Here is a 66162-nt window from a genome sequence, read left to right on the forward strand (position 1 = left end):
ATTGTCTACCATTACACACATATAACGGTCCAAGTTACATGGTTTATGAACCTTAGTGAACTTATAGGTACGGATCACAATCTGAATATCTGATAATAAGTTGCTGCATTCTTGTTATAGAGTTGCTCTGTTTATTTTGGGAAGAGATTGATGATGTCCATTGAACTTTGTTTCATAGGTCAGTTACTTTGAAGGCCAAGCTTCAGTAAACGAAAAGAGCCCGTTTCTGACATTAACTTCATATATGGTGACTACTTCCCCTTTAAACACTCATCCGTGGAATGAGAGGATGTTCTCTACATTCGAGGTGAACTTTATATGCAAATATGTACATATTATGCTTTGTTATATACTTAAGTTAATCAAGATTCACGAGTCTTAACTAAATAACTACATCGTCAGCAAAGCAAAGCAAATCAAAACTATTTATTTCGTTCGTGATTTATAGAGGAGCATCTTACACACGGAAAGAAAGACTAGGAGGGCTTTACGACTTATGATTAATGTTAGAGTTCACAGCCAGCTGCCATTAAAATAGCACCATCTTGAGATTTTGTTTTCCAAATTTACCAGGCAATCAGCGATCAACTTAGTAATGCTAATTAGTAGCTTAACCTCCACATTTAAATAATATTAAAGTAGTGAATGCTGCCTGCTATATCTCCACACATATTTAACTTGTTCTTCATCATAGTTGGATTTTCGACTTGCGTGAATGCCCTTACATAGCTATATACCAGCAGGTAGCAAGAACCCCAAACAATTGAACTGCTGCTTTTGAAGCTTTCGAGTCTCTGTTGGTTCTTCGTAGGGCATCAACGCGTTTGCATCTCGGAAGAGATCATGTAACTTTAGTTGGTTTATCGTAAATGGTTTCACCTGGCTTGTACACATTAATCGGATGTGGCATAATTTAGGAAGAATCTGTCACTTTTCTACAGCAGCAAGCATGTTGATGTTGTGATTAATTTTATTACTTCAGCTTGGTTTATGATTTTAATTACACAAGTCAACAAATATCATCCAATAAGTCCACTAGAATTTTATTTCAGTTTTTTGGCACAAACAACTTATTTTATCTCGTACATCAGCTTCTGACGATAGCGTGCTTTTTTTCCAAACAAGACTTCATTAACTTAGTTACTAGTTAGCTTCCAACTGCACTTATATGACTAAATTATGTAATTAATAAATCAATAATGCGTTTGAGCTAGTAAGCTTTCTTCTGCTGCACTTATATGACTTACTTATGTACTAATAAATGTTTATACTATCACGTAAACGATTTGTATTCATTGTGGTGATAATGACAAGAAATATTTGATCTTGACTTTATTTTATTCCTTATTCTTTTTGTATAAGATTCAATCTATGTTTTAAAGTCATACAATAATTTTTATTCCTTGATGATTAAAAAGAAACGAATAAAAGAGGTTCTGTCATTGTCTTTGGTTGTGCAAGGGGTCAGCATCGAACCTTGAATGATTCATGTTCTTACATATGTTAATTGATGTCATTAATTAGTTGACTTTGTGCAATATTATCTTTTTTCCCATAGTCAAATTCAAATATTTAACTACTAGTACTATTTTCCATATTAATGATATATTTTCATAATACTAGTATTTATTTTTTGTTACAGATGCTTAGATTAGATTTAGCACTAAGCGTAAAGTTGAATGGCCCAGAAACCATCCATGCGCCCGTTGTTGTATAATTGATTCAAGCCACCCTAAAAAATATTGCATGGATTGGAGGGACACAAAATGCAAAATAAAAAGATTGAAAAAACTAGAATAAAAAAATTAGCCTGGTCTCTTGAGAGTTGAGAACTGCTCCCATATTGACTGGATTTTCTGTTTGTTTTAAAAGTCTCGTGATTAAATCATGATTTTTTTAGATCAAATTTTGGGATTTTAAAATTGTTTCGATTAATTAATTTACGATGCTTTAAAATGTAGGAAACTTGTAAAATGAAATATGTATTAATATTAGACATGATCATGAATATGAGTCTAAAGCAAACGTAGAAAACTTGTATAATGAAAAATATACTAACATTAGACATGATCATGAATATGAGTCTATTATTCCCAGGCGCCTAGCGATTTCTCCAACATGCTGCACGAGTGAAGGATGATGCTTTTAGCTTTATTAAGAAATTGCGTAAAAAAAACCTATAATAATAATAATAATAATAATAATAATAATAATAATAATAATAATAATAATAATAATAATAATAAATATAAAATTGTAGCAGATTTATATACTCTACGTATTAGTAATACTAATGCAAATAGCATCAAGAAAGTAAAATAGTATTACTATATATTATCGAGAAATCAACAACATTGCAGAGAAACTCTTATAAAACTTGAAAAAACATAAAAAGAAAAAAAATACTAGAACTTAGTATTCTCATAAATCTGAGACTAACAAGGCATCCCAAATCATATCCATATCCAGAGAAGGCACTCTGCTCAACTGATGAACTGCATCACCTTCTCCATTAATCCCAATCGATTCGCCGCTGCTTTTCTTCATCTCGATTACTTCCTCTCCAACTCTCTCAGCCGCTTTGGCGTTGATCTCTTCCTCCGATCTCGACTGCTTCTGCGCCTGCGCGACGGCCTTGAGCTTGGCCTCGAGCAGGGCGACGGTGTTGTTGCAGAGGGAATTAGCCTTGATCTTGTGCTTGAGATGCGGGAAATTGAGGTGCGCGTAGTCGCCTCTCAAGAGATAGGCCGCCGTGTCGTAGGCGAAGGCGGCCTCCTCCGCCGTGTCGAAGGTGCCGAGCCAGACGCGCGTCCGGTTGCGCGGCAGGCGTATCTCGGCAACCCATTTCCCCCAGTGGCGCTGCCGCACGCCTCTGAAGAGCTTGCTGCCTTGCGACGACGTCGTTTTCCTGGCTGAGGATTTCATCGGTTGCGTTTTGGTGGTGCTCAGCCAGTAATCACTGAACCCCTTGGAGAATATTAGAGGGCTTCCGGGCTTCGTCGTCTGAAAAGACGCTTCTGCCCCCGTCGATGGATCGAAGTGTTCGTGTGCGAACAAGGGTAGATTTGGGAATTTGGAGCTTTCTCCCACTTGCCAATTTGGGGATTCATTGTTGTATGTTGGAAGAAAAGAATGTGCATGGAGTTTTCTTACAATGCTTTCTTTAGAAAACTCCGATAACTGAATATTCATAATAGTACGTGAAACAACCTCGTTTGGTAAATTTCCCCACGAATTGTTGTTAAATTGGTGCTCCTTCTCCACCAATGCTTCCATCTTGGGAAATTTCTTGGCCATCAGAATGTGAATTTTGGAGAGAGAGAGAGCAAGTGCAAGAAATGACACAAACTGTGGCCGCAATGCTATTTATACAAATAAATATGGTCACTAAAGTTGTAATTGAATAATTAATGAAAATACATTAGCATTGCAGTTATTCAGAAATTCGTGCCTTCCAATCTCCAACTGAGACAAACCAATCAAAACTTTACAGGTGTGCTCTTGTCTCTCCTGTTCCTCGGGATTATTTAACTATCATTAATGTAATAATATTCTTGCATGATAGTGACAAGAAGCACCTTAACTCTAGATTTACTTTTTAGGTTGTTTTTTAATCAACAAACATGTGATTTATCTATTCACCACATGATAGCACTACCCTTCTTCTTTCTTCTATGACACAAAAGTCTCATCATTTGAGTTAATTTGTTACATAAAATATAACGCATACTTCTATCCCACACTAACTATTTTAATTTGCTTAAGATAAATAATTAAAGGTTCGGTAATCAAGGTTTAATCACATTTCTAATCACTATCTTTGTTTTTGGGATTGTAAATCTACAATAGTAAAGAGTATTCCTTCAATTTGAGTACGTGTCTAGCAGCCAAAACACATGTATCAGGGAAGTGAGCATTTTCTATTTTGTGAATTATTGCATGGAATATCGTACAGGTAAAGAATTTGTATGAAATGAAATTCTTAACATCAATTTATCATATAATTCTAAATTGAGAAAATCATGTACAGATAAAATGAGCTTGATTTATACAATTTCAATCTCTAAATCCAGTTAGATGAATGAATGGATGAATACTTGGCACGTCTTAAAGGATGACATTTGTTGGGCATTTGATAGTTGGCTACGTATGATTACTAATAGCAAGAAATTGAACTTTTTATAGATTGTAACAGCAATTTTTTTTAAATGTGGTACTAAATCTGCGAATTCAAAGAAAAGTTATTGAATATGCAATTAAACATTTAATACATTATCTACTAATTATAGTAATTAGGCGTATTTCTTTATTCATAATCGAGTTGTGGGCCATCCAATGATTGGCTGTCGTTACGTTTTATTTTAGGGCAAAGCCCACACATAACTAAGTTAACATTATCATCAAACAGGATTATTAAGAAATAAAAGGGCCAATACTCTAGTATTCTTGCATCATAGGTGTGAGGAAATCATGGCTGTCTTTTCCTAATCCAGTAGTAAAATAATTAGGAAAGTCTTGAACAATTAATTAAGGTATTCATGTAACTTTTGGCTTTTCTTCTGGCATCTATACGTGGCCTTTGAGGTGTGGTTGGAGACGCTTTAACAACTCACAATATTAAATCAAAAACAAAGTAATTGAATTAATTAATAAGCAATGATTTTCTTGTAAAAATTTGAGCCACGAATGATTGGAATAGAGTTAATTATATATAAAAATATTAAATTTTCGACAAATTCTCATATTATATATTAACTTTAATATTTGTATTAAAATATGTTAATTGCATATAAATTACTGAACTTTCAACAAATTCTCATTTTGCACATGAACTTTAAATTTTTTATTAAAATCACTCAACTGTTAATTTCTTCTCATTTTACATATTTATCCATTTTTCATCGAGGTGACATGACATAAATATACTCGTTTGACATAAACATGCTCGCGTAGCATAAATATGATCGTGTGAAAAAATAGAATTGACATTGTAATGTATAATTGGATGAAAACGACGTCATTTTAGACCCAAGGTTTGGCCAGAAAATAAACAAATATGCAAAATGAGAAGAAATTAATAGTTGAATAATTTTAATAAAGATTTTAAAGTTCATGTGCAAAATGAGAATTTGTTGAAAGTTCAGTAATTTATATGCAATTAACTCTATTAAAATTACTCTAAACTATTCGTGAATTTTTCGGGCAGACTTTGTGTCTGAAATAACGTCGTTTACATCTAACTATATAATACGACGTCGGTTCTACTTCTTCACTCGGTCATATTTAAGCTACGCGAACATATTTATGTCATGTCAGCACGTCGAAAAATGGACGAATATGTAAGTTGAGAAAAAATAAAAAAATAATTTTAATATAAATTTTAAAATTGTTGTGTAAAATAAGAATTTATTGAAAGTTTAATAATTTATATATGCAATTAATCCATTATAATATACATCATTTTCTCGGAGTGTCAATGTAGCAACATTCTTAAGCCACTCCTCAATGTCAATAGTCCATATTCACTTTCTTGATCTAACCTCCAAGGGGGATGAATAAGCATCTCAACGCATGTGTGTGACATTTTGTTGTCATACTATATGTCTGAGGGTCAATTTTGTCATTTTATCTACAAGAATCATAAAAAATATCTATATGTTAGCTAAAACTATTTAAGTACACATTCTAAAAAAAAAAAAAAACTAAGTTAAAAAAAATTGTGTTTTGGTATGAAATGGGTCAAGATTTGAATCCAAATCCACATGTTTGTAATCAGGGGCAGTTTTGAGGGTGTGCGGGGTGGGCGACCGCACAGGCCCCCGATTATATATAGGTCAATATATTTATATATACTTAAATAGTTGAAAAATAAATAAACTTCATTAAGTAGCTTGGTGGAAATATGCTCTCTCAGCATCTTATTGATGCACGTTCGATTCTTGAGAGGGCCTTTTTCCTTAACCACCGTATTATATATGTATATAAGACTTATCATAAACTTAATAAACAAACTAATTCTTCTTCTTCTTCTTTTATTTTAACGGAATAAACAAACTAATTCTAGTAATATATTCTTTGGGGCCTTTTCCTTAATTAAATGCGTGTGAAATGAAATCAGACAATCAAATATATTTTTAACTAAAAATAAATATAGAGGCTTTATGTATTTTACCTCTGTAAAATAAAATATATTTTTACATATTTATTGTGTAATCTGATAAAAAAAAACTATCGTTCGAATATATATATATATATATATATATATATATATATATATATTTGTGATACATTTTTAACTATAAAAAAGGGCTCAATTTTAAATTTTGCACCAGGCCTTCCGTAGATTAGCCCCGCCCCTGTTTGTAATTGTAAATAACTAATAAATTACAATGCCGCACCATTATATTGAAAATATAAGTTTGGATGCAAATCTTGAGCTGTCTCAAGGTTAAGGACTATTATCTTTGTCCTATGAAATTAATTTTTTTATTCTTTTTTGGGCTGTCTCAAAATTTAATCCAATTGCTTGATTAAAATTATATTAAAATATTATTTTACTAAAATATTTGTGAAAATAATATGTGGAATAATAAATAAGGGCAATATAGAATAATTACAAAATATAAAATATATTTTCTTAATCGGTATGAAAATTGAAAAGAGTAACTTAATTAAAACTCATGAAACAATATCTTATATCACTAGAAACGATGAGGACATAAATCTTAAACCATGTTGCAAGAAAATAGTTGAAATTTCAACCTAGCTAATTTAGCTCCGAACACACAAATATATTAGGAGTATTCAAGAAATGATGAAAACTAGGTAGCGTATATATGCTAATGCAAGCAATTTCCTGAAAGAGTAGAATTACGAAATGATCCAAGCAAGGTGTTGGAAGAAACAAGAGACAAAGATTCTGATCAATCCCTTGTTCACTTTTGTCAGTTGAAATAATTCTAAAGATTAACAGATCTTCTAATGCTGCAGCTACTACCTATTTAAACCCAAGTAGCACATGGTTTGCCCAAGCTAATTCTGTTTCTAATATTATTGAATGCCCAAGTTGATGAAAGTTGCTTTTACCTTTATTTTTCTTTTCCATCATCATCTACTGCTACTTTATTCCTGCCACAATTTTGGACTTTAAAGACATGCATATATATATGAAATGGAATAAAACCAAGATCCTTGTACCAACACATAACCACTTCACTTTAGTTTCCAAAACAAGGTTTAGGCATAGTAGCATGTGTTGATCAATCATCCAAACTAGCTAGGCTTCTTTTTAAGTTTGCATATACACCTTTTTTCCTTTAATTAGTTTGAACACCAACTATATATATAATGTTATTTCTGTGTGAAATTAAAGAATATATACTGTATTGTGGAACAGAGCAAGGAACATCACATCAAATAATGCAGCAAGTCTACAAAATGACAATGAGAGTGGAATCTGTTGTAGTTATAGTGCTCATTTAACTTCTATCTTTTTCCCAAATTCTTAGACTAGAAGATAACTGTGCTGGCACCAATTTTCAAATGATAAAATTCTTTACTTCTTTAAGTTGTATCATCTTTGAATATCCATATGGTGCACACAAAATGTTCTTTGACTAACTTGCTATGCTGATTCTCTGCAATAACTATTAAACTTTTTTATTTTGTTGGTAAATTACCTAATTAAAATATAGTAGTATATTCTTTGAAAAGTTGTTTTTTATATATAACTCGATGCAGAAGGCTTTATATATATATATATATACTATTCTTGTAATTCGGTGTGAAATAGATTTCTTTAGGGAAGGAAATATAATCTAGAGCAACGGGAAACTAATAAGGACTTTTTAGTTTTAGGGCGCGTTTGCTTTGGTTGTAAAAAATTTATTCGAAAATGATGGCTAAGAAAATATTAGTAGTATTTTTTTTCTTTCCTTTTTTTTTTTATCATATACTTATTTACTAGAGATGAAAAGATGAGAAGATGTTGGAAAATATTTTCACACCATTACTCAAACATAAAATTATATTAAAAAATACTCCACCATATTTGGAGAAAATTTTCTATCATAATTAATAACATATGTGAAATGTGTGAAAAAAGATGAACATGTATATTTTCTCTCGTCTTCCATCTAAGTAAATGGATCCTTAGTTTGAAATTAAGTGGCAAGTTTCGTCATAATTTTTTTCTACGGTTGTATAACAGGAGGCTTGGTTTGTGGGATTATACTAAAAGAGCATACTTGAAATCGTAAAGGATTTTTTTTTACTTGTGAATTTAATCGTTGAAGGATTAATGAAATACTGTCACAGACAATATTTTTTTTGTTTTTGCAATGGTCACGGACAATATTTTGATTCCTCATTTATACATTTTATATCTGTATATTTTGATCTAAAAATATGATAAATTTATTAATTTTTTACATGTAAATTTATTATTTAATTATATCCAATACTATTTCGAAAGTGGCGCGAACCATCTTGGTAGGTACTAAAAATACTAGTGCATTTTGTAAATCTAGATCTTTTCCTTGACTGTTATTTCCTAGCTGTCAAGAGATAGTCAAATGATACGTGCATCATTGGTAAATTGACACATCATTTGGATGATGTCAAGGAAAACCGGCAACGGCGCCAAAATTTGGTGCGTCGTTTTACACCAAAAATATCCGGCAATCAACCGGTATGCCCACACTGCGCAGACAGCAGTAAGCAAGATCGTCTCCCAAGGAATTGGCGAGAATTTCTCTAATTAAAGCCTGCAAGTAACCCACGAAATTTTGAGAAGAAAATATAGAAAATACTAAACGTAAAATTAAATAAATAAAATCCGAATAAACCAATTTTTCCAATTAACTAAAAGATGAATAAAAATTCCAACAATTAATAAAAGAATTCCAGCAATCAATTAAGTCCACCCTAGCTCAATTATTCCGATCATCGATGCAAAAATAACTTTAAATCATGCAAACAAACCAGTTATAATCACCGAAGACGCTTCTGACGTGATCTTATTTCTCCTTAATTATTCGGTAACCAGGAAGACGCTTCACTAATTACTACCCTAATCGACTGACAACCGTAAGAGACGCTCTATAGATTTAATGAGCCGATAGCATTAATATCTAGAGAAACCCGATTCAAAACCAATAAACTCTGACGCAGGATTATTGAATTAAGACTGCTTTTCCCTTGACCCTGATGTGTCAATTTACCACTAATCAAACCTAAACCACAATTACGGATGGCCGGTTCAATTGGCTATATAATTAATTCTAACCCAATAAATATTTGCAACTATCTAATGGATTAAAACAATTAATATCATTAAACATGGAGAATCGCAGATGCAAGCATAAAATAAAGTATAAAAACAATTAGATCTCACAGAATAATCGTGCTAGTGCTTTCTTAATCGTTGCCGGAATAAACGAATTTAGCTAGAAAACATAATAATTAAATAACAAAAGAAATAAATAAAAAGAATAAATTGCAAAGAATGATGAAAGAAATAAAACTTGATTGGAAGAACTCCAAAATCGCAGTTGCTGCTCTCAAAAGTTGGTGTCTGAATATATGATATGTCTCCCCAAATTGGTGGCTGAATGATGGGGGCAGAAGTGAGTCTCTTCTTCAACAAATCAAAGGCCTCCTTGCACTTGTCATCGAACACAAAAGATACATCTTGATGAAGCAACCTAGTGAGAGGTTGAGCAGTCTTTGCGAAATCCTTGATGAAGCGCCTATAAAAACCTGCATGGCCTAAGAAAGCACGAATCTCTTTCACATTAGAAGGATAAGGTAACTTAACAATCAAATCAATTTTCGCCTTATCAACTTCTACTCCTCTTGCAGAAATCACATGCCCAAGAACAATCCCCTCTCTCACCATGAAATGACATTTCTCAAAGTTCAACACTAAATTAGTGTCGACACATCTCTGCAAAACTTGCTCAAGATTAGTCAAGCAATGGTCAAAAGAGTCTCCATGCACAGTAAAATCATCCATGAAAATTTCTATACAACTCTCAATCATGTCAGAAAATAGGCTCATCATACAACGCTGAAAAGTACCAGGAGCGTTACATAATCCAAACGGCATACGACGCCATGCAAAAGTACCAAAAGGACAAGTAAAAGTGGTTTTCTCTTGATCTTCCTGAGCTACAAAAATTTGAAAATATCCAGAGCAGCCATCAAGAAAACAAAAGAATTCCTTACCAGCCAATCGCTCAAGCATCTCATCAATGAAAGGTAATGGAAAATGATCCTTCCTAGTGGCATCATTCAACTTCCTAAAATCAATGCACATACGCCAACCAGTTTGCAACCTCATGGGAATCAACTCATTATTCTCATTTTTGACCAATTGAAAACCGGACTTCTTAGGAACCACATGAACAGGACTGACCCATGTACTATCAGAAATCGGATAAATAATCCCTAAATCAAGCAATTTAAGAATTTCTTTAAGCACAACTTCTTTCATGACAGGGTTCAATTTTCTTTGAGGATCCCTAGACGGCTTACTATTAGGCTCAAGTAAGATTCTATGCATGCAAGTAGAGGGACTAATACCTTTGATATCGGCTATAGTCCATCCAATGGCAGATTTATGCATCTTAAGAAGACTTACCAACCTTACCTCTTGTTCTGCACTGAGTTCATTGTTGATGATCACTGGCAGCGTGTCATCCTCTCCTAAAAACACATATTTCAGATGCTGGGGCAGTACCTTCAAGTCCAGCTTCGGTGGCTTCACAACAGAGGGCAAAATCAGTTCTGTGCTGGTCGGTATGGGCATCCTGCTCGACAGGTGCCGAACTGGAATTTCCTCCGTTGAGTACAGCTGCATGATAATCTCTCTAATGGCTTCATTCTCTTCAGTTTTGGAGTTCTCTTCAGTTAGGGAACTGAAAATAACATGCTCAAGCTCATCCTCCCTGAAATTCTCAACAAATTCCTCAACCAAATGGTCAATAACATCAATCATGAACACAGATTCAGGATCCTCAACATGCTTCATAGCCTCAAAAATATTAAATGTGACAACATCTCCATCAAATTCAAGGCTAAGCATTCCACTATCCACATCAATTTTTGCTTTAGCAGTTTTCATGAATGGTCTCCCTAAAAGAATCAAGGATTGCTTAGCAGAATCATCCATATCAACAATATAAAAATCCACAGGAAAAATCAAATCATTGACCTTGACAAGGACATCCTCAACAACACCTTCGGGATATGCAGTAGACCTATCAGCTAACTGAATGATAACACGAGTGTCTTTCAAAGGTCCTAATTGCAAATCCTTATACACAAAATAAGGCATGACATTTATGGATGCTCCTAAATCTAGCATGGCTCTCTCAACAGTCTTATTACCTATAATGCATGGAATAGTGAACATACCAGGATCTCGACACTTTTGGGGCAATTTTCTTTGCAGAACAGCAGAAACATTCTCACTCACTCGAATTCTCGCATCATTCCCAAACTTCATTTTCTTAGAGCATAACTCTTTTAAAAACTTTGCGTACCTGGGAACTTGCTTAATTGCATCAAGCAAGGGCAAGTTTATTTCTACCTTCTTGAAGATTTCCAGAATATCCTTCTCTTCTTCAATTCTCTTGTTCTGAGCCAACCTAGAAGGAAAAGGTGGTGCAGTTAGTGATTGAGGAATTGAAACCTTAGGTTTTCCACTTACCTTAGAAGAGCTAGGCTCGGTGGATTCTGGTGACTTTTCACTAATTGCATCGTCCTTGGCTTCATCGGGCTTATCTTTGTTCTGCTGCTTAGATTGTGGCTCAACTAGAATTCTCCCACTTCTTGTAGTTACTGCACTTGCATTTTCCTTGGGATTCATCTCCGTGACAGAAGGAAGTCGGCCTTGATTCGCCTGCAGCTTGTTCACCTGAGTGGCTAACTGCGTGATCTGTGTGCCCATATTACTCAACGCTGCCTGAGTTTCATGCTGGAACGCCTGCTGACTTTGCACCAAATTCTTCACAATTTCACTGCTCTGGGTGAGGCTCTTCATGATATCGTTCATATTGGGTGCAGAACTCGGTGCAGGACGTGCGGTATGGGCATACTGTCCAGCCTGTGGCGGATTCGGCGCGTACATCCCTGGTTCCTGCTGTCTCCACCTAAAATTTGGGTGATTTCTCCACCCTGGATTGTAGGTGTTGGAAAAAGGGTCGTTTCGCCTTTGCCTTTGTGCGTTCATCTCTTGCTCATCAGCGGATCCCATGCACGCTTGCTCAGTATTATTATCCTGCAGAGATGGACATGCATCAGTAGGATGATTATTTTCAAAGCAAATTCCACATTGAACGTGTTGAGTTTTAGAGACAGCAAGTCCTCTAACTAAAGAGGTGAGAGCATCAATTCTCTCGTTCATGTTGGAATCTTCTACTTTCTGCACTGGCCTATAACGATCATCATCATCATCCTCATATTGTTGGCCATTTGAAACCATGTCAACAATGAGTTGCTTTGCTTCGTCCAAAGTTTTATTGGTCAAGCTTCCACCACAAGCAGCGTCAACAATTTTCCTATCAAAAGAAGACATACCACGATAAAAATAGTTAGTAAGCAATTGGTAGTCAGAAAATCCATGATCAGGACACTTGCGACACAGCTGTTGGAATCTCTCCCAATAATCGGCTAAACTCTCCGCCTTCTTCTGTTTAATGCTGCTAATGGCCATTCTCAAATTTGCAGCTCTGGACTCAGGAAAGAATTTTCGCAAGAATTGTTCTTCTAAATCTCCCCAAGTTCTAATCGAACCAGGAGGAAGATCAAAAAGCCAATCTCTCGCTCTACCCTGCAAATTATGAGAAAAAGTCAATAGCCTCAAATTATTTTCAGTAAAACCATGAGGGCGTAGAGTTGAGCAAACTAGATCAAATTCAGCCAGATGCTTGTGTGCACTTTCTCCAGGTAAATCACCGAACTTGGGTAGCACTTGAATGAAACCAGGCCTTATTTCAGCGTTGCCATTAATGGCAGGAAGGACAATGCACAAAGGGCGATTGTTTCTATGACGACCTAACTCTCTGATCAGTTGAGGTCTCTCCTGTCGAGGATCAACTATCTCTCTATCGTTCTCCTCATCCCTATTGTTACGGTCACCCATTAGATCTTCAATTTCTTTTTGATCCTCAAGACTCGGTGGAGCAGAATTGGATTTATTTTTCCACTCCTTAGCTTGCTTCTTCAACTTTCGTGCGGTTTTCTCGATTTCTGGATCAAAAACTAATACGCCTGTACGAGAAGAACGAGGCATAAACTAAAAATAAAATAAAATAAAATAAAAGACAGACTGAAATCAGTAAAATCCTGCTTAAAACCAATCCCCGGCAACGGCGCCAAAATTTGATGCCTTATTCTGTGTATAAGGATTTGCAATTAGGACCTTTGAAAGACACTCGTGTTATCATTCAGTTAGCTGATAGGTCTACTGCATATCCCGAAGGTGTTGTTGAGGATGTCCTTGTCAAGGTCAATGATTTGATTTTTCCTGTGGATTTTTATATTGTTGATATGGATGATTCTGCTAAGCAATCCTTGATTCTTTTAGGGAGACCATTCATGAAAACTGCTAAAGCAAAAATTGATGTGGATAGTGGAATGCTTAGCCTTGAATTTGATGGAGATGTTGTCACATTTAATATTTTTGAGGCTATGAAGCATGTTGAGGATCCTGAATCTGGATTTCTTCCAATCAAGTTTTATTTCTTTCATCCCTTGCAATTTATTTATTTATTTCTTGTGTTATTTAATTATGTTTTCTAGTTAAATTTCTTTATTCCGGCATTGATTAGGGAAGCACTAGCGAAATTATTCTGTGAGATCTAATTGTTCTTATACTTTATTTTATGCTTGCATCTGCGATTCTCCATGTTTAATGATATTAATTGTTTTAATCCATTAGATAGTTGCAAATATTTATTGGGTTAGAATTAATTATTTAGCCAATTGAACCGGCCATCCGTAATTGTGGTTTAGGTTTGATTAGTGGTAAATTGACACATCAGGAAACGTGCATCATGTGTAGATATAGTCAAATGATACGCAGCGGAAATTTGGTGCATCATTGGTAAATTGACACATCATTTGACACATCATTTGGATGATGTCAAGAGATAGTCAAATGATACGCAGCGGAAATAACAGTCAAGGAAAAGATCTAGATTTACAAATGCATCATGTGTAGAGATAGGCACACAACAATAAGAATAACTTACTTGTTATGTGGTAAACGTGCGTCTCGATCCTTGCCGTGAATCCACTACTAAGGTATCCACGTGTATGTCGATTCGATGCAGGAACAATTCCCAGTGCATGTTTCAATCTTCGACAGCTAGGAAATCTCCGATTGAAACCATAGTACTCTCTAGGTGTTTTCTCTTCTAATGTTTCGTATATTTTCATATATCGATTCGTAAGACCAAGCTCCCTTATTTATAAGCGAAGAAGACAATTCTAAATTGTCTTGTCTTCCTTAGTCAACAATTACGACTAAGGAATTCACACTTGAGTCAACAATTACGACTAAGGAATTCACACTTGAACTGTCTTACTTAGTATTAGAATATATCAAATATATCCTAATCTAGTCCATAATATCTTTCAATCTCCCACTTGGACTAGCATTAGATTAAACACCAAGCACTAACTTTGCACTCTTAAGCGAATCAACAATACACATAAAGTGTGACCCTTTAGGCCTCCATTATCGACGATAATCAAATTAAAGTCTACACAAAACTCCTAGACTGCGTTGTGTAGCGAACTCGATATATGAAGAACGTTTACGTGGATTCTGTAAACAAAACCTTTATGCGAAGATATAGTAACATCCTTTCATTCACGAACCACTCGATAGAGCCTAGAATTTGCCATTGTGTCTTTCTAATAGCTCTATCAATTTATCTCATCTTTATTAAATGACCTCCATCGATCATGTTCAACTTTTAAAGTTCGAACACATCAATTGCACTGGCCAGTGACTTAACGGTCAAGTAATATAGAGAAACTGAGTGTTCTTCTCGAAATGTAAATCGAGGAATGAATCATATCTTGGCACAACTACCACCTTCCCTTATATCCCGATATACCCAACACAAGCCGTATCTACCCCTTTGGTTGGAGTGCAAGCATTGTACTTGGTCAAAGTATACCATTCAATAAGTAAGATAAGCATTGCCCTCAAGTCAAAGGACTGTCACAATCTCCATACACCAATAATCATAGACACCAAAACAAATGATATATTGGTAGGGTATGCCAATACTCTCTAAAGTATCCATGCATCTATCACGAGTATCTAATATCTCATAGTCGTGAGAACAACTACATTCTCTAAGAATGTGATACAGATCGCATGCCAACTTATAACATATCATCAATATCCCAATCTTGATGATCCTTAGTTGGGGCGCTTTAAGAGTTATACTCTATTGCTAACCTCCCACTAAATTAGCAACAATATTAACTCATGGGAACATTTAATTGAATGAAAACAAATAATCAAAGTATTCAATCAAATAAATGCATAATGCCATTAGTGACATCAAATGTCATAAATGTGATCAAGTAATAAGTCTCAACACAGATTATTTCTAGACATATTACTTTTTACTCCCACTGACTAAAGCCAGTCTCGAAGATATCCAATTCCCAAACACTCAAAGTGTTTGTTATGATTCACAATGCATAACAATTGGTCAAAAGGATTAGCAATGTCCTCTTATGTGGGAACATGCTCTAACATAATCTCTTGTTTCTAATATCTCTTAAAATCTGCCAACGATGCTAAGCACATACACTACACCCTGTGTAATGAAAATCATGACATTCATGACCATCCTATTGCCCTAGCGTTAGGATCATTCTTTGTGCATTAAATCTCATTGTCATTAGAAGGACAATCCTTTCTTGACAAATAGATGCCATATTCCATCGGTAGATGTCCTTTCGAACTTCTTCATGGAGTATCGCCTTAACACCTTATCTATGTAAGTGGATTTTGATAGCCTACCAATCTATTAGCTCAAACTCAATAGATCTTGATCCCAAGGATATAATAGGCTTTACTCAAATCCTTCACCATGAAGGAAATTTACAACTAGTCTTTCATGGATTGCATCATGAGTACAATAATTTTCATTTTCAATATGTCATACATAAATGATGATGAAAATTGTGTTCTCATTCTTGTGTTTCCTATAAACACAATACTTTATTTGCTTTTGACCAAAATCAAACGATTTGATTTCTTTGTCAAAACATTTGTTTCATATTCTAGAAGCTTGTTTTAGTTCATATCAACAAGCAAAATCTCAATGGACTTGACTTTAGCAATTAGTGAAAAGATTTCATCATAATCAATGCTCTCACAGTGATTATATAACCTTTTGCCACTAACCTCGTCTTGCAGGTTTGCATATTGTCATTAGCATCAAATGGATATTACCCCAGATGATGACTCAGTTAAGGTCTAACCAATCCATTTTAGATTTTATGGCTTTTTGCCACTTCTAAGAATATATGACCATCATGGAACCTATGACTATCATAGTTTCGCATAAGTTCTATGTTCATCACCAATTCCAAATTCTTTATCTGGTTAACATTCTCTAGTACTTATGTACAACGCTGAGTTTTGCATTTGTGCAGGCTCTTCGTGATTCTGAACTTGAGGAAGTTGGTATGCTATATCATGATGAAGAATCTTCGACATCCAATGTCACATCTCCCCCCCGTATTGAAGAATCTTGCATTTCTGCATAATCTTCAATACTGCTCTTATTGGATGTGTCTGACGCTCTAAGTAGTGCATCAGTACCAATAAGATCATGAACAGCTCCCACTAAATCCTTGTTTAGACCATCTAACAAGTTTTCTTCCTCAATGTTGACTTTGTGGCTCTCAAATCTTGTCAAGATCTAAGTCATAACGATCTTGTTCTCTATAGGCCAAGTCTTTTCAAGAAACATCGCAATCCTAAAACTGAGAACTTATATTTTCCAAGAAAATAGTAGTATTCTCGTGTTTTCTTCGGGTATCCCACAAAGTAACACTTCTCACTTTTGATTCCAACTAATCAGTGAGCATTTTCTCTACATATGTAGTGTAACCCAAGGTTCACATATGTGTAAAACTATGCTTCTTTCAATACCACAATCATATGATATTTACTCAACTAATTCAAGTGGAACTTGGTTCAGAATATAAGCAATAATAAACAAGGCATGGTCCCAAAGATACACTGAAAGTTTTGAGAAGCTCATTATGGATCGAATCATATCTAATGATGTTCGATTTCTCCTTTCGGATACCCAACTCAGATAAGGTATCCTTAGAGGAGTCCATTGTGGATGGATTCCATATGACTTCAAGCAATCGACGAACACATGGCTTAAGTATTTCTTTCTCGATCTAATCTTAGAGATTAAATACTTCTCCAAGTTGTTTCTTGACTTCTAACTTAAACTCCATAGATTTCTCAAAGTTTCTGATTTGCGTTTCATAAGATACACATTTCTATACCCTGAGAAATCGTCTGTGAAAGTTGTGAAGTACGAATATCCACTTTATGCTTGAGTTAGAAATGGTCCACATATGACTATATGATTCAACTCAAGTACTTCTTTAACTCGTATTCCTTTCCCAGAAAGTGGCTCGTTGGTCATTTTACCCTTGAGATGTGATTTCACAAGCACTTTAAGACTTTACGTCAAAAAGTGTGAGATAGTCTAACTTTCTCGATCTTGTTAATCATTTCTCATTAAGTGACCAAGCCTACATGCCAAAGTTAAGTCGGACTATTCGCATTGCTTGTGATAGTTTATTTTACACATTGAGGATATTTTGTTCGCATTGAGAAAATATAAAGCATTCTCAAGTGAAATATTTTCATCTCCATTAAGCAAAGTAGAATAAATTCTATTCGCAAAATGGAATGAAAAACTTCAATGTCTAACACGAGAATGGAAATTATATTCCTCGTAATTCCAAGAACAAAATAACAATCTAACATGTCCCTAAACCCAAAGATAGATCAAATCCATAAGACCTTATGCATTTAGCAACAACTATTGCTCAAAACAAATGCGTAAGTCAAATTTCCTTGGTCCCACTCTCCTGTTTTAGTTAGACAACACACATTTTAACAAATGTGTGAATTATAACTCGTATCTAATACCCAGGAGCATGAGTTGTTAGTAGACATGTTCACCTCAATGATAAACATACCAAATCCTGCTATCAAAACATCCAATGTTTTGAACATCAAACATTATTCCTTCCAGTGTCCTTTTCTTGACAAAAAGGCATTTCATCTTTGGGTAACTTCTGCTTCTTTTGGTTTCCACCTTAGGATACAAAATTTAGTTCTTTGATCATTCTTTTACCTTTTCTTTCCTTTTGGGTTAGAATTGGCAGAAGCATTAATCATAAGAACTTATTTGTCCTTAGTGGAAGACGATTCAAAATCGTTCCTTAACATGTCATGAAACTCATGGCAGTGTCACTGTCCTATTGTTCATTTTGAATTCACTATGAAGTTCACAAATGAGACAGATCATTACTGCAAGATTAAGTTGATTGAGACAAATATCGAATAGTCTCGTTCCAATCGTGGCCATCCTCTCAATTAACTCAATCTTTTTCAAGACATTCATAGAGACCTTGTCTACTCCATGTAGATTAATCCTGAAGAGATCCATGAGTATCTTATACTTTATGGTCTTAGCTTCTAAAGCATCAACACTCTTCAGGTGTATCAACATCTCAATCGAAAACATATGATCACGTTGTTTATGCAGTTCCAAACTCATAGACACAATCATGACATATTTAGCAGAAGTTACATCATTCATATGTTTCTTATAACTTTCAATGTCAAACATTTTGAAAGTTTCTAAAGTCACATTAAGGATGATGTGGATTGATTTCTCCAAGACATAATCAATCATGTCTAGCCTTAGCACCAAACGCAAATTACGCGGTCAATCCAGAAAGTTTGACCTAGTCAATTTACCGTATCCAACAAACATAACAAAACAGTTGCAGATAAAACAGAGATAAAAGAAAACAGTAAAATGAATCAAATCAAAAAGTCACATTTATTTTACTAATCAAACAAGGCATTTTGTTTTAATTAGCTCCCACTATTTTTGCATATTTTATGACCCCAACATAAAATACGAATTTATTAAACATAAATTATAGTGGTCCAAGATCCAAGTCAATATTATGTAGCCTCTGCTTGGGCTGATGACTACAATAATATCACTTAGTAGGCCCCTAAGCCAATTGCAACAACAATTTTGCAACTCTTGGTTGATTAATCTAATTAATCTGCGTCCTTAAATCACTTTGGTCGAGTTTCACGCCACAAATGATCAAGCAAGTCAACCCCATCACACGGTGCCAACCTATGCATGAGCCTTGGCCTTGTAGATTAGAGCAAACACTTGGGTGTAAATACTCTTGGTCGAAAAGGATGGGTTGCTCAAACAATTATGATGGACGACGCGTTTTGTGCTTTACACAAAGACTTATATTTAGTGGGGATTTTGTATGTGATACTAATTGCTTATATTTAATATCCAATATTAAATAGCAAAAACAATTACTGGGTGCCGCCTACCCAGGCATACGAAATGCGGACCACACATATTGGGTGCCGCCTACCCACACATAGTAACGCGGACTACATATACAGGGCGCCGCCTACCCAAGTATTAAAGCGGTCTCTAACTACTATAGTTAAATAATAAGCATAAAATCAAATAGCATGCTTATCACAAAACAACATAGAATCTCTACGAATAAAATTCTTTAATCCAATTAAAATTTTATTCTCCAATTAAAATATGGGTTAATCAGTTTGTATTAATTCCAAATTAATACAACATTATTATTTCAAAAATAATAATTTCATATATTAATTCAAAACTAATATAAAACTCATCAAATATTATTATTTCAATAATAATAATAATTCATGATTTATAAATCAAATTAATGAATTAGTCAATTTATATCAATTCCAAATTAATATAAATATACATTCAATATTATTATTTCTAAAATAATAGTAATCAAGATTTATTAATCTAATTAATACTTAATTCTAAAATTGGGATTAATATTATTAATTCTAAATTAATAACATATAACTTAAATCAATCTAATTAATAGCTTAAATTAATTCGCAGGCCCAGCTTAAGCCAATAAGCCATTCAGCAGCAGCCCAATTAATAGAGCTGACAAGCCTAGCCCAAGGCCCAAACATCTGCAGCCCAGCTTAAAGAAACAGGAGCCCAGCCCCCTTCGGCCCAGACCAGGTCCCAAATCCATCTTCCAGACCAGAAATAGGGCTTGCAGCTGCAACAGCAGCGCCTCCCTTCGATTCCCGTCAGTCCGCCATGTTCGGTGCCGCGCCGGAGGAGTGGCTGCGACGTCCGGCTAAGGCACGCCTTCGCCGGTCATCTCCACTTCCAGCCGTCGACGAACAGGCGTCCAAGGAGGCTGTGGCAAAGGTCTCATCGCCGCCGCCCCTCTAAGGGTCCGACTGTGCGAGTTCCACCGGCAGAGGAGTTCTCGCCTCGGCTGAGAATTCCACCGTTAACCGGTAGCTCCGGCTTCCAAGCTCGGGCCGGTGGAGACGAAACGCGAAAGAGGAACAGCCTTCTCACAGCCGCGATTGCCACGAGTTCACCGAACATGGCGTGCCCTTGCCGGCCATCTCCCGTCGGTCGTCATCAGTGCGTCGACACGGTGGTCACGCGCCGCCGCCATTCAGCCACTATTCTCCCACCACTACGGCGTTCAAGCTTTTGCGGTGGGACACAGTTTCGAAGGGTCAGAGGCGCGCCGACTCGAAGCCGTGACACGACGCATACGGCGGGAGACAGTTGGGCGCAACACCTATCTCGTCGCCGCCCAACGGCGAACGAAGATTTCCGGCAAAGGATCTAACAAAGTTCGGTAAAACAAGTTGCCCAGCAAAATCTCGATAAACGCCTTGCGTTCAAGGAGATCATCCATGTTTCCGGTGAAAAACTTCGAAATACCATATTTCAAATTATTGCCCAGCAATGTTCGTTTATTTTGAATCCCAATTCAATGAATTATTCGATTCTAAATTCATACTTCAAAATCAGATTTCTAAAATCTAATTTCATTAACCCATAATCAATTAGAACACAATAGCAATTGTAAATCGAGCCCTGGGCTCTGATACCACTGTTGGTTATCCTTGACATCATCCAAATGATACGCAGCGGAAATAACAGTCAAGGAAAAGATCTAGATTTACAAATGCATCATGTGTAGAGATAGGCACACAACAATAAGAATAACTTACTTGTTATGTGCATGGTAAACGTGCGTCTCGATCCTTGCCGTGAATCCACTACTAAGGTATCCACGTGTATGTCGATTCGATGCAGGAACAATTCCCAGTGCATGTTTCAATCTTCGACAGCTAGGAAATCTCATATTGAAACCATAGTACTCTCTAGGTGTTTTCTCTTCTAATGTTTCGTATATTTTCATATATCGATTCGTAAGACCAAGCTCCCTTATTTATAAGCGAAGAAGACAATTCTAAATTGTCTTGTCTTCCTTAGTCAACAATTACGACTAAGGAATTCACACTTGAGTCAACAATTACGACTAAGGAATTCACACTTGAACTGTCTTACTTAGTATTAGAATATATCAAATATATCTTAATCTAGTCCATAATATCTTTCACTTGGTAGGTACTAAAAATACTCGAATTGGACAAAAGAATAAGCAAACATCGGACAAAATTTAACAATAGAAAAGCCCAGATTTAAGTTCTGATAATACCCTAGTCACAAAAAATGCAGTCACGCGTAGCAAAGAAATTGCAAGGTCTCTCTTTATATTATAGAAACTTGCACACAGGTAAGTAATTATGGCAAGGAGAGGGCATCAGTCTCGCTCTCGTTGATTACTTTTGATGGCTCTTCTGCTCCTCGACAGCTTCTTAATTGCTCTAGTTATGATGGATCAGCTTGGTTATCCTAACTTTAGATTCCTTTTTTATGTTGATAGCTAGTTTGTTTTGGCATGTTGCCTTTTTAAATTTTTTTTTGTTTGTCTAATGGGTGTCTCCACTTTTGGGTCTCACCTATTTTTTATTTTTGTTTTTCTTTGTTATTTATGCGGGGCATTGTCACTTTCGGGCAACGTCATATATGGAATTCTGGTTGATGTTTTATCTATTGGTTGGGTCTGTCTAAAAAAAAAGAATACATAATTAAAGAAAAAAAGTCTGGTGCAACCAATTGAAATTTCCAAGTTAATTAATTAATCGATCCTATGTTAGTTATTTTCAGATAATAATATTTTCTTACCAAATCCCACTCGATGTATATGTATGTTAGGGTTAGGGATAAGAAAACTGAAATAATTAGACAGAAAAAAAAATAGTAGGAAAGTTGAAAAGTGAGAAATGCATCCCAATGGAATCCCCCTCCCCCAATCGATGCTTACTTTTATTGCACACCACTTGCTCTCTCTTTGCTTTCTAGCAATAAAACATTCACACAATTTTCATCTTCAAATGGGAGATAGAATCTAGCTTTATTTGGTCACAATCATACAAAAAAGAATCAATTTAATCATGAGAAACACATAATTTTGGTCAAGATGGAGTATAATTTGTCTCAAGCGATCCAAGTCGCACTTCAGTTTCAAGAAGCCTCACAATAAATATTAATTCTTTTATTGCAACAAATAATTTGAATAATATCGATATTCACTCACACATATTTGATGGTTAATTATGAAGGAGCTACGAAAACATTCACTCGGATGTCTTTGAATAAGTGTCTTCACTGTCAAAACTCATATATTAAAGAAGTGGACAATTTTACTCTTTTGCTTGTAACTAGCATAAAAGTTGTACGTCGTAGTATTATTCTATTTGATAAAAATAAAAATATAATATTTATTATATTTAAATTTTTAATTAGCAATTTGATCTATTTGATTCTATAATTATAGTAACACTTCTTTAAAATAATACTCAAATAAATTAGTAAACTCCATAAATTAATAAATTTCTTTTTGGTCCCGACTTAGGTCACTTTAAAAAATAATAAACTTAATAAAATACTATTTTAGAGAATCCCTTTATAAATATATAGGTCTTGTTAATATTATAAATTAATAATTGGTAAAATATAAAAATAATGAATGTTATGGTGACTTGTTCCAAAAGTTTTTCATTTCTAGTTAATTAGTTATATTCTATAGGATATTATCTTTTTCATAATTCTAAAAAGAGTTCTAGATATATATCATATAGATTTTAGATAAGGTATGCAATTAATTAATATATTTTTATAATAGTTTAATATCTAATGAATTAATATATTCTTCTAAATCATATAATATATAATTTACACAATTATCCTTAAAATAAATATATAATAGGGATATAATAATAGGCAATTTATATTTTGGATTCCTGGCATGCAATATCACTATATATTGCATGAAGTGCAGAATTTGCATTGATAATAAAAGTAATTAAAATGAGAAGTTTGATAGTACTATATATTATTTTATCATATGGAGTCTTGGAATTGGACATTTATTCGGATACAAGATTAATCATCAAATATAACACTTATTCGATGACGAATGTAGTATTAGTATATATAACTAACGCTATATATATTACCTTCAATCAAAAGTAATTTTTTAAATATTCCTCAAAAAAAAGAAGCAATTTTTTAAAACATTTTCACCAGTCCTTTGAACCTAAGTCTTGCAAATACATAGTTCTGCATGAATTGTTCCTAATTAGTTAAAAGCTTTATTAACGGCAACTGAGAGGGCGGCATATATACATTATTAAAGGAAACAAAAGAAAAGGGAAAAATATTTCAAGAGATGTGATACTTTTGTGTCACTTTTTGTCCATTTATGCATCATAATTTTATTCTTTTTTTTTTCAATTAAATGGCTATAAATTAACTTAGACAACCAGCAAAGTTTTAATTAGTAAAAGATTGATTAAAGAAAATTATCATGTTCTGCAGAAGCTCAGTTGTACTTGCCCCATCTCATCAACGCTTAGACCATCATGTCTTCCACCAATTATAAATCAAAATACTTTTTGGATTATTCTAATTAATCAAGATTATCGCTGTCTAATTTATATTATCGTTGTAAGGTAGACAACTAAACACTAAGGAAGTTGGTGGTCCAAATGAGTCACAAAATGTCGAAACAAAAGTTAGGTGCACAAAAGGAAAAGTGCAGAAAAAATTCCTTCCATAAATTGGTCAGTCCCATAGTTATTAGTCGCGCACGATCGCGCAAAGTTATCCTAATGCTATCGCGCAAGGTGCAATGCGCATCGCGACGTGCGCGTATTTAAATATATCACACATAAATATACAAAAATATATATATCATAATTATAAAAAATTATGTATATAATATGTCTAGGTAATAAAAAGATAAAGTCATAAAAACAAAAATATAAAAACAAAAATATAGAATAAAAATAAATATCTAATCATGTTAAAGCCTCTAATCATATCCTCATCCGCCGAACCAAGTAGCGAACCATCTCCTTCATCATCCTCGTAGAGCTCGGCGTCAATCTCTTCATCATCGCCACTCTCTTCTTCAAAATTGAATGTAGATTCATCCTCTTCATTTTGAGTGAGTGCATTGGACGTGGATGTAGTGGCATATCCCTTGTTTTTTACCAGTTTTTCCCTAGAATGTGTAGACTTAACTGCTCCATTACCTCGAGATTAAGAAGCTTCATCTTGTGATCCCCTTAGTAGATAAGGCTCTTCACTCACTCCCATGACAATTTCTACATCACCCCAGTTGAGATCATCGTTATCAAAATCAGGAACATTTTCTTCATTCTCCATTCCTCATATCATCCACTCGTTCTCATCATCAACCCCATTATCTAAGATGATAGGGTCAATTGTGTCGCGCTTATCATACCTACGATGAAGTGCCCTATTGTACTTGATAAAAACCAAATCATTCAAACATTGTTGCTCTAGGATCGGAGTCTTTTCTTGGAATGAAGTTATATCAATTAAGAAAAATGCATTAGATATATAATACTCGTATAATTAAAAGAATATATTATAATTTAAAATTTGAAAGTAACTTACATGTTCAAACACACTCCAATTGCGTTCACAACCCGATGAGCTACAAGTCAGACTTAGAATCTTGATGGCCAATTTTCTGTAGGTTAGGTGTTGATGCCCCATACAACCCCCACCATTTAGCCGACAAGATCAGAGTTCTTTTCCTTTTCACGGCTGATTTAGCAAAAAATTCATCTGCTTTTTTTGTAAATAACCAACTCCTTGAGTATTTCATCTTCTATGCCATCAGAATTGGTCAATTTTGTAATTGAATCATACAACTCGTTCATGACTTCCTCATTTTGAGCCATCTCATCTGGATTGTTGTAGAAAAATTCGGGATTAATAAAATAGCCGACTGCATGTCGAGGTCGATGAAGCTGAACATCCCATCTCTTATCTATAATGTCGAAGACATCTTTGTATCTATCCTCCACATGGGAAAATGTAGCCGATATTTGCTCATTTGCATGATTCATAGCCTCATAAATATATCCCATAAGAGGTACATCCACCAGTCGAAGGACATGCACAAGTGGAGTGCTTACTTTCAGTGCGTAACTTACAGTATTTGAAAATGAAGTCATGAAGATAATGCTTAACACGAGTTTACCTTGTTTTTACAACTGGAAGCTCCTTAATGTTAAAAACGCAGTCGCAAAGCGAGTCTTTGCTGGCCTAATCATGTCTCTTTTGTTTGTAAATTTCCTTATCATGTTCAACACTTGAGTGCGATTGTAAATATAACCATTAACCATAATAACACATTCAAGTGTTCTCTTCAAATCAGACATTTTAAAGATGTCTTCAAACATTAAATCTAAGCAATGTGCAGCACAAGGAGACCAAAATATGTGTTTTTACTTCTCTTCCAACAATTTTCCTAATAAATACAAAAAGAAAAATATACGAATAGTTAATTACATTATATATAATAACTGCCAATACTATCTGTCTGTACATACAATACATACAATTCACAGATCACGATTAACTACTGCCTGGACTATCACGGAAAATAGGCAGAACAGTACATACAGTACATCGAGTCTGGACATGATTTAAAGAGTTAAAGTTAAAGAAACCTTTGGACCACCGGAAAATAGTTTCAATAACAATTACTCCCTCCGTCCCGCTATTCAAGTCCCATTTTCCTTTTTGGGTTGTCCCACCGATAATGTCCCGTTTCCTAAAAAGGAAATAATAAGGGGATGTTTAACATTAAATGAGATCACTAATTAACTCACTAATTTCAACTGCTACCTACCGGACTCCAACCCACCATTTAATTTTCTCCCAATTCTTCTCCATTTAAGTCCGCCGCAAGTCCGAAACCCTAAAACTACTCTCTCTCTCTCTCTCTCTCGAATCGCGATCGGCGCTCTGCCTCTCCGATTCTCCGACGCTCCGTCGTCGACTTTCTTCGGTTTCAGCCGCCGCTCCTCTGCATTCGTCTCTCACCTTCAATTTCTCTCACCCATCTGAATCCCTGTGATTTTACTCCGTCAAAATCTGAAGCTCTCTCTCTCTCGCTTTCTATTTCGTCGCCTTTGGTCGAAATTCGATTGTTCTGAGGGATTCCACCGATTCCACCGATTCTATGCCGAAATCAAACGCAGAGAAGTCCGATTTCACATGGATGGTTGAGTTGGAGACTTGGATCCAATTGTTGGTGATTGAAGATGGATGCAAAGGTTGGCGTCGCCGGGCTGAGATCCATGAAGGTAAAATGATTTCGTCTACACCTAATTCTTCCTCCGGTGATGTATCGGTTTCATCTGGAAACCCTATTTCTTACCCTAATTCTTTTTTTTTCTGTGTGAGGAAAACTTGCAACACAGGGATATGTCTGATGCTGTGTTGTTGATGTTGAAAAGCATGCTCCCTGATTTTTTTCTGGTGAGATCTACCCTAATCTTCATTTACAAGTACTGGTGCTTCTAGATCTCGTGTGGGATTTGGTTTGGTTTAGGAAGTTGCATGTGGGATTTTGCAGTGTTAGTCATATGTGGTATGTATGGTCCATTGGTCTGAAATGATAATTGATGCTCAACTTTATATGTCCCTACTTGGTTTGGTCCAATGATCTATGATTAAATGGCATTATTTTGACTATGAGTGCATCCTGATTCTTACTTGTTCCCCTGTTTTTACTGGTTTGTGTGGTCCAGTTGTTCTAGTTTATGTTTTGGGTGTGTGGTGTTGTTTATGTGTGACTGTTGGTTAGGTGTGGTTGAATTGGTGTTATGTGTGGCTGCTGTTGTTTGATTTGGTGTTATTGGTTTGGTTGCTGAAACTGATGGTGTTGGGTGGCTGTTGTTGTTTGATTTGGTGTTATTGGTTTATGCAGACTGCAATCACAACATCAAAGCATTATAGCATCACATTATAGAATTATAACATCCACATCATTTTAGCATCATTTACAAAATAGAAACCTTTCTACTGCAGTCTTGGAATATGCAGACTGTAATCACAACATTCATTTACAAAAACTCCTCATCAATGTGGACTGTGTTGTGCATGCTTTTAAATGTCAAACTCCTCATAATCCTATCATATTCTAGAGCTTCTAAGGAAAACCGTAGCCTAAGCAACTTGTTTGGAGCTGTGAGATCAGGTTTAATTGCATTCGAATGAGCCCTGATCAGTCTAGTTTTTGCCCATCTACCCACTGTGCTTTTACTGCATTTAACCCCACATGCAAGCTTTCTAATTGTTGATCTTTTTGACAAATCTAGGCTAGCAATTAACTGTAAATCCAGAGCTACAAGTTTTCTCCTTGGTCTCATTATTTTCTTACTCACCGAACTCATTACCTCACCATTTGCTCTTCGTTCTTTTGCAGCTGCCCAAGTACGACTGATCGTCCGCCGGCAGCAGCTCCATCTCTGAACAGCAGCAGTGATCTTCCCTCGAGATGGCTTTCCATTTTTGCTTCCTTCAAGCAGAAACTCGATGATGGCAGCCCTCTCAAAGGAAGAAAGATCCTTCCTTCTAGCCATGTGGAGCAAAGTGTGGTGTTTTGAGTGTTTTTTGTTTTTGGGAGTTTAGTTTAGTGATAGTGTTGGCTGCCCTATTTATAAAGGGCATAGCAATCTGAAACAATTTGAAAATTGTGGGAAATTTGAATGTTGGCCAATTTTTAATGCTAAAGCTTCTTTTTTTTTTCAACTGCCGCCACTTTTTTTGTCCATTGCATTGTGTTTCAATTTTTTTAAGTTAATGCATTCCAATTAGTTAGGCAGGTTTTCGAAGGAAATTGTCAACTTATGCCCATTAATTTTTAATTTAGGCAGGTAAAAATTTCATTAAACAAGCATAAAATTAATATAAATAAAATTACAGATTATATAAAAATAAATTAAAAAAATTAAGTCTTTTAATAATAATAAATTAGAAATAATTAGTTATTCCTTAAACACAAACTAAATCATGTGGACCACACTCTTAAATCATCTAATTTGCTTCTCCTTAATCTTCGTGCCGAAAAGAAATGGGACTTGAATAGCGGGACGGAGGGAGTACTTGAATAAGTTATGATTGCAAATCTCGATCCTATAATACAATTACTTGAACATGTAGAAGATATTCATATATCCCTTTTAAATAAGCTAAAACATATACTCTCTTTGTCCACTAATTCATGACCTAGGGGAAGAAACATGGATTTTAAGAAAAAGTGTATTGTTTATTAGTTGAGTAGAGAAAATGACCCACAAAATGTATTGTTTATTAGTTAAGTGAAGAAAAATTGTATTGTTTATTGGGACCCCACCAATTAAAAAATGTATAAATTGTTATTAAAAATGGATAGGACATGAATTGGTGGACAGACCAAAAAAGTAAGTAGGACATGAATTGATGGATGGAGGGAGTAACTATTAAAATTTAAAAATGCGTACCAGCGTAAACATTATTAGAAGCACTATCCGTAACAACTTGCACCACATGCTTTTCTCTCACCTCCTGAATGAATTTGTCTAACAGCTCAAATATCTCAAATATCTTCATCCCAGTGTGAGAATATTCAGAAGCATCAACAAACTTCATAAACATGCTTCCGTTAGGCGTATTCACTAAAAAGTTGACGAGTGATCTCCTTTTTTTTATCCCTCCATCCATCACTCATCAATGTGCATCCATACTATACCTTATGTTCTTCATGCCCTTTCAAAATCAGCTTTGTATGTTCAATCTCATTTTTTAAGCACGGAACTCTCACCTCATGAAAACTTGGAGGTTTCATGCCGGGTCTGTATTTCCCTATAGCTTCAATCATCGACTCGAAACTATCATATTGGATTGCATTGAATGAAATACATGCATCATACATCCACCTTGCAAACTTTTGAACAACATCATCCCTTAGTTTCTTTTGAGCTTCTTCAAATTGTGATTTTGAAGTTCTGGAACTCTTCGTGTTTGGTATCTTCCGGTAGATCAGATCTAAACGACCAAGATTTAGTTGTTTCTTCAGGCTGCAGAATTTGTTTATGCCTTCGACTAATGGTCATTTTCCATGAGATTTTGTCTGTGAAACTTCTTCTTCACCATCTTCGTCTTTTTCCATGTTAGCTATATCATCAAAGTGAAGAATCTCATCCATCAATGTTGTTGCATTCTTTTTTTCTTCAAAATGCTCTTTCATCTCTTGTCGGATCGTAGGAGAAACAATCTACAAGTTGCTGCATTTCGGTAGCCTCCAGTTAAATTCTCTTTCAGCCTTGTGATCCATCCTTTGAAGATTTTAGAGCAATAATTGCATTTGACGATTTTTGTGTTATTTGGTTTGACACTAGTTCTATGCAACCATCCTACACCCTTATCTTTTTCACAAGTTGAACTTGCCATAAAATAGAAACTGAATATGAGCAGATGAGAAGAAGAAGAAGAAGAAGAAGAAGAAGAAGTGATGAATATGAGATGAGCCTGAAGAGATCAGGAAGAAAAAGTGAAGAACTGTTCTTCAAGAACCAAAGAGTCTGTCTGTCGCTTAGGATTAGAGGAAGAAAAAAACTGATCCGATCAACTTTAAAAGAAAAATAAGAATCGAAGAGTCTAAATGTAGTTGGAGTACTGGACGATCAAAGCCAGACTTAATTTATAAGTACTATATAACTTTAAACCCTAATTAAATATTAAAAGCCCAAGAGGTGGACGATCATATCAAAATCAAGATTAATTTATAAGTTATCTACACTTTAATCCCTAATTAAATATTAAAAGCCCATGCAGTTTATTATTGAATAGCGCATTATTTAGCGCGAAGTGCGGTTAGGAAATAGAACGAATAACGCTCGCTATTACACACTAACCTCTGCATTGCGATGCAATACGCGATGTGTGATCGTGAGCGCGATCTGCGCTATTAATAACTATGGTCAGTCCCACGTGTCACTAATTTGAGATCAAAACTTAAATTGATTTTTTAAACATATTTTTGGAGTTATTAAGCATTCACAAATAGGTTCTACCCGTCGTTAGAACCCCTCCATTATTGTTGCACACGCCTATCTCGTGCCAGACTCTATGTTGAACTTCTGTGAAGATATGTTAGGCGCGTACATAAGGGATATGCAAGCACTATTATTAAAAAAAAATAGAAAAATCGGGATGGGATGGGGCGGTAGGGGGTAGGTCGGCATGGGGTGGATATTCTTTTATTTTTTTTTCCAAAATAGGTAGAAAGTTCTTTTGTGAACGGACCAAAAAGGAAAAGTAGCAAGTTTTTTCGTAGACGGGGAGAGTGTCAATTTTATGTAGGAGTGAGCAAACTCGAACCAAAACCATCAAACCAAACCGTAATTAACAGTTTGGTTATGTTTCTTCATCATAGATAGTGTTGTTCGGTTTAATATTGTAAACAAATAAAAATTTAGAGTTTACCAGTTTAGAATTATATGTCAATGTTATAAATATTATTGTAATAATAATAATAATAAATATAGTCAAATCGAACCGAACCAAAAATTTGCGGTTTGGTTTGGTTTGGTTTGGTTTAGTTTCGATTTGGCCTTGTAAATGGTGTGGTTCAATTTGATTTTTTAGACCCTATTTGAATTTTTCAGGTTAAATTTTATTTTTAGACCAAACCGTCTGAATGCTCAACCCTAATTTTATGTAAGACCTTTTAAAATATTTTCAAATCTATCATGGAACTAAATTTTCAACGCCAAATTGATGACATGGCATCTCGATAGGTCATGTGTGAGTTCAATTCCAATAGAATTCAAAATCATGTCTCTATACTGGTGTTTCTCTGACATGGCATGTCACCAATTCAAAATCGAATAGTACAATGATATATTTGAACGTATTTTAAAAGGAAAAAAATATATGTAATTCATAGTATTTTTTAAATATCAAAATAAATTTGGAAAGATTGTGAAAAGCCGGGATATAAATTATACTACCTCCGTCCACAAAAAATATACAATAATTACCTTATTTGGCATCCACGAAGAGTATACTATCGCTCCTTTTTTGGGCATGACTCCACTTTTTCTTTTTATATTTCATCTACAAATACTATTTATTTACTCAAAATTCACTTGGCGCACACTCAATTCAACCACAACAACTCATTTTTAGATTATGAAACCATTTATTCACTAAACATACATTCATCAACTATTTTATCAAAACTTGTACCAAAACCAAATTTATGTACTATTTGTGGATGAAGGTAATAATTAATTTTTAATTGATTTAAGATTCAGAAGATATGGTGGTACGATAAATCATCAATGTAATTATCATGATCAAAACATTCCATATAAGATTAAAAATATTACTCATTCTGTCCATAAATTATGATGTAATTTTGGGGCACGAATTTTAGTAAATGGTTGATAAATGTGTATAAAGTGGAGAATGAACCCAACAAAGTTAAGTGAATAAAATGAGCCATCAAATTTGATGTTTTAAATGTTTGATTTTTTTTTTTTTGGTAAATATCAAGTGTCAATGAAATTTAAAATATAAGGTGAAGTGTACCAAAAGAAAAACACCACAATTTTATGAACGAATGAAAATAGCAAAAAGAATCATAAATGGTATGGCTGGAGAAATTATACTCCCTCCGTCTACTAATTCATGACATATGGGAGGAAACACGAGTTTTAAGAACTCGTGTATTATTTATTAGTTGAGTGGAGAAAGGGACCCACAAAGTGTATTGTTTATTAGTTGAGTGGAGAAAAAATGTATTGCTTATTGGAATCCACCAATTAAAAAATATATAAATAGTTACTAAAAATGGGTAGGACGTGAATTGATGGACGGACCAAAAAGAAAAATAGAACATGAATTGGTGGACGAAGAGAGTATATTGTTGAGACTTGAGCGTGGGATTAATCTCAATGAAAAAATAAATAAAACGAAAAAATGGGCTTTATTGTTATTATGTTAGTCATTAATAAGTTTACTGGGTGAATATCTACTCAAACTATACTAATTTAGTAACGAATTTATTGTAATTTGTAAACCACTATTTCTATTACGAATTTGTATCATATCCATACGATGGGCTTAGTTGTAATATTATAAAGTTTGATACTAAATATAATACTTTATCATCCCTCGTGTCTTTACTCTTTTAAAAACACCACAAATTTTAATAAAATAATTAAGTGTTAAATAATATAAATGTCTCACTTATATTATGAGATTATTCTAAAGTAATTTATTAAAAAAGAAAAAAGAAAAGAGGAGGGGCAGATTGAATGATGAAAGGAGTAAGATTCAGAGGAGGGAGGGAGGCAGTAATTGAAGTATAAAAAGACCATTTAATTCCCGACCATGACCATGACCATGACCATGACCGATTGACCGTGACCCTCTTTACATCATAAATTCGTATAAATATAGAAAGTAATGCTAGCCAATTGATAAACTATATTTTCATTAATTTATAATTTTACTCCTTTCATTCCGTGAAGCTTGAGCAATTTTTTTTCGGCATGAATTTTAAGGAGTTAGTAGTATTTTGTGTGTTGAATGTGGTAGATGAAAATGTGAAAAAGTAAATAAAGAAAAAAAAAGTATTCTAAAAATATTCAAATTTCGTGGGATAATTTAAAAAGGAATATTGTTAAAATTTCGCGGGACGGACAAAGTATAACAAGTTGCCCAATTCGCTTATTGAAAGTCCAACAACTCTATAACTTAGAAGATGCAGTAGGATCATATAGGATGTTGTGCCTACAAAATTGAAAGTTTACTAATTAAAGAGAAAAAAGTTTTGAATATGTTCCTTTATCCACACGTTAAGTACAAAAAATTATTTAAGTATTGCTATTGGTCCAATTTACCTGACCCATATATTTATGAGAGTTTAATCCGGCCAACCCAATTCCACGGCCCAATTTACTTGTTTTTTCGTTTAAATAGCATTTACTCAAAACCAAATTGGAAGTGAAGAATAAAAGAAAAAATTATCACAGTAGGGTAGATCAACTTTTATTGTAAACAATTTTTAAAAATGTACTCTTTGTCCATTAGAAGTGGCTCACTTTCATTTTAAGTTAGTATAATTTAAATGATCAAAGCTAATAATCAAAAACATTTAAGATCCTCCGTTACAAATTCTAAAGAGATATGACAATTCTAAATAATTAAATTTTTCCAATATCAATAATCCATAAATGAATAAGAGATATCACACTGGAATACATGGAATAGTTTAAGGGTGTGTTTGATATATAAATTGAGATAAAGAGTGATAAATAAAACTTAGATAAATAATATTAGATTAAGTGAGATTGTTATTATTTATAGGTGTAATATTCTTGTTTGGTAGATAATATATAATTATAGATTAAATTAACAAATTACAATTTTAACCTTTTATAAACTTATATAAATATGTTTAAAGAGAAAAATAGAAAGTAAAAAAAATATCTAATCCCAATTTTGGAGAAAAAAGGTTGTAAGTAGCTTCAGATAAATAATACTAGGGGAATGAGATATTAAATTTCTGAGTTGAACAGTGATATAAGAACGGAGCTCTCGCTTATTGCGGGCCTTCCTGCTAATCAATATTATTATCGAACGCTTAGATAAGATATGATTATTTATTTATCTTGCTTTATGTAGGACTGAGATCAATCTTGCCACTTTTAAAATGGATCAAATTTTACATACATGATGGGTTTTTTTATTTTTTACCTAGTGCATCATGTTTGAAATTCAATATTATGGCGCACGAACATCTGAATTGAAGGACTGAAATGAAATACTAGAATTTCAAATTTGAAATAGTGTACAATTACATCATGAACTTGACCGGAATCCTCGATGCTCGCGCGACCACTAGCTTCAGACAAAAGAGTGCCAGAAAACATTAATTCCGACATTAACTTCACCACACACACAAAAGCAAAATATAAACTCTAAATAGGAAGGGGAAAAAAAAAGAGGATGGAGGAAAACCCAAAGAAAAAGAAAGTACATCAACCCCAATAATAAAGAGCCAAAAAGAAAATCAGAAAAACAAAGGGAATAACTCCATTCTTGACTCCCCACTCTCTCTTACTCCCTCTAGCTTTAGCAGCTCAAAAGGCGGCAGCCATGGCAGCAGAAGCGGTGTTCAAAGTGGTGGGGCTGGTGTTCCTGCTGTGCAGCGGCACCGCCCTGTTCGCGGCGGCGGTGGCAGCGGGCAACTGGTGCGTGGCGAGGAGCGACGCCAGTGAGCAGGCGCTGCAAACAGCTTTGGACTATGCATGCGGCGCTGGCGCTGACTGTACGGCCATTCAGCCAAATGGGCTTTGCTTTCTGCCAAACACGCTGCAGGCTCATGCCTCATACGCATTCAACAGCTATTTCCAGCGCAAGAACAATGCTCCTGATTCTTGCTCTTTTGCTGCCACTTCCACCATCGCCAGAACTGATCCAAGTTCCTATCTTTGCTCTCTCTCTCTCTCATCTGCATTCTTCATTTAGCACCCTTTTTTGGGAGGGGTTTCTGCAGTCTTCATACTTTTGCATCTGCATGTTTGATGATCTGTTTTTTTATCCTCAGAATTTTGAGAGAAGTAATTTTACTATATGTGTGTGCATATCTCCATGTGCTTGCTACTTCCCACTAGTGGAAAGATTTGAACTTTGTGTTGAATCTTCTTGATTTATTCATTTTATTTATTTGTTGGCGTTTCTCTGTTTTCAGGCTACGGATCTTGTGTTTACCCATCATCTCCAAGGTATTACTTTCTCTCTTTTTTTCTCCTCGTTTCTCCATTTGCCTAAATTTTAAATGCTTTGTGGTTTTTCTTTAATGAAATACTATGAGTTCCTTGTGCTTTTCCAAAAGTTGTTCATTTTGCTTTTTTGTGCCTTAGCATTTTTCCCATGGACAAGAAACTGTCTAGAATTTTTAATTGTAATATCTGCTCATATTATGTTCTAAAGATTGAGTTTTGTACCTTTTGGATTTAAACTGCTTTATAAATTCTCACATATGGCATGAATTTGCAGTAATGCTAAAATTAATTTTGCATTTCGATGTATTTGCATCTTGGAGTAGAAATATGCCTTTATTTAGAAGTGTCATCGAGCTCTGCATATCGTTTAATGTATTTTATTGGTTACTTGGATAAAAGAAATATGCTTCTTGGATGTGGGAGCTGCATGTGTGTGGATGTACTTCATTTTGTCTTTGTTCATGTATGGAGATTTGGGTTCTTTATGCTAAGGTTGTCTTATTATGTTGTGGACTTTTTGATTATTAGTTTATTACATTTTGGGTTAGCAAGGACTTAATTTTTGTGATTAATAAAATTGCAATGTCGAAATGTTGGGACCTCATGGCAAACAACCACATTATTTCTAGGGGGTGTTCTGCTATGTAGATTTCATTTTTTGTTCATTGGTCAAAGCTGCAACTGTAAGAAGTCATGTTTTATAGAAATTGCAAAGTTATATCAAGAGACTTAAGGTAGTTGTTTAGAGATCTAATGTATAAGGGATTTGAATAAGAAATCTCTAGGTTGCATTAGCCTTTTGTGTAAACCTATAAACTTGAAGTGGAAAACCAGAAGATCAATTTGTATAAATATTTTACCTCTGAAAAGCCAAGTTTTTATGAATATATGGTCACAATCTGTTGCTAATACAATGCAATTGTATTGCTGTATAACTCAGGACTAGGCTTTTGTATATCCATGAAGAAATATAAAAAGGCACTTCATAAAATTGGGAATAAAATTTCCTTTTTTTATTCTCTTGACTTGTATATCATTTGGTTCTTTCTATTATCCCAATAGTAGTTTTGGGCATTTTTTTTACACGAAAGATGAACATAGTCATCATTTTATAGAGGTATATAGTTTTTGGTTCAGAAAGAGAAGCTCAATAAGAATCTTAAAATTCAGATGAAGCAAGAAACATTTAGTGTAAACTTTTATGAACTCTGTGCAGTTATCATTATCGTTAACAATTCTCCCTCTTTGGCCTTCTTTTTACCGATTATGTGCAGTAAGCTCTAGACAGACGTTTCAATTCATATTCATTAAGCTGCAAATATGCTATGCATTACTCCGAGTGCTCAGATTCTTTAAGTTTAACTACTTGCAAAGAAGAGTTTGGATTAGTAACTGTCTTGGTTCCGTGAAAGGCGCATTTAGGCATTAAAAACACTCGTGTGTCTCGATTTTGCAGTTCTGCAGGAGGAATGGTGTCATCAGGAGCAACACCCACAACACCCACTGGCATAACCACACCAAATACAATCACACCACCATCAGGAACCACACCTCTATACGGAAGTGGTGCTGGACTAACACCAGCTGGGACGGGGCCAGTTATCCCCGACTCCCCCCTGCCTAACGGGTCCAAAATCTTGTTGCAGCAAACAGTCTTGTCTCCTATAATTTGCTTGCTCAGTTTCTTGATTATCTGCCAGACAATGTAGGGCTATATAAAAGCTTAATCATAACGATATATATTAGCTCGAGAAGTAGGTGAGCCCAGTTTTGTGTTAGCAATTTGTAGCCTTCCTTAATTGTCTCTCTTAGGAAGATATTTGATCGTTTCTTTGAGATGTGTTGGCAAGCTCAACATTTTCACAGTTGAAGGTTAGTAGAATTAATACCCTATTTTTTGAGCCTCACCCTCAAATCCATTCTTGAGATATTGTAGATATGGTTATAATTTACTTATTTATTATTATTATTATCAGACATTTTATGCTCTTTTAAAAAAATCTTTACATGTTAATGAATATTGTGACACCAGAGATATGAAGAAATAGAACTATGGCATAATTATAAATAAAAGAAATTTCTTCATTCCCATTTAGACCAACATTTCAGTTTTAATCTGCCTAAACAAGCAAAAAAAATGCATTTAATATAATAAGCATCCATTCACATCTCTATTGCATGTTTGATTCATCCAGTGTGCATCGAAGGTTAGGGCTGTGGGTTTAAAAAAAAAAAAAAATTGCATCAGATGAATAACCCCTTGGAAGAAACCTTGATATATGAAGTGGAAAAAAAGGCAATTAAATTGGAGTAAATTTGCCTTCTCTTTATAACTCTTGACAATCTTACACAAGATCTAGTAGTGTACAACATCTAGGGTTCGATTGTGATCTAAACTTCATCGAACATTGTCAAGATAAAAGTAACAAGCTAACTAACAATCTAATGTTTTTTCTTTCAAACTTCCTATTTGCAGTAGGATTACACATGTTTCCAGTTAGATCCATCCTTAAAGGATAATACAAACTATAAGAATTGATCACCCCAAGTTCCAGAAACTTGTAGAGATTCAGTTAATGGAAGTGTTGGAATTTTCAGTTCCCCAAAGTTGGATTACCTTGGGTTGAGGCAGACATTTCTCAGGTTGCCTTACAATGTAAATCTGATCACCAGCTTCGTTGTACATGTCTTGATTGCGATGCCACGACCACAGAGCGTGCGTCTCGTTCTTCACCTGCACGGATAAACCCCTAATCACATCCACACTCTCTATTCACAGTCAGATTGTATGAAATGATCCACACAAATTGGCAAATACCTCGAGAATTCCATGGCCAAAGCTGGCTTCCCTGTATGCGCTATACTCAGGTTGTCGGTCCCAACAGAACTTACCAGCAGCTGGTCCAGATGTAAAATTGTGCGCACAGAATCCCCCCATGAAATCATCGGGCGTGGTGGAGGGCTCCGGGCAGTTGCCATGCTCGTCAGCATGTGTCGTTGCCATCTTCTCTCTATTTCCCCCGTCACCTACTGAGAGGTGGATGGGACCACAGGGATCAAGGGTGTAGTTATACACTCTGTTTGACCTCTCATACGCATGTACCTAAACATATTATTTTTCACTTAGGTTGGCTAAAGAAACCACGATGTTCTATTGATTTAAGACTATGAAACTTACATGCCCGTTGAAGACTATGTCGACACCATACTGATACAGTAAATCTTCCATGGCCACCCTCATGCACTCAACTTCTCTGTAGTGTGCCGTGTAAGTGGTGTACCAGGGAGGATGCCACGTAGCGACTAACCACGGTGTAACATCTCGCTTGACATTAGCTAGATCCTTTTGCAACCATTTGTATTGATCATCTGCAGTGAACAACCAAGACACAGAATTAAGACCAACTGTAACTAACAATTATCAGAGCCTTATATGGTAAGAATTCAAGGCTTCTTGTTACCTGACCTACCGTAGGCGGCATATCCACCTAGGATGACAAAATGTATGCCTCCTGCATTGAACGAATAATAGAATGGGGAAGAAGAACCACTTTCTTTATGTGGGAATGCAAATCGAGAAGTGAAGGAAGTAAAAGTCTGGTTGTGAACTTGTTCTTCTATTTCATGGTTCCCTTGCACCATCATTATTGGAATTTTCGATATCAGTGGCTGCATAAATCTGAAAAGATCGTACAGAAAAAGTCACAGTTATATTTCCACAATTATTTGAAGGTTATGACAACTACTTGAAGCATACCTAAGCTCAACACAAAACAAAGGAAAAAGACAATGTAGAAGAATCTAACCTTCCCCAATAATCCCAGCGAGGCTGATACGTCTCATGTATAGGAGTGTTAGGAAACGAGCACGAATAACAATCGGCACCAGTCCCATTGGTGAGATACAAGTTAGCATAGCACAAATCTCCAACCATCAGGATCAGATCAGGCTTGTTGCTCGTTACATGTTCGATTGTCGAAGTGGAGTTGTATGTGAGACCGAGGTCTCCAACAACAGCTATTCTACCAGGATAGCTTTGTGGACTAGATACTGGCATTGTCCTAAAATGATGGATATGACTCATTGCCGGTATTGAAGGATCACCACATTTATAGTAGTATTGAGAATAAGGATCCAAGCCTACAAAACAATAAATGAATTGCAACCATCTCAATTTAAATCAACATTTATGCATTGCCAAGTTTTGGTATAACCACCCAAATCAATGTTCTAGGAAGACAAATTTGGAAGCACACTACAAGTCAAGATTATATGGCAACTCACAGCAACAGACTATAATAACCAAAAGCACGACATGGAAAAGTTGAAAACTCTTTTACCACACCTGTGAGACGGACATGATGAATGATTCCAGAAGTGTAGTTCTTGAGTCCTTTGAAAGGATAAAGCTGATCATAGACGAGAGATTCTCCTGTAGCTATGTGACGCATAGGAAATCTCAGCTTTCCATAGTAAACCACACTAGCAACACTTTTCGGGTTCAATGGTTTTATGTTGTCACCAATCTGAAATTCCCCTGCACATGAATTGGTGATCAATGATCATCATCAAGAAACCAGTCACAAAATGAAGCATCTGTGGCCTAATCATATCATATATCATCAGCAAAGTTTTAGAATTCAACAAATTCAAGAAAAGGACTTGCAAGAAACATAATAACTAAAACTAAAGCATATCGTAGCATTCATTCATCCTCAGTTTCACCATAAAATGAATACAACGAAGAAAATAACCAAACTTAAGGCTCAACAGAAGAGTTTCTAACCTGTAATCCAAGAAATCCAGACAGAATCGTGAGTGGAAGAGAGGGAAACTGAAATTTGTTCAGGTTCAAAACCTGTAACATCCCTTTGCACTCTGGGATCAGAATCGGGCAAATCAATAGCATTTCCGCGGAAATTCTCATCCAATGAAACAGTGACAGGATCAAACGGCCCATCAAGGGTTGTGGGAATTTCACAATGAATTTGAATTAAACTCAAGAAAAGAAGAATGAAAACCGCAACCACCATTTTCCCAAATTGCAGGGCCATTTTTCCCCTTCAAAAGTACTAAACTAAACCCAAATGAAAATAAAGAAAAGCATAGAGAAAAGATGAGAGGGAAAGAGAATATGCCGAGACTTTTCTTGAAAGCAATAAAGCTCCCTTCTTTGGGAGTCAAACGAAATTCTCTCTAATTTCAAATCCAACTAACTATTCATTATCAAAAATAGGTTGAGAATGCAACTTCTTTTAAGAGCTATAAATTTCTGCAGAACATTCTCTTGAACCAGAAATATCCCAAAAAAGTTAGTTTGGAAGAGGGGGTTACAAAGAGCAAACAATGGCTATTTCTATACACAGATATATATAGACATGTGTGTGTAGTGTGTGTGAAAAGGAAGTCAAATTTGAAGATGGGGTGAAGAATTTGAAGGGTAGTGATCAACGGTTATGTCAGTTATATATGCTTGCAACCACAATACATACAACAAAAATGTCATTATAATTGCGGAAATGGAAAACCTCGATAGCAGCGAACTGCTTCATGATTACTAATTTAGATTTAAATTTAGTTGCGAATTAAATTTCAAATTACGTAAACAGAATAGAAATTCAGCTCAAAACTCCGTCCAATTATAGAATAGTTTATTATTAAAAAGGAATATCCCTTTTTCACAATTATTCGCGTCGAATATCCGATCTGGAGATGACAGATGAGCCCATTCCGGTAATCGGCTAGATTTGCGGTCCACTTGTGTGTCAAGATTTTCTTCCTTTTCAATAATAAAATGTTTAATTTGCCTCCCGTCTTCACATTTCGAATTCGATTCGAATCGGCTCGAAATTATCGGTTCATGATTCCAAACATATGCAATCAAAATCGGTTCAGATGATAGGTCATTCGGTTCATTGTTTCAAACCAAAATCGGCAGTTCCTGTTCAATTTTGAACCGTCCGTTCACGATCATTTTCTTTTTAATTTATTTTTTTAATTATATTTTGAAGTGTTGACTTGAAATATTGACTCTTTTACTCCCTTCGTCCGCCAAGATTATGGCAATTTGTTTGGGCACATGATTTAATAAAATTGGTGATGATTTTGATGTAGTGGAGAAAGGATCCCACCACTTTATGAGATGAGTGGTTGAGATTGAATTTTGAGTGGTTTTTTTGTAAGTAAAGAGTGTTAATAAGGATAAAATATTAAAGAGGATGGTGGGACCATTGCCATAAAAGGAAAGTGACATAATCTTGGCGGACGCCCGATATAGTAATTGTGACATAATCTTGGCGGACGGATGGAGTATTTAAATTATAAATGGTTGAAATTTAGTAGTATGAATTAGATGTGGAATAAGAAATCATATTTTTATTTAGGTTGTAAATAAATGGTTGATAGGTTAGTATGTGGAAATATGAATGATGAGTATGGCATTCGGGTCCACTTTATATATCATGAAGTAAACCTAAACACTCGCACAACAGACCCAATAAATCCGCTGGAAGGCTCACAGATGAAGAGACTCGAAGAGATCCATAGAACTGATGTGCAGATCTGATGATGCCCTTGGAAAGCACCATAGCTGAAGATAAAGAATGAAGAGTCGAAGAAGGAGATAACCCTAGCGAGTCAATTATGAATTCATTGAATACACAAATCTATATTGTTTTTTAGGTTATAATGAACAGTGTATTCACTACAAGAAAATGCGGCTCTAACGACCGAATTTTCGGTCGTTAAACTCGAAAAAACGGTCGTTACAGACCTAACGACCGAAACAACGACCGAAAACTGTGGTCGCCGTTTTGTTCGTCGTGTGGTCTTCAACGACCGTTTTTTTTCGGTCGTTGAAATCCAACGACCGAAATTTAATTATAACGACCGTTTATTCGGTCTTTTAAACCGTAGCCAAGCTCCCAGGGACGACGAAAATCAGGACTCAGCGACCGAATTTCGGTCGTTGATCAACGACCGTTTGAAAACGGTCGTTGATCTTCTGAGATCATCAACGACCGTTTTTAAACGGTCGTTGATCAACGACCGAAGTTCGGTCGCTGAGTCCTGATTTTCGGTCGTTAAACAACGACCGTTGTTAAAACGGTCGTTGTTCTTCCGAAAGAATTAACGACCGTTTTTAACTCGGTCGTTGTTTAAAGACCGAAATTTCGGTCGTTAGAGGTCGTTTTTCCTGTTTTTCAGTCATTTCTTAACGATCGCTTTTTTAAAATTTCGGTCGTTGTTTAATTTCGGTCGTTTTTTTGTTTTTTTGTTTTTTTGTTTTGTATTCCTGTTTTCAATTATATAGCAATCTATAAATTATTCAAAATCATGAAGATGAGCAAAGTAGAAAGACATCAAATATAACAAAGTAGCAAATCATAAAATATGTCAACAAGTTTAGAAATTCAGTATTCAAAGTATAGTATCAAACAAACGATAGTAAATAATATAATCAGAGGTCCGGGTGGGTCCCATCAGAGGCGTCGGAGGGGGACTGTGCATGATATCCTCGCATGAGGAGGGCGATCTGGGCTTGCATCTCCTGTATAGCCTTGCTCTGAGCCTCCTCGCTCGCTCTCCTGACCTCTAGCTCCCTCTGTGTGGAGCTCAGCTCCTCCCTCAATGTAATGAGCTCATCTCTCGAGGCAACAGGGAAAGGAAACTGGGAGGTGCTAGTGGAGTGCGTGCTCGACGACTCGCCGCTCTCAGTAATCGCCCTAGACATCATCATGCCTAATCCCATGATGCGCCCCCTCGAATCAGGAGCGACGACCTCTCGGAAGATGCGCTCTACATCTACGGGCGTGACCTCTTCCTGTGTTTGGCGAAGCTCTGCCAATCGCCTCTCGACCTCCAACTACAATACAAAAATAGTTAGAATAGTTGTAAAATAATTTATTCGAACAAAGGAATTTAAACATACTAAATTAACGTCATACCTCGTGCTGCGCAGGTCGTCCAGCGGTATACTGTCCATTCTTATAATGCATCCGTCGAAAAGTCGCCCAAGTAGCCTCGTCAAAAGAAATATTGCTCTCCCGAGCCTCACAAAACACATTAAAAATATAAGTAACAATTTAGTAATGCATAAAAATTTTAAATAAAACGTTGTAAAGTTACCAGATGCTCAGCATGATCTAAAGCACTGCGCGACCCTCCATGATGGATAGCCATCCCTGTACCCGGACCGCCTGGCTCTGAGCGGCGATTCCTGGACGCCTGAGCAGACCTTGCTTGAGTATCAGGCAAAGCCCAATAAGCCCTCCAAGCTGCCTCAATGTTAGGCTGAAGATAATCAATCTTCTTCTTATGTATCAACAGGACCTTCTTGCAATTGCTGATGTAATCCTTGTACGCCACTCAAGCTGACTTAACCCACACTTTCTTAATAACATGCCTGGTATGTTGCGTTTTATCCCAACAAAATGCTTTCTATTTAAAGATATTGCAAATAAGAAAAAAATTAGTATTGTGATTGTTTGTTTAGAATATAAAAATTGTATATGAGATGATCGTACCTCAGACTCATCAAAATAAAAATCCCTCATCCCCTCAGTCAAATTCTTCCAATTGGTGCCACTTTCATGTGGCATACCTTGAAAGCTATCAGTCGCCCTAGCCCGAATAGCTCCAGTCGGCCTCAGAATACTTAAAGTGTTGAAATTAAATTTAGAATTAATGTACAAAACAATTTGAAGTTAACTGATACATTGTGAAACGTACCTACGAGTGAAATAAACCCATGTCCGCCCATCACTAGCAACACGTTCCTCCTCCACATTAGGGTTTTCATCCTCTAGCGGCCTATTATCGAAAATAGGACCAGAACCGGATGGACCCGAACCAGATGGAGTAGAACCGGATGGATTAGACCCGGATGGATTAGACCCGGATTGAGTAGAAGCATCCATCTATATCCAAATTTAAAGTAATTAGTATATTAGTTTATTATTTAACACATTAAATATATAAAATGTTCAAATATGTTTTATTTGAAGTCATTAATTACTCAATCTGATTCAGTGTTAGAAGACTCGGGGGATTGTAAAATAAGGTCTTCATCATCATCATCATCATCATCATGATCTATGTCCACCTCGCCTCCATGTGGATGAACCATTGTTGAAATGTCATCTATATTCGTAAGAGATATTCTGCCTACGACTTCCTCTTGAAAAGGCAAAGACGTTGTTGGAAGTTCAGTTGTGGAAACTTCAACAACTGGCCTTGCTTTCACTTTACAAGCAGCCAACCAATTGCTTCTGTTGTTATTTTTACTTGGATACAAGCAATAATAAACTTGTGCAGCTTGATTGGCGAGGATAAATGGTTCGTATTTGGAATAACGACGATTCTTGTGCACCGAAACCAGATTGAAGTCACGATCAATGTCGGTTCCAGTTGGAGTTTGAGGGTCAAACCACTCACATTTGAATAATGTGGTTGTTTTTATTGGTAGCCCAGGATACTCTAGGACAACAACCTCTAACAAACGACCATAGAAATCTAACTGGACACCGTTCAACACTGAACCCTTAACGCACAATCCACTATTATCAGTTGATTTCTTCGAGCCATAAGAAACCGTATGAAATTTGAATCCGTTGACAAAGAATCCTTGGTATGTAGTAACTCTGTGCAGAGGTCCCAATGACAAATGATGCAAAAATGAATTGACTAGCCCATTTGTTGGATTTGAAGCCTATTCAATGAAAGAAACTGATTAGTTACAAACAATTGTAGTATACTTTGACATAATACGTTGAGTTGAAGTTCATTGGATGAAAGAACTTACATATGCTTTGAACCATGTGGGAAATTCTTTCTCAAGTTTCTGTTGAAGTTCATTGGATGAAATATCACGAAATTTGGCCCGCATTTCATCCTCAAACAACCTATTGATTAATATATATCATATTTATTAAACAACCTATGTGTAGATTAATAAATTTAATAACATATGCTTTGTACATACCCTGTGTAGGTTTCTGTAACTTCTGTGCAATTGTTTAGCACGTACAAATGGGCGGCGTCGTGCTCTTTAGGTTCTAGAAATCTAGTTGTCATCTTTCCAAATGGTCTCCCAACATACTTGAAGACAGACAACATGTCAGGGATCACATCAACACCACTACCTTCAAAGTTTCGAGGTACATTCCGTTGCTTTGTCTTAACGTGATCTTCAAAGTAATAACAACAGAATGCTGTAGCCTCTTCCACAAGATAAGCATTTGTAATTGATCCTTCAACTTTGGCTTTGTTTTTAACTGTTTTCTTCAACTTTCTCAAGTACCTCTCAAATGGATACATCCATCTATACTGTACAGGGCCTGCCATCATAGCCTCATCGGCCAAGTGTATTGGAAGATGCTCCATAGAGTCGAAGAAACTAGGAGGGAAGATTCTTTCCAACTTACAGAGAATGACAGGAATATTTTTTTGCATCTGAAGAAGATTGTCAACTTGAATGTTTGGTGAAGTCAAATCTTTGAAAAAGAGACAAAGATCTGTAATTTTCCACCTATTCAATTCTTCGCGAGATTTGGCCGTATCCTTTGTTTTGCCTTTAGTGTTCATAATGGTGTTAAACAAATTATCAAAGACGTTCTTTTCTATATGCATAACATCAAGATTATGACGTATAAGCAACGAACTCCAATATGGCAAATCCCAGAATATACTTTTTTTCCTCCAACCTGATTCATAAGTTCTTTGTCGTTTAGATATCCGTAATCGAGTCTCTTCAACTGTCAATTCTGTTACTTTTTTAATCCCCAATCCCTCAATCTCAGCCAACAACTGGTACCCATTTTTTGTTTGTGGAGGACCTTTTCTTACTTGAGCATTTTTTATAAACGCATTTTTGTTGCGTCGAAAAGGATGATCAGTGGGTAAGAACCTCCTATGACAGTCAAACCAGGATTGTTTACCACTCAAAGGTAATCGAAAAGAATCTGTATCATCACAACAACGTGGACATGCCAATCTACCAGCTGTACTCCAACCAGAAAGCATGGAATAAGCGGGAAAGTCACTAATTGTCCACAAAAGTGCAGCACGCATTTGGAAATTATTCTTCAATGATATGTCATACGTTTGGACACCCACTTCCCAAAGATGAGATAACTCGGCAATCAACGGTTGAAGAAAAACATCAATCATATCCTTTGGATTGTGTGGCCCAGGGACGACAGCAGTGAGAAATATGTGTTGTTCTCTCATGCACATCCAAGGAGGAAGATTGTATGGAGTAAGTAGGATTGGCCATGAGGAATATTGCTTTCCAAAATTGTTGAATGGCGAGAATCCGTCAGTACAAAGCCCCAATCTCACATTTCTGACCTCAGCCGCAAAATCAGGAAATGTGTTGTCAAAATGTTTCCATGCAGGTGAGTCTGCAGGGTGTCTCATCACACCATCATTAACTGATGTAGCATGCCATCGCATATCAGCTGCTGTTGCTTTAGATGCATATAACCTTTGCAATCTTGGGGTGATGGGAAAGTAATGCATCTGACTTACTGCAACTAGGCGTCGTTGACGACTACCACTGGGACCAGAAGATTCTTTGTAACGTTTTGCATCGCAAAACTTACACTCGTTCAAGCTTTCATCATCCCCCCAAAAAAGCATACAATTATTACGACAACAATCAATCTTCTCAACTGGCAAACCCATCCCACGAAGCAATTTCTTTGCATTGTAGAAATCTCCAGTCACCAAATTATTATCGGGAACTATTTCTTTAATCAACTCCAAAATCTGATCAAAACATCGCTCAGACATATTATTATCAGATTTTAAACTCATCAATCGAGCTACAAGAGATAATTGGGTATGGGTTTTACAGCCAGGCCACAACTCTCTATCAGCCGCCTTTAACATATCATACAAATGTTGGGCTGTTGGGTTTGGAGATTCTTCAATTAAATCATCGACATTGTGAAATTGAGCTGTCGCTACATCCATCACCATCGTCTCATAACGATTGACTTCTCTATCTTCCTCAATGGTTATAATACGCCTAGCAACATCAGGGACTTGCACTAACGCTTCACCATGCATCGTCCATATATGGTATCTAGGGATAAAACCATTCTTTGCCAAGTGAACCCTAACAGTCATTGGAGTATCAAATTTTTTGTTCTTACATTTCGTGCATGGGCATTTGATCTTATTTCCAATCATTAAGTCCGGTCGAGAAAGTGCATAATGGATAAATACTTCCAATCCATCCATGAACTCTCCTGTTAGACTACCTTGAGCATATCGCCTATACATCCACCCTCTATCTAAACTCATGTTTATATTTCCTGCATTCATATATTATTAATGTTTTAATTAGTTCACACATTAGATATAAAATTAAGATGATGAATAAGAGTGGAAATTAAGATTAGAAATTAAGATTAAGATTAAGATTAAGATAAGGATTAGGAATTAAGATTAAGATTATGAAATGAGATTAATATTTGGATTAGGAATTAAGATTAAGATTAGGATTATGAAAGGAGATTAAGATTAGTATTTGGAATTAAGATTAAGAGTATGATTAAGAAAGGAGATTAAGATTTGGATTAGGAATTAAGAACTCAAATAAGGTCGGAGATTAGGATTATAGAAGGATGACTGAAGATTACGATTAGGATTTCAAGAAGGATGATTGAAGATTGAAATTTCAACACAACAACAAAACCAAGGCGGTAGTCATTGCTACCGCCTCCGCCTCTCCCCCACCGGCGGCCCAAACTCCAATTAATCACAATCATACTTAATCGCCTCTCCCCCACCGGCGAAACTATCATGCTTAATTATAATTAAAACATGCTCAACGCAATTAATCATGCTAAATCATATATTTCGCCTCTCCCCCACCGGCGATAAAGCGAATTAAATAAATTTAAACATTATAAGTTCTTTAAATAGAAATTAAGCTTCCTAAGTTCTTTAAATAGAAATGAACCTAACTAAGTTCTTTAAATAGAAATGAACCTAACTAAGTTCTTTAAATAGAGATTAACCTAACTAAGTTCTTTAACTAAATCTAATATATATAAACCTAACTAAGTTATTTAAATAAATCTAATATTTACAAATAAACCTAACTAAGTTCTTTAAATAAATCTTATAAAATAAATTATCTTACTAAGTTCTTGTTCTTTAAACAAATCAAATACAAATGAACATATATATAATTAACATATAATTTCACATTACATTCAAACTAAATTCACATATACTATACAACACAACAACTAAATTTCACATTAATTCATACTAATATAATTAACATAAATTTGAAACATAGCCTACATTAATTCACATATAATTCATACTAAGTTCTATGTAAATTTCACATTAATTCACATATAATTAACCTAAATTCATATATACTAACATATCAATATTAACCTAAATTCAAATATAAGTTACACGAACTAACCTACAATCTCTTATTCCGGCAACGGCAGGAGCTTTCCGGCGAGGGCAGGGGCGGTCCGGCGAGGGCAGGGGGCTGGGAATTAGAGTTAGGGTTAATAATTGATGAAATCTATAAAAAATAATTAATTAGGGTTAGGATGAATAATTAATTAACTTACCGTAGAGTATCACGTCGACGGAGAGCGGCGGCGGCGTCGCGTCGGACGGAGAGGAGCAGCAGCGGTCGCGTCGCGTCGGACGGAGAGAAGCAGCAGCGGTCGCGTCGGACGGAGAGGAGCAGCAGCGGCGGCGTCGGTGGAGGTGGCCGTTCGATGGACGGAGGCGGCGGTGTCGGGAACGACGAAATCGGCGGAAGGAGGCGGAGAATCGGAGGAGGAAAGGGTGGAGAAGAAAATGGGGGAAAAATTAGAAAACCTAAGTTAAGTCCGCGAATTCAACGATCGAATGTCAATTTAATGACCGTTTTTCGGTCGTTGCTAATTTTAATTATAATATTAATAATTTCGGTATACAACGACCGAAAAACGGTCGTTAAAAATAATTATTTCGGTCGTTAATATTAAATATATTTAAATAAATTAAAATACAACGACCGTTAAAAAACGGTCGTTAAATATTTCCGAAAACTTAAAAATATCAGAACTCAAATTTAAATAAATTAAAATACAACGACCGTTAGAAACGGTCGTTAAATTAAAAATATATCAAAATTCAAAAAAAAAACCAACGACCGTAAAAACGGTCGTAGTTACGGTCGTTATAAATTAACGACCGTTTCATTCGGTCGTAGGAAATAAAAAAAATAAGATTTAAAATATTAAACAAAACGGTCGTTAATATTAAAATTTCGGTCGTTACGGCCGCCTTTTTAACGACCGAAAATTTCGGTCGTTAATTTCGGTCGTTGGAGCCGCTGTTTCTTGTAGTGATTTTATACCAAATAAAATATTTAAATATTATATAAATATATATATATATATATATATATATATACACAACTTTTTTTAGAACCTTAATTACTGATCTTTCATCGAATTTTGATTTTGCATACCAATTGTGAAAAGTAACGTGATAATTACCGAACTATTAATTTAATCTAATTTTGCTACTAATTGAGATTTCGGTCAAATTTATTACTGGCATGACTAGCCGAATAATTGATGTGGCATCATTGGCGAGGGAATCTGTCACAGCCCGACCTAAGCTAGTGTATAGTTAAGCCGGAGAAAAGTGTGACTAGGAAAGGAGCAAGAAAATGAAAAAGAAAAATAGGTTTCAAAACTAATCACTAACCTGCTTAAACAATAATTTACCAAAATGTTTGGTAATCATAAGCATTCTTTTCTAAACTTAAAAGCAGACAACTTACAATAACACAACGACAAACTGTCTAAGTATCAAATGACATAATTCTCTATGCTAACTATTGGTTTGAAATATTTGCAACACATCAATAAAGTAACATACACTAAGTGTTGCAACAGACTAACCTAAATGGATTACATGTATGAAGACATGAAATCTTGATCCTAATTTAATACATACATATCAAAAGCTTTGCTTTGCTCGCTTCCATCTGCATCACAGCTTAACCTGCACATTTAGAAAACATATGCAGGGTTGAGTACTAAAAGCACTCAATGGACACATGCCAAAATAACTTGAAAGCTTGCTCTTAGAGCTATATATTGAACTTGTCATCTCAAACATTATACATGAGTTTTATTTAAATAACCTGTGCATGCAAAACTGTAAATTATCATGGCTTTTCTCATGGCGTACAGAAGTTTTAGTAAAAAGTCTGTACCCACTGGTCATTTTACTTGCACTAAAGTTCGTCTGCAGACTATTCTCTTTGTATTCTACCATATCTGCAATAATAACTTTGTGCCGAGAAGGTGGCCACCTTCTACGGTCGATATGCTAAATCGGCTCACAGTCCCTTGTGTACACTAATCCTGTCTAACATCTGGATAGAACAGGATCCGAATTCGATTACTATAACTACTGGTGCTAGATAGGTATCATACATAAATCTTAAAACTTATAGGCAATGACAATAGTTCGCAAATAACTTCAGCGTAATATAAACCTTGAATTTTATATAAAAAAGCTTACCTGATTGTGGTCTGACGACACAAGTAACTCTGAACTAATGCTTCACTTCTTTTCCCTTGTATCTGACCTTCAGTAAATACTGACTAATAAATAATGAGGAAATGATAGGGACTTGATTTATGAAAAATACTTATGTTGGTTCTAGGGTGATATTTCTATATATTGAAATTATTGAATAAAGTCTAATTGCTATTTGGCAAACTTATTAATAACTATGGCAAACTAATTAATAACTAATTCAAGAAAGACTTAACTGCGTTTATCATAATTCTACTCACACTAATTTACGATATAAATATTTATTAACTTAGAAATAATATAAATCCATTTTTTTTCCCTATTCTATAAAGAATCTATTTCGAAATAATCTAGTGTCTAATTTATGCATAAAACTTAGGGTAATAACATAAATTAATTACAAATATTAAAATAAATAGCTAACTAATATTATTTACATAAATACTTTAGTCCACTTAAATAAATTAAAAATTAATATCTCTATTTAACTATATCAACAGATAATAATAGTATTAGGGTGGAGCTACTACTGAATCAACCAATGTCTGTGATGGCACATCCGCACATGGCAACCCCTATTCAAAAGTACACAAAATTAATTATTCGACTAGTCATGTCAGTCATGAATTTAGTTGGAATCTCGATTAATATTAAAATTGAATTAAATTATTAATTTGATAATTATTGCATTATTTTGTAAAATTATATGTAAAATTAGAATGAATAAAAATTTAATAATTATCACACTTATTTAAAAAAAAATGTAAAATTAACATATGATCAAAGTCAGGTAATTTTCAGACAGTGAACATAATTTTGACACTCGCACACCTTAAACTGGGATCTCATTGGATGAAACACGTCCTTAGACCTCTCGCACGTGCCACGTTATACTTTCAATTTCTTTTTTTAAGAAAGTTATACTTCCAATTTCATTTCATACCACTTTTCTGAAAGTAAGAAAGGAAAAGTGTTAATATCACACAAAATCTTGTTTTGCCATTACTCCGATCAACACATCTGGTTCAGACCTTAAAACGAAAAGGATAAAAAAGAAAAGCCAAAAACTGTTGAGTGTTGAAATATAAGCAGCTATTTTCTGGGCACGAGCAAAATATTTCAGGTTTAGAGAGAAAGAGAGTGAGAAGAGAGGGAAATAAGATGAATATATTCAGGCTAGCTGGGGACATGACTCATTTGGCAAGTGTTCTTGTCCTGCTCCTCAAGATTCACACTATTAAATCTTGTGCAGGTATGCATTTTCGAATTTCATTTTTTTTTCCCTCTAATTTACTTCTCAAGATCCAGAAAAAGAGATTTGGTGTTTGCCGCTGAAAGGCCCCGTTTATGGTTCTTACTTGCCCTATTTCTAAACCCCTAATTGTGTGTGTGTGTGTGTGTGAGAGAGAGAGAGAGAGAGCTTTTACTGTTGTTCGTTTGTGTAATTGGTGAAATGGTTTTATTTTCTGGCAATGGAAACGTATTCATTTGTTTCTGTGTGCGTGGCCCGCGCAACGGGGCGCCGTCAATCTCAATGTGGTTCGTGGATGTTGATAGTGCATTTTTGACGAATCAAATTCTCAGTCGTGAAAATATTGGATATTATGTTTTCTACTATTGTTTGTTAAAGAATTTTGTAGTGTATTGGTTGATTGAAGGGTTTAGGGTTACAGAAGGTTAGATTACGAAGATTCTTGTGCGCTTGATGTAAAGGTGTTCGGAGCATGGTTGCTTGGCTTAGTCATGTGCATAGACCAGGTAGAATTTGTATAAATGAGGTAGAATTGAGATGTTATAGGATGACTTAGTATTGAGAGCTACAATAAATATGCTGGGACTCAACTCGAGCCAAGGAACTGATCAAAGGTTGCATGCACTGGTTGATGGTCCTTCCTTTTTTCCGTTTCAGTTTAGGAGAATCTAAAGGAGATTCTTCAGTTTGGTGCAAATAATTGTACCCAAGAAAAGTTTATTGTTTGAGGGGTTAAGTAACTAAATTGATAGTTGAACTCACTGGGGGTGATTCAAAGTCATAGGTGATGAGATTTAGTGTATTTAACACTTAACAGCAAACTTTATGCTTCAGTTCAACTGACATACGACATATGCTTTAAGGTTGGTGGCATTAAAGTATCATGATGTAGTATGTACTTTCAGCGGAAAAATCTTGAGCCCACTGAGATCTGCTTCTACTTTTGTACCTGTTATAGATATATATGATTGGGAGATCACATTCATATAGTATTGTAATTGGATATCCATTATAATAACTGTGTACTTGTGTATCCTACTTTCAAGGTGAACATATAAACGCCTAATATGCACAACTCATCAGTTAAATATGTTGCCTGCTACTGCTGAGGCTTGCCTTGCCATCTTCTCTTGGTTTGATTGTGTTACACACATGTGCATCACTACCAATTTCTTCTTAATCATTTTGTATGATGTTGACGGTATTTGTCTGTGCAGGCGTTTCTCTGAAGACCCAGGAGCTCTATGCTATCGTTTTTGCTACTCGCTACTTGGATTTATTTACAAACTATGTATCTCTTTATAATACACTGATGAAAATAATATTTTTGGTGAGCTCTTTCTCAATTGTCTGGTATATGAGGCGGCACAAGATTGTGCGCAGATCATACGACAAAGACCAGGACACTTTTCGCCACTATTTCCTTATTGTACCGTGTTTGCTATTAGCCCTGGTCATAAATGAGAAGTTTACCTTTAAAGAGGTAATGTAATCTCATGAGACAGCTACTATATGCTTTAACGTCTTTCTGTATCTAATATCTATGCTCTATATGATCGACCAGGTTATGTGGGCTTTTTCCTTGTACCTGGAAGCTGTTGCCATCCTTCCTCAGTTGGTCTTGTTGCAGCGAACAAGAAATATCGACAACTTGACCGGGCAATATGTTTTTCTTCTAGGGTAATTGACAATTACACACTTTTTAAATGAATATCATGTATTCTTGCATCAGTCAGTGTATACGAATTGAATGATGGGTTTTGAGTTGTGTCTTGTGCCAAGTTCCTGCTGTTGTAGCTGGTGTTGTCTTTTGTTTTAAAATCAATTTTCACTTTAGTAGTTGGTAAAGAATCTTGGGTTAAAGTGTACCATATGACTCTGCCCTTGGTTTTAGAAATCAATGTTCAGGATTTTTGATAAATAAAATTTACTGTTTTATCCTGTTTCGTTGTCGACTGTGTATTTGTTGTTATTTCATGAACTTTATAGATGAGATTGCGGTATTTGATTTTAGGACTTCTTTCTCTTTCACAGTAAAAGATTGCTGGTAACTTATGCCTGTCAAAATATTAGTATTTCTTCATATTCTTTTGCTTACTAGGTGGGACATGATTTACCGAGTTTCCGGTTGAAACCCTCTATTCGTTTCTTTGAGCTAAATTACAGGTTTTGTACTTTTAATTGGTTCATGGGTAAACAACTCCAGCTACTGTATGGCAAAACAAAATGATGTTGCATTGATGATGATAAATAATTACTTGTTTAGGGATCAAATCCTTGTAGTTCGGTACTGGGTCCTGTTTAAGGTTTTAAGGATATCTGTTACCGGCAATTAGAATGTTAGGAGATCAGAAGATCTCGGTAGTTAGTGACCAACCTATGTCGTGTAACATTTTCTTCTCTCCTCCTCTTCATGCTTTTTTTTTTTTTTTCTTTCTTTTAAAATGACCAAAGTGATATTGTAAGTAGTTTATAATAGATCTTATTTTAACTTCTTTGTGTCTTGGTTTCGTCTTGCAGTGCTTACCGAGCATTCTACATTTTGAACTGGATTTACCGTTACTTCACTCAGCCACACTTTGTCCACTGGATATGTATAGCCTCTATCTCTCTTTCTGTGTTTGTTTGGTTAATAATCTTATACTATCAGATATGGGTGATGTCTCTGCTGAAGCTAGGAAATTTAGCTGAACTGTTCATATTCCGTAAAGTGGAGAAGCTGATTACAAAAATTAATAGTACTAAATTTATGCGCTTATTCTTGCCCTGCAGCTTGGGTATCAGGGCTTGTCCAGACCTTGCTTTATGCTGATTTCTTTTATTACTATTTCCAAAGGTAAACTACATTATATTTGTCAGCGCACATTCCAAGTTTTGATTTGATTTCTAGTGATTTATTTTATGATTGCATTTTATCAGCTGGAAGAACAATGCAAAGCTTGAATTACCTGCTTGAGCTCATGTTGTGCACAAAAATATTTGAGGCCAAGATTTTCAAGCAGCATGAGCAAGATACTCTAGAAGGTACTTGGCATGTGGTTTTGTTTATGCCTATCTTATGCTGAACCATTGGATTTGGACAAGAGATGAGATCCCGTTAGTTGTTTATCAGATATATGAAGTGACTTAATACGTTGTTGTAATGTTGAGGGAAGTATTATATTATACAAGCAAGAATGACTATTGGTGTTGCAGCAGAACTTATACCCAACTTCTTCAGTAGACAGATATAACTTGCCATTTTCTTTTTTCCCAATGGAAAAAGAACAAACATGTGTTTACTATATCTTCAATGATTTATTAGTATTTAACTGTAGCATATAAAGGCTTCTTCCCCCCCCCCCCCCCCCCCCCCACCCCATTTTGTTCTGTTTACTGTATGGAATAAATCAATGGTTAGACATCTCCTGATTTATTAGTATGAAGGTTTTGTTTGGTTTTCTATTTCATTTATAACTTTTCAACATCTCAAACGAGCCCTAACGAAGTCCCAAAAAATAAAAAATTAGTCACAAGCAAAACTTTTATTAACGGTCACAATTATTGATTTTTTTTTTTTTTAATTATTGGGAGTTCGCAACGGCTACCTCTGGTGTGCATTGGTAACTCAACATTCCTTTTTTAATTAACCACAAATTAAAATTTCAATTTAGACATGGGCTCAATTACCCCTTCTATAAGAAAAGAAAAAAGTGTCAATCCAAATAAAAATATGGAAAACTAGCATTTTTTTATGTAAATATAAAATTATATTCTTAATGATATTTTACATTGTTACACAAAAGTGTGTAATAACGTAAAAGTGTGTAATTGCAAAAAAGTGTAACAATATAAAATACACTATTACACACTTTTTCAAAAATCGTGTAATGATCGTGAAAATCGTGTAATAGTGTATATATTAGAAAAATATATATTAATAATATATGTATGATCCCCCTAAAAGAAATTATACATATGATCAAGATTCACAAGTAGCAATAAAGCTGAGGCATTCAAAGACCCTCCTTTGTGAGAGTTCTTGGGTTCAATCTTGTTTGCGTGCGAATAGTATTCTCACTTTTGTGTGAGTAGTGGTTCCGTCTGCGTGCGAGTTGCTTATTTGATTATATGATAGATACTTCTTATAATTCAAAAAAAAAAAAAAAAACTCACAAGTAATAATGAGCTTATCAATATATGGGAAAATGCTATAGATTAATCAATCTTCAATCTACCACACACATCCGCCACAAATTTGAATCAATATATTTGGGCCTTCTGTAAATGATAGAAATGTCGAATCTGTCGCACTGCATCAAGTAAAAAAAGAAATAAATTCGTCAAAAGGCCATATGGTTGTAACTTGTAAGTTCGTAACTATTGGAAGCATGTTTAAAGACTAGCTATATGGTCTTTGATAAATCTACATATTCTATATAAGGGAATACTTTCTAGATTTCATAACCTATGTTTTCCCATCTAAATGCACTTTTTATTTTTAGAAATTAACTTATACTTACATAAGAGCACTCCCAGCAGATCACCTAAATGCATCACTAACTCTAAATTTAGGCTAAAACAATTGAAAATGAGATAAAAAATGCATCCAGCAGATCCCCTAAATTGGATGGGGCCCACAAAAAATTTTACACCTACCTAAATTCAATCTTAAATTTACACCCACCCTAAATTTATTTTAAGCTTATAATTAATAGGGCCCACACATAATTATTGTTTTTATGTAGAAAATAGGAGATCTGGTGTATGCATTTATAAAATCGAGATCCTAAAATTAAATAGGGAAGCTTTAGGGATGAATATAGGAGCATAATTTTGGGATTTCTGCTGGGAGTGCTCTAAATATATGTGCATACATATTAATTTGTCTTATACGAGAGATATTATTATATAGTATACATAAATATAACACGATTTTATATCTTTGCATTAGCTATATAAATATATACTGATATTATTGTATATTTAATAGATCGATAATAAAACTTAAATATATATATACATAGAGAGAATGAATCCACTGAGAATGAATAAATGTGACGAGCAATGAAAATACATGAAAAAAACAATGAAATCCATGAATATGAGACGAACAAATCCATGAAATTCACAAACAAAACATTCAGCTAATATTAATATGGTTCATATCGTGTTCGTGGATTTCATGAGTTTATTCATTGATTTTATAGATTTATTCATGTGTAATTTTCACTGGATCATAATTATATATAGAGGGTATAATTTTAGTGAAAATATATTTTTCGTGAGAATCATTGTAATTAGTGCATTTAGTGTCAAAATTAAGACATTTGATAAAAAATAAAATTTTTGCTCCTTCAGAATCTTGAATCCAAGTGATGCATTTGGTTTTCCATTTGATGTGCGTCAAGATTTTTACTCACAGATGTTGTTGGCATCAATATAATTGATCAACTTCATTGAAACCCTAGATTTGTCTTGGCACATACCAGAAAAAAACTTGTTTATTAAACATTCATTTGTACCTCCACACCTAAGTCTAGAGTAGTACATAAATCTGGCATCTCACAACTGCTAATTATAGAGAGGGAGAGGGAGAGATTGTCAAGCCGGTTTGAGAGTTGAGAGGGTGAATTTGTAATAATTGAGGAGAAAATTGAGGCAATTGACGCACAATATTAAGATGGCGGCGAAGAGAGCTATGGCCGTCCACGGACTACGAAAATAAGTATGAAGAAGCTCTGCCTTGAAGGTCTTGGTTTTGCTTCTGCAGTGCTCGTTGATTCTCTCCCTCACCCCTCTGAACACATCTTTCCTGCACGACCCATCCGTATTCAACGCACTGAACATCTTCACCACCTCCTCGTCGTTAGCCACGCAGCTCACCACTATCCCCTTCTCCCGCAGCTCCTTCACGTCCTCCGCCTTCATTATCAGCGCCTTCATGAATTTCACGTACGACGTCACCGCGAAATCCGTCCCGCTCCCCGCCGACATTTCCATCGCGATTATGTTCGACAGGATCACGTTCGTCTTGTTGTCCACCAGCAAAATTGGAAGCCGAAGCATCCCGTAGAATGAGTGCGATCTGAATTCGATGTCTGTCAAGCAGTAGGATTTTGATTTGGTCGGCCGGAAATGGATCCCCTTCGCTTTCAGATCTGTAACCGATCGGAACTGGCTGTTCACCGCCTTCACGGTTTCAGCTTCCGTCGTCTCCTTCTCCTGGACGAGTGCTGCACGGCACGCGTCGAGAAGGTGCCTAACTTGTTTCCCCTCAGGAACTTGCGGCAGGTTTTGGGTGCAGGAGTCCCCACAGTTTATCATGGAGCTTACGAGACGGCAGAAAAAGGCGTCGACTGATTTATCATCAATGCCCTCACATGTGAAGGGGATGATGATTTTGAGTAAGAAAAAGGGGAGCTGATTCTCCCACATGAAGAAGTCGCGGACTATAACTGCGAGTCTGGACATTCCGAGGCGATTGAGGACGTCGTCGTGGTCGTAGTGCGCGGCCATCTTCTGGATGCAGTAGATGAGGAAGCAGGCGTCGAGGAGCATCATTTTAGACAATGCTTCGTCGCTCAAGTGGTTTATATCTTCGTAGAAGGCTCTGATTTCGCGTGAGAGGTTTCTGATGTCCCTGAGAAGGACGCTGCTTTGGGTGTCTGAGAGGAGCAGGGGGAGGATCTCGGATTTGAGATGCTCGAGTTTCTTGAGGCGGGGGTGGCCGTGATGGTAGGGGCCGAGGGAGACGAGGACGGGGTGGTAGATGCCGTCGTCTATTTCTCTCTTGCACCCGACCACTTGTGTCGCCACTCTCTGCAGAACCACCGCCGCCGGCGGTATATCGACGCCCACGTACTCCTTATGTTTTGGTGAAACCTCTCCCATATTTATCTATACACTACAATTTTTATGGTTTTTGTTTTTGAATGACATTCAACACACAAGAGCGCAGGTTTTATAGCGATCTCTCTCTCTCCCTCATTTATCTATACAAATTACAATTTTCGTGATTTTTGTTTCGGTGAGCCCACTAAATTATGATCCCACATTTACTCAGGATGAAATCCTCTGTTCCACAATTTGATATGTACAACCTCGTACCACTCTTAATTTGTCTATTTTATCATTATTTGTTGTTAAAATAAAAAATATTATTATATTATGAACTCTAATTAATATTTATAACTAAAAATTGAAATTTAAAAAAATTATTATACCCTAACTTTGAATTAATTAACCCAAATAATCAATTATTAATTCAAACAAATATAAAAAAATAATTATAAACCCTAATTCGATAAGTGAACCCTTGTTAATTATCTTCTTATTATATTAAAGCATAATAAATTAAAATTGAAGAAAATATAATTAAAAATTATAATAAATTAAGAGTGGTACATGGTGGTATACACTAAATTGTGGGACAGAGTATCCCATGTGGATTTACTCTGTCGGTGTTAAAAATAAGTTACTATTACTCTATCTCACAAAAACATTAATATTTTCTTTTTTGTACACGATCTCATCACAATCTCTTTATTTTTTATTTTTACTTTTCTTAAAATAAGACTCTTTTGCCACTTATAAATATTCAAATTTTTGTGAGATGAAAAGAGTATTTTTATTTGGAGATGAATAGGGTATAGGGATGACAATAGATGTTGGACCCGATCTGGACCTTGCAAAAAACGGACCTAATGGATTTGGATCGAATTTGGATTATTCCTAAGAATTTCATACTAGATCTGAAGCAAGAATTTTGAGACCCAAATTCGGCCCGCAGATCCAGTTATATACAAAAAAATATATATTGTTTATTTTTTTATGTAACTCTTCTAAACTAATCTATACATCTATTATCATAAATAATATTCTTATAATTTTATTAAAGGTAATATTTTACTCTTATCTTAATTTAAATTTTATTTATTATTATCTCATTTATTTGTATTTACAAATATTATTTTCTTTTTTCAAGGTAAAATAGAAGTCAGATATTTTGTTCTACCGTTGCTGAATATTGCGATGAAGATAAACACAAAATTCATTTTAATGATATGGTAATTAGTTTTTTTCTTAATTTCTTTAGGATGTTGACGATGTTGAAGACATCTTTGAATGATTGCAAAAATTGATTGTTTAAATATGTTGTTGAACTATTAGTTTACTACTAATATGTTACTCCCTCCGTCCCACAAATCTTGACACATATTTCTTTTTGGACCGTCCCACGAATCTTGACACATTTTCAAATAAGGTAATAATTATTACTTTCTCTCTTACTTTATCACTTTTATTATCTCCTCTCTCCTATTTTATCACTTTTATACTTTATTAATTACAAACTTAAACACTAATCTACAACTCCTTAATTATTGTGCCGAAACCAAACGTGTCTAGATTCGTGGGACGGGGGGAGTATTTAGTACTTGATTATTATATTCTTGCTTATTTTGAATTCTTATAATAATTTTTGTGTTAATAGGCAAAAATGCCCACATCCTTAAGTTTTTTTATAAAAATGCCCTGAGTTATAAAACTAAGCATTTTATGCCCAAGTTAAGTGAACCATCGAAAATACCCTTTGATTGTGATAGATATGCATTGTTTTTCACAAAAAATCTTACACATCTATGACAAAAGTTGTTAAAGTGTAAGAAAAACATCAATGTCATCAATTTAAAGACTAATTTTGGTCAAATAAGTGTTGGAAAAGGTGAAAGATGGTGTACAAAATACAATATTAATTTATTTTTGAATTAAATCAAAGTTTTTAGAATTAAATCTTAGGCTAACTAATCAATGGAATATAAATACCAAAAATTAACACAATCAAGATTGGCACTCAAAACACACAACGGTAAAAAAAATGTGTCCGATCGAAAAAAATAAGTGTCTGGCCGGTAAAATCTTGTGTCCGGCCAGTCGAACAGATATTTTTTTATATATATATATAATTGATTATAAATGACAAATATGATGTGAAATAGCCTTGTCAGTAAAGTATTCACGTCAAATGCTCTAATTTCATTATAATTCACGTGAAATGAATGAATCTTTGTTTATATATGAGATCTCGACGGGCACACTCCATTGCAAATTGAAAAAACACTCAAACTCAATAGAAATTATAATACTCCCTCCGTCTATGAAAGAACTTCCTATTTTTCCTTTTTGGGACGTCCACAAAAAAGCTTCCTACCTATTTTTGGACTATGCCCCACCACTTATAATTACTTATTTTTCACTTTTTCACAACTCCCCATATCAATTATAACACTTTTTCACCACTCTCAATACACTCAACAATTTTTTCTCTACTCTCAATACACTCAACAATTTTTTTCTTAAAACACGTACCACTCCCTCCTAGGAAGTTCTTTCATGGACGGAGGGAGTATTTTCCAAATAGTGAAGCTATTATTTGTGAATGATCGTATCCCAAATTTAAAGGTATGTCATTTTACGTTTTCGGGCGGACAGATATTTTTCGAGCATTTTAACATGTTATATGTTTGTATTTTTACATTTCATTCCCTTTACATCATTTATTTATTTATTTATTTATTATTTTTCTGTAGATGAATGAATATGGGAGATACTTTACGGTTAATTATAGAGGCGCCTTCAATGGATATGAGTACATCGGCGGCTCTCCTAAGGTTTTGCATATTTTCGGATACACCATGGCCACTACGTTGTACATGATTAGGGGTGAGCAGAAACCGAACCGAAATGCAAAACCGAACCGAACCGAACCGTTTTGGTGCGGTTCGGTCCCGAATCTATTGGTTCGATTTTCGGTTCGGTTTCAAAAATTAAAAACCGACAAGTTTCGGTTCGATTTCGGTTTTCAATTTTTGGTTCGGTTTTAAACCGAACCGAACCGAACCGATAAATATTAATATTTTATTATATATTTATATTTTATAATATATATTCAATTTTCTAATTTTTAATTGGTTTATATATTTTATAATATATTAATTGGTTTTTTCATAAATTATATATTTATATTTTTACATTATTTTACAGGTTTTTAATTTATTTTTTTTCGGAAAAAAAGATTTTTTTTTGCATTGGTTCGGTAAACCGAACCGAAACCGACGATTTTATCGGTTCGGTTTCGGTTCGGTTTGGCACCCTCAATTGGTGCGGTTCGGTTCCAATTTTAACCATCGGTTCGATTTTTGATTTTGAATTTTTGGTTCGGTTTTGCACCGAACCGAACCGATCCTCACCCCTATACATGATAAATCACCTGATGTTGGAGAATTCATTGAGCACTAATTACAGCTTGTATTATTTGACGACGAGATTAAATGGTCAGGTTGCAAGTAAAAATCTTCTTACCGATGACAATGATTTGCTTCAGTTGTTGGTGTCCCAACCATATTCTCCTGAGGTTTTTGTTGTCAAAGACGAGTCTAGTAGAGGAGTGTATGTTCCTTCGTTTGATCTCCTTCAATCTTCCGCATATAGAGGTGAATCTAAGGCAATATTCCAAAGTGGGGATGGATTGGAAGCAATCCAACTATATGCTTATTTGGACATCTCAATTGGAGATTCACCCGCCCAAGAAATCTTTGAACTCTCGGTCATTTGGGGTAATCATCAGTCAACGGATTGGCCTTCATGGGATGTCCCAAATCCCAGCGTTTACTGTCAACAAGAAAATGAGCATTTTTGGGGTCCATGGGATAATCAAAATACAGACGAGCCTCAGTTTGTGGAGAATGATGATGAAGATGAAGAATATGTTCCATCGTCTGAAGCCGAGACTGATACAAGCGCCTCTGAAGACTTGTCGAAGCCAAAAAACTTGAGAAGGACGGGGGTTGAATATGCAGGTTGGGTGAATTTGCAGATCGATGACAATGACAATGAATGGTTTCCTGGACAAGATGAACTAACTAATTGGTCAGTTCGGGTAAACAATGTACCAGTCGGACATATTACCGGCTGGACAGATGCTATATTGGCATAAAATATTCTATTTTATTCAATTTCATAAAAAAAACAACCTGCGAAGAAGATGATGATGAAGATGCCATGGATTTGTTCTCGGTTTAGGTTTGTCTCTCGTGTGAATGAACTCCAAATATCTCTCTCTCTCTCTCTCATGTCCGACCATGCTTTGAACTCTTTATCTCTCTCGGTTATATTGGTGAGTAGAAAAATGAGGAAAGCTAATAGTAATATATAGATTGAATGAGTAGATTTGGCCAAGATATATGGACAAAAAAAAGGAGTGTATTGGCTTTATGTCTATCACAAGTGAATCTTTTTTTTTTTCAAAGATTCACTCAAGATACAATGCAATCTTGAAAATCTTAACAAATATAAAGTGGTCAATATTTGCCTATAAACACTCAATATTTTATCCTTTTATGGGTCGACTCCATGCTTGGATAGAAAGAAAAAAATAATAGTAATAAAAAAAGAAACAGAAAAAGTTAAAATTTCATGCATTCATAATACACGACCGGACACATTACATGCATTCAAAATTTAAAAGTTAATTCAAAATAGGGGTCTGCTTTTATGCATGCATGAGTGGAAATTTAAAATTAATTCAAAAGTTAAAATTTCCATCAAATTTGAAAAACCAAATTCGGTCAATGACATGTTTTTTATTGGAAACTTAAAAAAAACTGACATGTGTAAGAGCTCAACATTGATGTTGACATGTAGGGGTAAGATAGACATTTAGGGCATAGAATGCTTTGTTTTATAACTTAGGGCATTTTTACAAAAATACTTAAGAAAGTGGGCATTTTAAATTTTCACTCATAATTTTTTATGGATTATAGTGTAATTATTTAATTTTGAATGATTGTTACAACTATAGACAATAATTACGATTTTATTTGATTTTTAGTTAATTTAAAATTTATTTTAAAAGAGAGAAAAAAATATGGATTCGGGTCTGGACCTGAGACCACTCTTTGAATCTTACAGATCTGGATCTGGATCTCATTTTTTGGGATACAATGGATCTGAACTGAATTTAGACCTAAGTAATAATTCGGAGAAATTGAAATTAACATGTAAAATGTCCATTTTGTTTGTTATGAATTTTGATATAATATACTTTCTTCTTACTATTGATAATAGCTCGTTACTATTAGACACGTTTATTAAGAAAATGAGTAATTAAATGCTAAAAATAATAAAAAATGATTAAATTCACAATTTTTTATGATAGAATAGACGATCATGGACAAAAGAAAAAATGGAGTAGTATATCTATATTCTAGCTACATATATGTCATTCAATAATGAAGTGTTGGTAGTTGAGATGGTAAAGTCGAATAAGAAAAATAGTGAATCGTCCAAAATATCATGTAAAAAGTTGGGACAGGATGGTGGCCAATAGTGAATACTAATAATTGAATGGGAATTGGGAAGGGACTATTATTGTTAGTCAATCAATACAGGTAACACATAATCACACGATGGATGCATGACATATTAAACCTATATGTTTATGACGTCATAAATTTGCATATGTTGTTGTTATAAGCTATTGGAATTTCGACCAACATATATAACTAAAGTGCAAAAAGACAAACTAGACTACCTAATAATACGTACAACATTGTCATCTATTCTTTGAATTTCACACGCATATTATTAGCAATAAAATATATTTTAAGCTATAACTATGATATATTTAACCCTAATTTAACAATTTTAGATTAATTAATATTACTAAATGAATTATACAAGGGAGGTTTTGGATTAAATCCCTACTAGTGTCTGCTCCCCTCCCTTCAAATTAAGGTGAAAAAAAAAATACTAGAATTCTTTTTCAAGGTAAAAAGATCACTTGATTTTAAATACTCATTTCAAAATAAATAGTGTAGACTGAGTTAGAAATTAGAATACTTGGCATATATTTCCAATTTCTTATCTAGTTAAAGAAATTGCTTTCAGAAAATTGGTTTTGGTTATTTCATTATACTTCCTCCGTCCACGAAAATTCTAGTATTATTACTACTTTCGCCTGTTCATAATAAATTATAATCTTTCATTTTTTTAAACCACCACTTATATTTTAAAAATCACATTCATACATGGTATTTTATACATATTTTTCTACTATTTATTAAAACTCATGTCCTCAAATCACGTTATAATTTTCATGAATGGATGGAGTATAGCTTGACTAAAAAATATTTTTTGATTGTTGCTTTACTATGTCAAATTTTCTCTTAAGTAATCATAGACTTCATAGTAATATGACGATGAAGCGCAGTCTGTTGGTAAGACGTTTTTCCTCCAATCAATAGGTCGGGGGTTCGAGTCACCTAGAAGTTAGAATATGAGTGTGTCTTTTCTTTCTTTGAGTGTAATAAATAGTATTAAAAAAAATTCAATTGATCCGTCACTCTCTCGAATGTTAATGGGTCTCGTAAAATCAGTACTCATTTAAAGTAGTAGTTGTTGATATTGACTATTCCATAACTCGAGGCTCATATCCCAATGGACAACGGGCCATGCATGAGTTTGCAATTTTCTTCTCCTAATCGGTTAATCCTAATCCTAATCCTAATCCTAGTTAACAATTTAATTTCTTTTCAAAAGAATGGAAAATCAGTCAAAGACTCAAAGGGTACAAGATGAGAACATAAAGTTGCTTTAAATGTTAAAAATGATAGCGTTGCGTTGATGTAACAATTAATTATTTCAGCTTTAATGAATTTTGGAGCTATAGTGAAATGTGAGCTGGCCTTCTACCCTAATAATTGATCACCAATTCACCATCACTTGCTCTTTTCTTTTCTTTTTTCGTCGCTTACTCTTTCTTAACAGTTACTATTACTTTAACTATTCCAACATTAAATAAAAAAAATTGTTACGTGGTAGTGGTAATACCCTATATATTTATGTATTCATGCTATTAGAGAAAAGCATACAATTACAATCTAAGTAACTG

At 35.0% G+C, this 66162-nt stretch overlaps 6 protein-coding genes across 10 annotated transcripts in view; 2 read left to right on the top strand and 4 right to left on the bottom strand.

The window, feature by feature from the left end:
- Nucleotides 1-1051, top strand: part of LOC131001302 (ribonucleases P/MRP protein subunit POP1) — a 6153-nt gene extending 5102 nt beyond the window's left edge. Inside the window, exons 11-13 of one of the 3 annotated variants that reach the window (XM_057927657.1) lie at nt 1-67; nt 184-307; nt 744-1051. The exon at nt 1-67 is cut by the window's left edge and continues 202 nt beyond it. The gene's annotated coding sequence lies outside the window, so the exon portion shown is untranslated. Of the gene's footprint in view, nt 68-178; nt 308-694 lie in introns of all 3 variants that reach the window. The other 2 variants (XM_057927658.1, XM_057927656.1) reach the window with 2 other exon arrangements.
- A 1249-nt stretch (nt 1052-2300) lies between these two features.
- Nucleotides 2301-3438, bottom strand: LOC131001304 (ethylene-responsive transcription factor ERF062-like). The gene has a single exon (XM_057927659.1). It carries the CDS (start codon nt 3295-3297, stop codon nt 2422-2424), a length of 876 nt encoding a protein of 291 aa, XP_057783642.1. The 5' UTR covers nt 3298-3438; the 3' UTR covers nt 2301-2421.
- A 30975-nt stretch (nt 3439-34413) lies between these two features.
- Nucleotides 34414-40993, bottom strand: LOC131001305 (purple acid phosphatase 15-like). Of its 3 annotated transcripts, none has more exons than XM_057927662.1 (8): nt 40182-40989; nt 39741-39932; nt 39202-39535; nt 38857-39074; nt 38574-38764; nt 38214-38498; nt 38013-38129; nt 34414-35183 (listed from the first exon to the last, which is right to left on the bottom strand). In XM_057927662.1, exons 1-8 carry the CDS (start codon nt 40447-40449, stop codon nt 35118-35120), a joined length of 1671 nt encoding a protein of 556 aa, XP_057783645.1. In that variant the 5' UTR covers nt 40450-40989; the 3' UTR covers nt 34414-35117. The 3 variants fall into 3 exon arrangements, with proteins under 3 accessions (XP_057783645.1, XP_057783643.1, XP_057783644.1); XM_057927660.1 differs by lacking the exon at nt 34414-35183 and adding an exon at nt 36677-37088 and having other exon boundaries at nt 40182-40993; XM_057927661.1 differs by lacking the exon at nt 34414-35183 and adding an exon at nt 36677-37088 and having other exon boundaries at nt 38866-39074; nt 40182-40991.
- A 1722-nt stretch (nt 40994-42715) lies between these two features.
- Nucleotides 42716-48544, bottom strand: LOC131001306 (uncharacterized). Its single transcript, XM_057927664.1, has 2 exons — nt 48043-48544; nt 42716-43259 (listed from the first exon to the last, which is right to left on the bottom strand). The coding sequence occupies exons 1-2, from the start codon at nt 48205-48207 to the stop codon at nt 42855-42857; spliced, it is 570 nt and encodes a 189-aa protein (XP_057783647.1). The 5' UTR covers nt 48208-48544; the 3' UTR covers nt 42716-42854.
- Nucleotides 48545-51885: 3341 nt separating this feature from the next.
- Nucleotides 51886-55551, top strand: LOC131001307 (ER lumen protein-retaining receptor-like). Its single transcript, XM_057927665.1, has 6 exons — nt 51886-52232; nt 53450-53715; nt 53797-53912; nt 54753-54826; nt 55005-55068; nt 55152-55551. Exons 1-6 carry the CDS (start codon nt 52142-52144, stop codon nt 55186-55188), a joined length of 648 nt encoding a protein of 215 aa, XP_057783648.1. The 5' UTR covers nt 51886-52141; the 3' UTR covers nt 55189-55551.
- Nucleotides 55552-57815: 2264 nt separating this feature from the next.
- LOC130998111 (UPF0481 protein At3g47200-like) lies at nt 57816-59105 on the bottom strand. Its single transcript, XM_057923546.1, has one exon. It carries the CDS (start codon nt 59103-59105, stop codon nt 57816-57818), a length of 1290 nt encoding a protein of 429 aa, XP_057779529.1.
- Between the last annotated feature and the right edge of the window lie 7057 nt (nt 59106-66162).

Source organism: Salvia miltiorrhiza, chromosome 8 (assembly GCF_028751815.1).
Source record: "Salvia miltiorrhiza cultivar Shanhuang (shh) chromosome 8, IMPLAD_Smil_shh, whole genome shotgun sequence".
Lineage (NCBI taxonomy): Eukaryota > Viridiplantae > Streptophyta > Magnoliopsida > Lamiales > Lamiaceae > Salvia > Salvia miltiorrhiza.

Excerpts from the sequence above, each read along its gene's own strand:
- LOC131001304 (XM_057927659.1), bottom strand. The coding sequence starts at position 3,297 with ATGGCCAAGAAATTTCCCAAGATGGAAGCATTGGTGGAGAAGGAGCAC.
- LOC131001305 (XM_057927660.1), bottom strand. The coding sequence starts at position 40,449 with ATGGCCCTGCAATTTGGGAAAATGGTGGTTGCGGTTTTCATTCTTCTT. Across the intron at positions 39,075-39,201 it reads CGCTGGGATTATTGGGGAAG|ATTTATGCAGCCACTGATAT; the intron begins GTTAGATTCTTC and ends CGATCTTTTCAG. Across the intron at positions 37,089-38,012 it reads AATGTCTGCCTCAACCCAAG|ATAATCAAGAAACTGAGCAA; the intron begins GTAATCCAACTT and ends ATTGTCTGGCAG.
- LOC131001306 (XM_057927664.1), bottom strand. The coding sequence starts at position 48,207 with ATGATAGTTTCGCCGGTGGGGGAGAGGCGATTAAGTATGATTGTGATT. Across the intron at positions 43,260-48,042 it reads TCCTTCTTGAAATCCTAATC|TTGGAGGTCGAGAGGCGATT; the intron begins GTAATCTTCAGT and ends TTTGTATTGTAG.
- LOC131001307 (XM_057927665.1), top strand. The coding sequence starts at position 52,142 with ATGAATATATTCAGGCTAGCTGGGGACATGACTCATTTGGCAAGTGTT. Across the intron at positions 54,827-55,004 it reads ACACTTTGTCCACTGGATAT|CTTGGGTATCAGGGCTTGTC; the intron begins GTATAGCCTCTA and ends CTTGCCCTGCAG. Across the intron at positions 55,069-55,151 it reads TTTTATTACTATTTCCAAAG|CTGGAAGAACAATGCAAAGC; the intron begins GTAAACTACATT and ends GCATTTTATCAG.
- LOC130998111 (XM_057923546.1), bottom strand. The coding sequence starts at position 59,105 with ATGGGAGAGGTTTCACCAAAACATAAGGAGTACGTGGGCGTCGATATA.